This window comes from Plecotus auritus (assembly GCF_963455305.1).
Source record: "Plecotus auritus genome assembly, chromosome: 3".
Classification (NCBI taxonomy): domain Eukaryota; kingdom Metazoa; phylum Chordata; class Mammalia; order Chiroptera; family Vespertilionidae; genus Plecotus; species Plecotus auritus.
In genome coordinates, this window is record NC_137772.1 from 177,886,116 (window position 1) to 177,958,204 (window position 72,089).

The 72,089-nt window shown below is 41.4% G+C and overlaps 2 protein-coding genes and 1 pseudogene across 3 annotated transcripts; 1 reads left to right on the top strand and 2 right to left on the bottom strand.

The window, feature by feature from the left end:
• Nucleotides 1–2,351: 2,351 nt before the first annotated feature.
• On the top strand, nt 2,352–4,069 carry LALBA (lactalbumin alpha; the record flags this gene model as incomplete). The annotated part of the gene is made up of 4 exons (XM_080660307.1): nt 2,352–2,484; nt 2,814–2,969; nt 3,405–3,480; nt 4,009–4,069. The coding sequence occupies 4 exons, from the start codon at nt 2,352–2,354 to the stop codon at nt 4,067–4,069; spliced, it is 426 nt and encodes a 141-aa protein (XP_080516433.1).
• Nucleotides 4,070–7,636: 3,567 nt separating this feature from the next.
• Nucleotides 7,637–11,267, bottom strand: LOC308244261 (olfactory receptor 5BS1-like; the record flags this gene model as incomplete). Its single annotated transcript, XM_080660226.1, has 2 exons — nt 7,637–7,799; nt 10,495–11,267. The coding sequence occupies 2 exons, from the start codon at nt 11,265–11,267 to the stop codon at nt 7,637–7,639; spliced, it is 936 nt and encodes a 311-aa protein (XP_080516352.1).
• Nucleotides 11,268–21,464: 10,197 nt separating this feature from the next.
• On the bottom strand, nt 21,465–23,311 carry LOC308244262 (glutamate dehydrogenase 1, mitochondrial-like; annotated as a pseudogene). Its single transcript has 2 exons — nt 22,649–23,311; nt 21,465–22,059 (listed from the first exon to the last, which is right to left on the bottom strand). The product of its transcript is annotated as a glutamate dehydrogenase 1, mitochondrial-like (transcript).
• Between the last annotated feature and the right edge of the window lie 48,778 nt (nt 23,312–72,089).

Here is a 72,089-nt window from a genome sequence, read left to right on the forward strand (position 1 = left end):
AGGCCTCGCGGGCTGGGAAGCCCCTGTGCTCAGGTGCCAGGCACCCACGAGGAGCCCACCCCACACCTGCGCAGCCTCTTCTGGATGAGCCTGGCCCGCAGCCGTTGGGACAGCAGGGGCCGGTCCGGCTCCACGTGAGTTCACGCAGGAGCTGGTCTGCGAGGCTGGCCAGGAGAGAGCGCACTGCCCACCTGCTTCCATGTGGCGCCGCTGGGTGGCCCAGAGGCCCACACTGTGCCCTGGCCCACGGTGTCTGGTCACACTCACCGCATCTCAGTGTGGGGACTTGGGTGCCATAACTCAGGCAGAGTGGATGTGCGGGGGCCCAGGGTCCCAGGTACTGCCCAGGGCCCAGAGGTCAGCTGGCACCTGCCCTTCCACACCAGATACTCATGCTTTGATCACCAGCTAGGTGTAGGGACTACACTTATGCATGAATTTCGTGCACCAGGCCTCTAGTCAAATTATAGGCAAGCAGGCTACTGCCATAAGTCTTAACTTGACTAGATGTGTAGAAAGTCCCTGTGATTCCTGGCCCACTAGTTTATTCTATCACAAGTACTTAGTGCATAGCCCAGGGCAGAAGGCATTTTACAGTAGACTCCACTATTGGAAAGACTAGTCCTCAGAACTAGATTTTTAAATTTTTAAATTTATTTTTATTCATTTCAGAGAGGAAGGGAGAGGAAGAGAGAGATAGAAACATCAACAATGAGAGAGAATTATTGATCTGCTGCCCCCTACACACTCCACAATGGGGATCGAGCCTGCAACCTGGGCATGTGCTCTGACTGGGAATCAAACCATGACCTGAGCCATACCAGCTGGGCAGGACTAGCTTTTTAAATGTGTCCCTATCACACATGGTTCAAGATCATCCTCTCATTCCCAGTCACATTCTCAACCATACTTGCTTACTAGTGTAAAAAATTCCTATTCCTGTCCTTCATGTACCTCTCCCAATGCCTTTGGGTGGAGTGGAGGAGAAATTCAGTAGCAGCATTTTTTTCTGTTTCTGAAAATGTATCTCTTTGCTATCAGGACTTTCTCCTCCTCTCTCCTGGCACTCCAAGATCTCCACACTCATTTTACTCATGCCACTTCATATACTGGTTATCCATGGTACAGAAATGGGATAAAACCAAGAGGAGTTTTCCCTGATTCTGAAGAGTTGTAGACTATAACAGTTTGCAATGCCTTAAGTTTGGAAGTCTTAAATAGTTTAGTTGGGAAGGATACTGCTCTGCAATATAAGAAAGTATGTTTAGAGGATGAGCCATGGCATGAAGGAGGCTAACGGCTATTGGTACATGAAGCTTGTTGCCAACAAGTTGAAGGAATTATTCAGAGTTAGTACCCTCAACTCCACTTGCTCAGGGGCACTGATCTTAAAGCTCAGACCTAGAATCTGGTTGTATAGGATCCATCTATATCCTAGCCTAATCTTAAAGTGATTAAAGTCCAGTTTTTCTATTGGCTTGGGTCACTCTATTTTTAATCTACAGAGGCCAACTCCGAGGGTGTCTACAAGTTTCTACTAGTATACCCATGAACAAATCTGCTACAAGTTATTAGTCTTGGATTTACATAATGTTTCAATTAATTTCAGTGCAGAATCAGGTTTGGGGGTTGGAGGTGGGAGCCTGATAATAGTGCATAGGATACATAAATATGTACCGTCACACACACTTTTCAAGTTCTCTGTTTTCCTGAAGTAGTAAGTCTCCAGATCCAAGTTATATCTGATTCTTAAAGTCTGTGTTGCCATATTTTGTAACCATTCCTGAGCCCTCAGCCATGAATCACTATATCAAGGGACTCTTCCTTGGCTTTGTACTATGCCTGGGTTGACTGGACAAGTGCTAGTTCTAATCCTGGGACCATGGCATATAATGACATATACTCCTTTTACATACTCTGTGTGTCTGTAGGGGGAAAGGGGCATTGGTCATGGACTTATTGTATGTTCTGATTGCCTCACTCATAATACCCCTGAGGTCTCCTTTGTTCTTGAGGTTGGCTGGGGACATCCTCCTTCCTAGAACCAACCCCACAAGAAACAAAGGTATAAATAAAGCCAACTGGGGAACAGGATCATGCTTGGAACTCTCTCTGGACAGAGGAAAAACAATACCTGGTATGGACTAGAGATTAGGGAAGGGGAAGGAAAAGTGGGTGAAATTACGGAAGGAAGTTGGCAGGCTCAGTGTTTCTGTGTGGCACAACTCATTGTTCTTCACCCTTTTCCTAGAAGTAGGGCTTGGTGCCAGGGCTCATGAGGCTTTCTCCGCGAATAAAAGGAGGTGAAGAATGAGTGGTGCGCCCACTTAAGATTACTGGGGGGAGCCAACATGATGTCCTTCGCGTCTCTGCTCCTGGTGGGCATTCTGTTCCCTGGCCTTCAGGCCAAACAATTTACAAAATGTGAGCTGTCCCAGGTGCTGAAAGACATGGATGGCTATGGAGGCGTCACTCTACCTGAATGTGAGTTTTCTGCTGCCTTGCTTCATCCCATTCTTCATCAGCTTCTCTCCTTCACCCTCTATTCTCACCCCTTTCATCCTTACTTTCATTAAACTATCTAATAACCCTTTTATGTTGATCTATTTACATGTTTAATACATTTATTCTCCTATATTTTCTTTCTACCATTGTCTGATCTCTTTGGAACTTTTCTTTTTATCTCATCAAGATACTCTGTTGCTTTGCCATATTTGGAGATTTGCTGGAGAGCCATTTTCTCTCTAGGAATACAGGTCCTCATTTATGCGATGCCTGGACATTCTTGTGATACCTTTCTCCTCTTTTCCCAGGGATCTGTAACATATTTCATATCAGTGGTTATGACACACAAACCATAGTCAATAACAATGGCAAGACAGAATATGGACTCTTCCAGATCAATAATAAACTTTGGTGCAGGGACAATCAGATACAGTCAAGGAACATCTGTGACATCTCCTGTGATAGTGAGTAGCCTCTTTTACCCTGTTTCTCTGTTTTTCTGAGCCTCCTCCTGGATGCTCTCTGGATTCACTGCCTTGGACTCCACATCAACTTTGGGACTTGGATTGAGAATACTATGTAAGAGGCTGCTAGAATTTTCCTGATCATCAAATCCCCGAATGGTCCCCTGAAGTTTATGGGTAGATGATCTGGGAGTCTTGAAGTCTGATACCTAGCATTTTCAGAGAAAGTCAGTTGATGTGGTTGATAATTCCTCCAGACATGCCCCTCAGCTAGGGGAGGCATTGGATTTCTGTATTGGCTTTCTTATGTAGAAAGGCAATAGGCATAAGCCTCCAGAGAAGGACCAGACCTACTAGATCCAGGGAAGAGAAAAACTCATTACCTTTCTGGATAATACTCAGCTCTCTCATTTTGTTCCCTCTGACTATTTCCAGAATTCTTGGATGATGACCTTACTGATGACATGATGTGTGCCAAGAAGATCCTGGATAGTGAAGGAATTGACTACTGGTGAGTCCCTATTCTATTTTCTATTTCCCCTTCCCTTTCTTCTTCTCACCCCTTTAGCTCCTGCACCACTCCTCCCCTCTCTATCTTCTGGCCATTTAATCTAGAATATAGTCTCCAAAGCAACACTCATCAAGCAGTTTCAGGTTTCCAAGTTTTAAGCCTCCATCACTCCACTCCTGTTTGGCAATTGTCCTAATAGGAGTTCCCCATAGAAGGCTGAGACCCAATCTCCTTTCAGCTAGACTTGCACATCTGATTCTACCTGTATAGTCCTCGACCCTAAAGTGAACCCTCAGTACCACTGTATACCTATTTTAGCCCTGCAATTTTTAATTTAATTTAATTAAACTAAAAAAAATTTAGTTTTAAAAATGAACCCTACTCCACTAGGTGGCTCATCTGGCTAGGAAAGTCTTTCTGTAATTTTCACCCATACTCTTCCACCCTATCTCTCCTGGGATAAAGCTAGATGGAAGTTTAAGCTAAGATCCAGTCAGCCAACTTGCCCTGTCTCCTTTCCATTATCAGGTTGCCCCATAAGCCACTCTGCTCTGAGAAGCTGGAACAGTGGCTCTGTGAGAAGTTGTGAGCACCGACTGTCCTTGCTTCTGTTCTTATTCTGCTCCCGGAACTCCTCTTCCCCAAAGATACCCCAGTTTGCATCTTTCTACTCACTTGAAGCTAATTTGTCTTTGAGACCTGGGCCCTGTAGTAACATCATTGGACACATGAGGACAATTCTCTAGGGATATGTGACTGGTGCACTAGACTTTTGTCCCATGCTGAATGCCCCTGGTGGCACTTTCACTACAACAATGGATTCTACCTCTGTCCTAAATAAAGGTTCTGATTTTGAATGGCTGGCTGTATTTTCTTCCTGGAGGGAGAGGGACTAGGGTGTGTGGGTATATACTGAAGTCATAGATCATAGCTACCTTCTATCTCTACTGAAAAGGAAATAGGTTGAACTTATAACAGAAAGATGGATTTACTTTCTGTGCCAACTCAGTCAAAAAACTTTTATGGATCACCTAGAATATTCAAGGAACTATAGAAGGGGTCCAAAATTGGCTAAAAGAACAAGTAAGAGAGATGGAATAAACACTAATAAATAATAATATACAAGGAATATTATCATAAACATCATGGGTAAGGTTAGAAATGTGCCCTGAGCATTAGTAAGAGGAAAGATCATTTATATTTGAGGGTATTTATGGGAAAAGGGATCAAGGAAGGATTCATGAAGGGAGTAGCATTTGAGTTGGCTTTGTATATGGGTGGGATTTTGGCAGATGGAGATGTGGGGTGGGAAAAAGACAGCAAGGGCAGGGGCTTCAGGCATCTGAAAAGGGTTGAGGGATTTCTTTGTCTTTGAGATAAGGAAGTCCTCTTCACAAAGAGCTGTGAGAGGAGCTCTTTCTGGAAACTAGGGCTAAAAACAGAGGACGCTTACAGTCAGCTCAGTAATAGAAGAATGGACACCGGGGCCTTTGGGCTTGGACCCTGCTTTCCATTACTCCTTGCCGCTTCACTTGTTTTTAAGAAGGATTTTCACAGAACTTTATTTATTCTAATGATTATGAGAAATGTGAAAGAAGGAAAATCAGGAGATTTGAGTACTAATGTCTGTTTGTGCTGCTCATTGATTGTTCAAATCTGGGCAGGTTACCTCTGTCCTCTGTACCCCAAGTTCCTCTCTTAAAATGAGGGTTTTAACCTAGGTGGTTTTTCAGAAATCTCTTCCTTCTTTGACAATCCAAAACTCCAATTTAATCTACCACATTTCTGAATTAGCTGAGTTATCTTCTAATTCCTGTCTTCTTCTTCTTGCTTTCCTAAGATGCCTAATATAGCTAATTATACTGCCCCCACCCCTCTACCTGCTGGGGCTTTAGGCAGTCTGATTTACTTATCTCAGACACTAGCAGCTTCCAATTGAGGCCCCCATGGCCTACTTAGGGACCTATAATGCTAGGCAGGGGTGGGGAGACCATCCCTCCTCTATACTTAATGAAAACAAGCTCTTAGAAAATAACTTGATATTCATCATATTAAGTTTTTGTGTGAATTTAAATACAAGGTGATGCATCTTCCAATGCATTGCATGCTATTCCCTTCCTAATTATGGGACAAAAAACTTTCCCCAAAGTATACAAGGTTTTAGGAGTAATCCCTGTGTATGGGTGTATGGTAAGGGCAGGATTGGATGTCCATTCCTCCCATTGAGCTACTTCTTACTTATTACTCTGCCTCAGTTACATGCTCAGGGAGCCATATGCTCTGGAAAATATAAGGGCCCAGCTCCATCAAGTGGTCAGAGCAGAAATGCAACTAAAATTGAGGCTGGCTCAGCCCCATAGCCTTGGCTCTCACCCTATAGAGAAGATTAGGAAATTTCACTTGTGGGTATACTATATATAAGGCCATAATCTTCAGAGGCCTTTGCAGAAAGAAACTGACAATACATTTATTTTCAGAGAGGATCTTAGCCTGGGGTCAGAGGGTCAAGGACAGGGAGCTGGCATGGAGGTAGTCTGGACTGATGCAGAGATCTTGGCTTTTAGGTAGAAACAGGAGGGAAACTGCTATTGTTCTCTTCCTGAGAACTTGCCTGGGAGCTGAATGGGAGGTGGGATGGCAGCTGAGCATTTGCTCTGCTCTCTCCAACTCCTTCTCATTCCTTTAGGCTGGGATGTCTTGAAGAGGCAGGGAGCTGAAGTGGTCCAGGCTAAGGGGGGCTGTGAGGAGGCTCAGGGCAGGAGCTGTCTCTGCACATGCCATTCACAGAGCTCTGTGTGAGGAGGACCCAGGTCAGTGCCCCAAAATATGGATTCTTTTTCTCTCTTTCTATCCCAATTTTTTCTCCCTGCTACGTTTCCTCTGATATCTATATTGTTGTGAATGCAAGAATTTTACTGAATAAAATTAAATATTCTTTTTAATATGTTCCTTCTCTCACTCCCCCTTCTCTTTCATTCATTCATCCCCCCCGCCACTTATCTAATGTTAACTGAACATCTATTAGATGACAGGACTATTCTAGACACCGAGGACAGGTATTAGACAGGGGCTTTGCTCTCAAGACTTACATGTCAGAGGACGATATTCACCTCCTCCCATTTTCTAGGATCATTTAAGAGAAAGGACTCCTCAGACGAACTTAGCCTTCATTCCGTAAATTGTCAACAAGTAGATATTGATTCCTCGATAACTACTTGTTGACAAATTAAAAAGAATATTTAATTTTATTCAGTAAAATTCTAGCATTCACAACAATATAGATATCAAGGAAATAGGGAAAAAATAGATACAGAGGCAAAGAAGCATTGAACAGACTGTCAAACTACAGCGGGAAGGCAGGGGAGGTTGGGGGGGGGCTGTAAGAGATCAACTGAAGGACTTGTACGCATGCATATAAGCATAACCAATGGATACAAGACACTGCGGGGGGGGGGGGGCAGGTAAAGGCATGTACTGGGGGGTAGGGGAGGCCGGGGGAAAGGGGGGGGGAAAGGAGACATATGTACTACTATTTGTAATACTTCAAACAATTAAAAAAAAAACAAGTAGTTATTGAGGATTTGTTATTTGCTAGGTTTTATTTTATTTTTTTTAGGCTTTACTTTAGATGTCAGCTGTTAAGAACAAAGACAGGAGGAGATGCACTTATTTCTTTCTTTCTGAGTTATTATGGAGCTGTAGATCTTGCCAGGAATTTTTTTGGGAAGGGAACAAAGGAGAAGTTGGGTCTCACAGTTCCAAGACTGGACTCCCCCAGAATGCAGTGGGATATTTGCTAGTGGCCAGCTAGGTTGATTTATACTTTGTGCATAGACAAAAATAAAAGAGTGAGGAAGAGGCATAAAGGGGAGGGGTAGAAAAGACAAGAAATGAGAGGGAAAAGCGATCATTGTAGAAATGGCCAGTGAAAGCTGTGAGCATTTTCCTGTGTGGTGACTGGGCCCCCTGTGGATGGTGTAATCTGGTTTGTGGAAGTTTCCCAAACTCGCTTGACTGGGGAGGGCACTGGGGTGAGAAAAAACGAAGACTTCTGTTCTGAAAAAGAATGAATGCTGAGATCACTGAGTGGTGACAGCTCTTTTGCCTCCTCTTCTTTCCCATAACTTTTCCTCCGGGTGAGGCGGTGGGGCCTGGGTTAGAAGGTCAGCCTGGGCTGCCTGGCCAGCATCCTCCTCAGAGCTGCCTTCACCTCCTGGTTCTTCAGGCTGTAGATGAGGGGGTTGAGCAGAGGCGTCACCACACTGTACTGCATGGAGAGCACTTGCTCCAGGACTGAACCAGAGGCTGGAGTCATGTACCTGGAAGGCAAGTGCACAAAGGGATAAACTGAGCTCAGGACAATGGTCACAGTACTGTTGGCAGCCACAGTCTATCCCATCCCAGAGACTCTGCAAAGAGGGTCCTCGGGGCTGAGCCGACTGTCACTGGTGGCAGCACCTAGAAATGACTGTATGGTCAGTGAGTGAGAAGTTGAGCATTTCTGCCTTCAGATGCCTTCAAACATGAATGATCTTTCTTTGTTGTTAATCCTCACCTGAGGATATTTTTTTCCCATTGATTTTCTGAGAGAAAGAGAGTAGAAAGAGGGAGGGAGGGAAGGAGAAAAGGAGGGGGGAGGGAGAAAGACGGGCGAGAGAGAGAGAAAGAGAGAGAGAGAGAGAGAGAGAGAGAGAGAGAGAGAGAGAGAGAGAACCATCCATTGATTGCCACCCACAAGCACCCTGACCAGAGCTGGGGATCAAACCTGTAATGCAGGTACGTGACTTTGAGCAGGTGCATGCCCTTGACTGGGAATCGAACCCATGACCCTTCAGTGCGTGGGCTGATGCTCTAACCATTTAGCCACTAGCCAGGGCCAAATATGAGTGATCTTAGGCAGAACATTACAGGAGCTGCCCTGGGCAAAAAAGTTCTGCAGCAGATCAAGTGCTGCAGGTTAGAGTAGAACTAATGATAATTCTATGCATTTCCATAGCACTTCATACTCCCCAAAGCACCCTTCTTTAATAGCTGTGATGATAATGTGAGGAATTTTTAAAAAATATATTTTATTGATTTTTTACAGAGAGGAAGAGAGAGGGATAGAAAGTTAGAAACATCAATGCGAGACATCGATCAGCTGCCTCCTGCACGCCCCCTACTGGGGATGTGCCCGCAACCCAGGTACATGCCCTTGACCGGAATCGAACCTGGGACCCTTCAGTCCGCAGGCCGATGCTCTATCCACTGAGCCAAACCGGTTAGGGCTAATGTGAGGAATTTTTATCTTCTCTTCCCTATATATACAACTATAGCAGGTCCTCGGGTTACGTCAGAGATCCGTTCCTACGGTGGGGTGCGATGTAACGCGATTTTTGCCGTATATCGGAACCCACCTACATAAGCACCTATGTCACTCACATGGAGCACATACACAGCAGTAATGAAGTGAAACAGTAAAAAAAAAAATTAAAAGGAAGAGAACAATTCATGACCTTTACTTGTGGTAAATAAATAATAAAAAACATAAAGCACATATGTACATACATTGAAATGTTGGAACTTTTTGTTTTTATAAATGAATGGGAGATGGTGACGTAACCACGAAACAACGTTGTGTCCGACGTAACCCGAGGACTGCCTGTACATGTCCTCATCCTGTGATCATTTTTTCTTGCAAAATTGTAAGCTTAATCCAATAAAACTGTCGTTGTTCTCAACATTCCCAACTCTGGATCATAGCACATTATTTTTATAATGAATGAGTAGGGGACAAACATTTGTCTTTTTAGGTGCATTTTCCTCTGGCTTAGAAAAGACCAAGCTTGGTAAATAAAGTGGAGGATAAAAATGTGTTAAGCACAATATATAAGTTTAAAATGATAAGATTAAAATTTTGGCTGTATCTTGTTAAAGTGCTACTGGGAGTATTTCCCACAGAAACATAACTTATTATTATTATTATTGTTATTATTATTATTATTACTACTACTACTATTATTATTTTTAGCAAAGGTACCATCATCATTGAAATGTTCTTTGTGAGTTCTGGTATGCTTGGTTAAAAAAGATATTTGTTTCACTATGATTTTTCATCATCTACTTCATCTCTCCTGACGTTTCTGTGAGGTAGGTAGGAGAAATCTTATTGTCCTCTTACAGCACATGAGGATACTGACACAGAGAGAGATGAGGATATTTGTCCACAGGCTCAGGTGAGCTCTCCTAGACAATTCTTTATAATTTTTTCCCACCTCTGGTTTCTCTCCAAGTCACAAACAGGTGAGATGAGCATGGAGCCATTTGTGCAAACCCATCTGCATTTCACTAATAGAGAGCTCAGGCCATACTTACTGTGTCTCCTATAAGTGAGGAATCATCAGCTGGAGCTGTATATGTTTGAGAGAAGCTTGGTAGGAAATAGCATGAGGCTTGAAGTCAGTGAGGCTTGTTTTAAATTATGGCTCCATGACTAACTTGTTCTGGGGCCTTTGAGAAATTACCTGGTTACCCCTGAAACTTGGGTTCCTTATATAAAAATGGAGTTACCAATATTTTTCTTGTGGCATGATACATGCCCAGATCAATCATGTAAAGCACCCGGTGTCTTGTAGGTGCCTAATAAATAGTTATAAATAAGCTTTGGAGACATCACCTTCCAGCAGGAAAGAAAGATGGGATCTGTTTCAAGAATATGTTTTCATTTTTTGAATAAAAATCTACTAAAGGCTCCCTGATTTCCCTTTGAGAACTACTAAATCATAGGTTAAAGTAATTAGGAACATGTTTAGTCCTTGAGTAAACTCATTTTTCAGAGTAGACCATTGAGGCCTCAAAAAGAAAATGGATTTTTCATAATTCATACAGTTTGTCCACAGCAGAGCCAGGACTAGAGCCCAGCCTTCTGAATTACATCACAATTATTATCCTGCTACTTTTGCAATGCTTGGTTCTACAGACCAAGGCCACTTGGAATATCCTACATTTATATTCATGAGGTATAGTATGACATACCTGAAAACTCCTGAACCGTAAAAGATGATGACCACAAGAACATGAGACGAGCAGGTGGAGAAGATCTTGCTCCGACCTGTGGCAGAGTTGATCCTCAGGGCTGTCATGATGATATGGGTGTAGGAACCCAGCAACAGGACAAGGGTGCCAAAGCCCAGGACCCCCACAGTTGTCAGCATGGAGGCGATGCTAATGTAGGAGTCAGAACAGGCCAAAAGGAGCACTGGAGGAAGCTCGCAGACAAAACTGTGGATGAAGTTGGGGCCACAGAAGTTCTGTTGAGCCAGGAGAAGGGTGTTAACAAGGCTACTCCCCATTCCTACGGCCCAGGATGCTACCACCAGGCCAGTACACACCTTCCTGTCCATAGCCATCATGTACAACAGTGGGTGGCACACAGCCTGGAACCGGTCATAGGCCATGACTGAAAGGAGGCAAGCTTCAGTGGCTCCAGAAAATATGACCAAGAAAATCTGGGTGAAACACCCAAGAAGGGATATAGTCTTCCACTTGGAAAGAAGGTTCTCTAGCAGTTTAGGCACAATGATGGAGGAATAGAAAGCATCCAGGAAGGAGAGGTGACTCAGGAAGAAGTACATGGGGGTGTGGAGGTGGGAATCAGCTCTGATCACCAGCAGCATCAGCAGGTTCTCTGTGAGGGTCAGGAGGTAAATCACCAGGAACAGTACAAAGAGTACTACCTGGATCTGAGGGTTGTTGGATAGTCCTAGGAGAACAAACTCGGTGACTGTGGTTATGTTACCAATTTCCATGGAGCAGTCAAGTTTTCCTTTAGAGGGACAAGAGCGGAAAAGAATGCTGAAAAGGCTTACCAGTCCCAGGACATGCCCGATGATGAGGCATTGTGAGTAAAGCTTCTTGGCTAACACAGAACAGACCACGCAGCAAAGGCAAGGTGGAGAGGTGGGGAGGAGGAGTGTAGAGAATCAAACCTAGGAAGGAAAGAGAAGAGAACAGTGATTATCCAGACTGGAAAAGGAAAGGAAGGGAGTTGGGAACAGATGCCAGAGTACTGAGAAGTGCTATTCTCCAGTTCCAAAAGGAACCGCGTTCAAACCACAGGAGGGCTGGCTGGCATAGTGAGTCAGTAATAAACATTTGGCTGGCATCCAGCTGACAGACCAGGATGAATGTTTGAATGATTGCTACGGTATTGGGATACCTGATGATGGTACAAGACCTTTCCTGCCACAATTTGTGAGTTAAAAAACAACATAATAGCCTCATTAAATAAAAAAACAGCCTGGGAAAACTATATGGTTTCTAAAGTCCATTTCAGTTTAGAAATCCTAACCACTGAGGAACGGTCTTCCTTGAGTATTTCTGGTACTAAGTAGAAACTCCTTCTCCCCTTCTGTGTCAACCCAAGCAGAAGTGGCACACAAGGGTGCTTGCTGGAAGCCCGGCAGGAAGAAATCCTCACAGTGGAAATGAGGGCTGTGCACATCAGTAACTCCAAGGGCTTCCCATCCAGGGTTTCTGTGAAATTATAACGTCCACTGTTTGCACTGTAATCTCAGGATTTAACATGAGAGTCCACGAAGACTGGGTTATTTTCTGAGTTGGTGTCAGGAGATTTGGATAAAACCAAGTCAAACTTGGACCATTTTCTCCACATCACAGGGATGGTAAAGCCAAAATACAAAAGGAGAGACAAAACATAAAAGAACTCCTAGAACACCTGGTAAAATGGACAGTTATGGGATTTAGTCTAAATCAGAGGAAGGTAAACTGGTCACTCCTCCCTTCCTGAGAGATAACTCAGGAAGATGATAAATAAGGATCTGATTTCTGTTCATGAATTGTGCACTCACAGGTTCCCAGAGCGAATAGTTTTAGAAGAAGATGCATTTAAATGAGATGGAGATTTGTCTTCACAGACCAACAAGAGATGCTCTCCGTGGAGGATACCTGAATGGTATCTGTTCCAACACTGGAACAAAAGCCACCAATGTGGTTAGAGCTCTGTGGCTTTCCTGACCTTGTCCTTCCTTTAGAAGATGCAGAGTGGAACTTCTGAGCAGGGTAAAATCCCTGTGATCTTTCTATCCAAAGGGAAGCCTTTTTGACTCTGCTGCCCAAATAACAATGTCCAGAGGGACTTGACCTAGAGAGTCTGGGAGGTCCCTGGAGAGGCCTTTAAGTAGGAGGTCTGATCTGAATCTGAATGAGTTCTCCAGGGCCGACTATTCTTCTCCTGTATCATTCTTGTTTCAGTGGGTTGCATCATATAACTGGGGCCTTAGGATGGCCAGTAATTTCTAAAGATAAGAATATAGTATTCTAAACTAAAAATGGAACTCCCATTTGACCCAGTGATCCCACTTCTAGGAATATATCCCAAGAAACTAGAAACACGAATCAGAAAGGATATATGCACCCCTATGTTCATAGCAGCACAATTCACCATAGCTAAGATTTGGAAACAGCCTAAGTGCCCATCAGCAGATGAGTGGATTAAAAAACTGTGGTACACCTACACAATGGAATACTATGCTGCGGTAAAAAAGAAGGAGTTCTTACCATTTGCAGCAACATGGATGGAGCTGGAGAGCTTTATGCTAAGTGAAATAAGCCAGTGGGAGAAAGATAAATATCACATGATCTCACTCATTTGTGGAATATAATGAACAACATAAACTGATGAACAAAAACAGATCCAGAGACAGAGAAACATCAATCAGAACATCAAACCTTAGGGAAGGTAGGGGACGGTGGGGGTAAGGGGGAGAGATCAACCAAAGGACTTATATGCATGCATATAAGCCTAATCAATGGACACAGACAACAGGGGGGTGGGGGCATAAGTGGGGGGTAATGGGGGAATAAAACACATATGTAATACCTTAATCAATAAAAAAATAAAAATAAAATAAAAAAAGAATATAGTATTCTAAGGCCTTTTAGTTCTAAAGGTTGAATTTCCTTCCCACCTTCTTTACCTGCCTCCCTCCCTTCCTCTCTTCTTCTCTCCCTTTTCCCTTCCAATTTTCTTATGTTTTAAATTTATATTTTTCATTATAAAAATAAGATAATGATAAAAGACAAAAGTGAAAAAAGTTATTGAAGATACTTTAAACATAAAAAATATATTAAAGATATTTTAATGATAAAAGAAGAAAATAAAAATGTGTCATCATTTATTGCAATTCAAATAAAATCCAAATAGATTAAAAAATTTTAAAACAAAATTTTTATTGTGGTAAAAACTTTTTATTATGGACAAATTTAAGTATATACAGAAGTAGAAAGTATATGTAAGTGGTATGTATTTTCTGGATATCACATTTTCATACAATTATGCATGTAAGTCACCAAAGGTTACTTTCCTCTCCAGAATTTATCTACAACATCAACAGTCAGGGAGTTGATTAAATATAACTGGAGTACCGTTTTGACTATTTTAAAGGTTTTACTGATTACTTGTTCTCTTTTCACAGACTATAACTCAGCAGATCCTTTGCTTGGAAACTTAGCCATTCAGTATTTGACCAACCTTTATATATTACAATATGATTGCCATTGTAGCAATAATTAGTACCTCTATCACTTTTATAATTATCATTTTTAGTGGTTATGTCCATGTAAAAATCATCCAAACAAACTGAGAATTTTTTTAGTTTATTTGAGCCAAATTGACAATAATTGCCAGGGAGTAAAATCTCAACGGATTGAGAAAAATGCGTTGGAGGATGGCAGTTTTGCAGCTTTATACATTAGAATAAAAAAAGGTGATGTAAGGAGGGTTACATGAAATCCGTAAGGGGGCAGGAGCAAGCAAAGCAGAGACTGAATAAGAAGCAAAATGGAGAGACATACTTTTACATTGGTGGTACAGAACAGTTAATAATCATCATGTACCACACATAGAGTTGTTATGCAGGGAGCAAGATGACAGTGAGGGTTCTGTGGTCTACCCCTCTGGTGCATGTGGTTGTGCCTTGAGGGGTCTGGAAAAGATTATGCTGACATTTCAAAGGTATGTTATCTCAGATGCAAAAAGACAACAGATGGCTCACTTGAGGCAAAGATTGACCTTTGTCAAGAAAGCCACAGGCCTCTGATGTTTCTTTTTATTATTTATGAGATGTAGCATTTTTATCCTTTTATTGTCAACCTTTCTGTACCTGATGTTTAAGGTAAAGTTCTTTTAAGTAGCAAGATAATCTCTTAGTCAGAGTACTTAGGCTATTACATTTAATGTAATTACTGATGTAGTTGGATTTTACTTTCCATCTCACCATTTGTTCCTTATTTGTCACACCTGCTATAAATTTCTTTTTCTCTTTCTTGTCTTCTTTTCGATTAACCATTTAAAAAAATCACTCCATTCTTTCCTTTCTATTAGGAGAGTCTTTTACTCCTGTTTTAGTGGTTGCCATGGATATTACCACAGTGATCCTATAAATTAGAACTTTTACTCCTTCCTGGGCAATATAAGGATTTTAGCATAGTTTTAATGTTTGTTTGTTTGTTTGTTTTTTTTTTTGTTTTGTTTTTTTTTAATAAATCTTTATTCAGATTATTACAATTATTTCTCCTTTTCCCCCCCCATAGCTCCCCTCCACCCATTTCCCACCCCACCTTCTGCCCTTACCTCCCCGCCACTGTCCTCATCCATAGGTGTATGATTTTTGTCCATTCTCTTCATGAACCCCCCATACCCCTTTCCCCCTGAGAATTATCAGTCCACTCCCTTTCTATGCCCCTGATTCTATTATATTCACCAGATTATTCTGTTCCTCAGGTTTTTAATTCACTTGATTTTTAGGTTCGCTTGTTGATAGATATGTATTTGTTGTTCATAATTTTTCTCTTTACTTTTTTCTTCTTCCTCTTCTTTAAGAATACCTTTCAGCATTTCATATAATACTGGTTTGGTGGTGATGAACTCCTTCAGCTTTTTCTTATCTGTGAAGCTCTTTATCTGCCCTTCAATTCTGAATGATAGCTTTGCTGGGTAGAGTAATCTTGGTTGTAGGTTCTTGCTATTCATCACATTGAAAATTTCTTGCCACTCCCGTCTGGCCTGCATAGTTTCTGTTGAGAAATCAGCTGACAATCGTATGGATGCTCCCTTGTAGGTAATTAACTGTTTTTCTCTTGCTGCTTTTAAGATTCTCTGTTTGTCTTTTGCTCTTGGCATTTTAATTATGATGTGTCTTGGTGTGGTCCTCTTTGGATTCCTTTTGTTTGGGGTTCTGTGCGCTTCCTGGACTTGTAAGTCTATTTTTTTCACCAGGTGGGGGAAGTTTTCGGTCATTATTTCTTCAAATAGGTTTTCAGTATCTTGCTCTCTCTCTTCTTCTGGCACCCCCATAATTCTGATGTTGGTACGCTTGAAGTTGTCCCAGAGTCTTCTTACATTATCTTCAACTTTTTGGATTTTTTTTTTTGCTTTTTGCTTTTTCGGTTGAGTGTTTTTTGCTTCTTTGTATTTCAATTCTTTGACTTGATTCTTGTGTTCCTCTATTCTGTTTCTGGGTCTCTGTATAATATTTTTTATTTCAGTCAGTGTATGTTTAATTTCTAGTTGGTCCTTTTTCATATCTTCGAGGGTCTCGTTATATTTATCGGCCTTTTCTAGGATATTCTTAAAAAGTCTTATAACCGTGGTTTTGAATTCTATATCTAGTCGTTTGTTTTCCTCCATTTCTTTCGTTTGTGATCTGATTCTTTGACCCCGCATTTTCACTGATTCCCTGAGTTGGTAAGGTAGATATTTGTGCTAGGTTTCCAATATGGCCCAGTGGGTCTGCTTCCCCAGTTAACCTGAGGTGGACACTCTTGGTGCACCCCTTTGTGGACTGTGTGTACAGCCTTGTTGTAATTAAGTCTTTATTGTTGTTGGTATCACTGGGAAGAATTGACCTCTGGGCCAGCTGGCTGTAAGGATCAGCTGTGTCTATGCTGGGAGAAGTTCGGTGCTGGAGACAGCCTTATAGGATTAGACTTGCCAAATTGCAATAGCCTCTGTGCTCAGCTTGGATGGGGTGGAGTCTCAGTCTTGGCTTCCTGTCAGCCTTGCCCTTGCACGCATGTGCGCTTTCAGTCCTCCGCCTTCCCCAGCTCGAGTCTCCGCCTGAGAGTCCAGACTCCCCCCACAAGAGCGTGGGTCCCCAGGGGCTCACCTGGAACTGGGGTTCACTGCAGTCAGAACTGGGGCTCAGTGCAGTCAGAATCCTCTGACTCCCTTCCACTAGGGAAAGCCTGTGGCAACTTCCGCAGCCTTTGTGCGCACTGGCGCGCGTGCGCCTTCAGACTTCTGCCTTTCCCAGCTCGAGTCTCCGCCCGAGAGTCCAGACTCCCCCCGTAAGAGCGTGGGTCCCCAGGGGTTCGCCCGGAACTGGGGTTCAGTGCAGTCAGAACTGGGGTTCAGTGTGGTCGGAGGCTTCCTTCCCCCTTCCGCCAGAGAAAGTCAGCCAGGCTCTCAGCTGCCCTTCCTCTCTGCGCGCACAAAGCCCCTTTGCCGTACCTCCAATTCTCTGTGAGCTTTCCTCTTTCCTTCTAGTTGTAGAATTTTCACTCAGCCAGCTTTCCTGTGGTTCTGGATGGTGTCCGTTCTGTCTTTTAGTTGTAGTTTTGGAATTGTTGTGCGAGGCAGCAGTTTAGGTGTTTACCTATGCCGCCATCTTGGTTTCTCCTGTTTGTTTGTTTTTTTACCTCCTCCAACATTTTGTGCTGTTATTGTCATTCATTTTGATTATATGTGTGTGCATACATGTATACATATGTATGTATGTGTATAATTCCTCAAGACATTATTAAGTTACTATACAGATCAATATTAATTTGAATTTTCCCACATGAACAAATTTTCAGGTGCTCCTAATTCTTTCCTCTAGTTCAATGTTCCCATTTAGGAACATTTTTTCTCCATATAAAGAAATCCTTTCAGTATTTCTGTTATGCAAGTATGCTGGTGCCAAATGTCTTAAGCTGTTGTTTGTCTGAGAATATTTCCCTTTCATTTCTTTTTTGAAAAGGCAGAATTTTTTTAAATTTTATTTATTGATTTTGAGAGACAGATAGATAAATACTGACTTGTTGTTCCACTTATTTATGCGTTCACTAGAGGCCCAGTGCACCAAATTATTGCACAGGTAGGGTCCCTAGTGGCTGCCAGCTGCCAGCCGGGGCCTTCCTTTGTTCCATACCGCCCCCTGGTGGTCAGCACACATCATAGCAAGTGATCGAACTCCCGGTCAAACTCCAGAGGGGACACTTTGCATATCAGGCTTTTATATATATAGATTGGTTAATTCTTGTATGTGCCCTGACCAGGGTTCAAACCCACAACCTTGGTGTTTCAGGACGGTGCTCTAACCAACTGAGCTCCCAGGCCAGGGCTGAAAAGGCAGAATTTTAATAGCTTTTTATTATCAGGTTAAGTCATGGAGTTACAAAGTAATTAGAAATTTTTGGAAAGGGTATTATTATTTTTTTTAAAAAGCACATTCAATACATAAATAATATCTAGTGTTTGTTAACTAAGCTTGTGTGTAGCATGGAAAACCTCTAAAAAAGGGGGGGGGTATTCAAAATCAGGCTGAGGTGGAGACATTGGCAATACTTAGAGTTGTCAGCCAGACTCCAGACAGGAAAACCAAATAGGTTTTTTGTGGGGGTGGGGTTGGTGTTACTCTACCTGAAATACTGTGTGATTACTCAACACAATAGATCTTCAAAGGAAATGAAAAATTAACACGATAAGGAGGTTCCTGCATTATTTGGACTATATGTCATATTTAGCAAATTCAGATAGTCTTAACACAAACAGCTTCCATCAGTTATGAAGATAATTAACCATATGGCCTTTTTTTTTTCTTCTGGATAACAATACAGAACTGATGAGCTATAAAAGATGTAGTTTTATGTCATAAGAATGCTAGTTTTTTTTTTCCATTTATGTTTATAAGCATTCACTGCCTGAGTCAATGTTAGGCTTGGTAATTAAAAACAATTTTATCACAGCAAAATGTACTTATTTCATTCTAAAGGAATAAACTGCATGAAGAGAAACAGCTTTTATTTTTGTTTGCAACTCATAAAATTGAGTTATTTTGCTGATTTGAAATGACAATAATTCATTTTAGGACCCTATCATCTTCTGAAAAAGCCACCCACTTCTTTTTTTTTAAAAATAAATCTTTATTCAGATTATTACAATTGTTTCTCCTTTTTCCCCCATAGCTCCACTCCACCCGGTTCCCACCCCACCTTCTGCCCTTACCTCTCCCCACTGTCCTCATCCATAGGTGTATGATATTTGTCCAGTCTCTTCCTGAACCCCCCCATACCCCTTTCCCCCTGAGAATTATCAGTCCACTCCCTTTCTATGCCCCTGATTCTATTATATTCACCAGATTATTCTGTTCCTCAGGTTTTTAATTCACTTGATTTTTAGGTTCACTTGTTGATAGATATGTATTTGTTGTTCATAATTTTTATCTTTACTTTTTTCTTCTTCCTCTTCTTTAAGAATACCTTTCAGCATTTCATATAATACTGGTTTGGTGGTGATGAACTCCTTCAGCTTTTTCTTATCTGTGAAGCTCTTTATCTGCCCTTCAATTCTGAATGATAGCTTTGCTGGGTAGAGTAATCTTGGTTGTAGGTTCTTGCTATTCATCACATTGAAAATTTCTTGCCACTCCCGTCTGGCCTGCATAGTTTCTGTTGAGAAATCAGCTGACAATCGTATGGATGCTCCCTTGTAGGTAATTAACTGTTTTTCTCTTGCTGCTTTTAAGATTCTCTGTTTGTCTTTTGCTCTTGGCATTTTAATTATGATGTGTCTTGGTGTGGTCCTCTTTGGATTCCTTTTGTTTGGGGTTCTGTGCGCTTCCTGGACTTGTAAGTCTATTTCTTTCACCAGGTGGGGGAAGTTTTCGGTCATTATTTCTTCAAATAGGTTTTCAGTATCTTGCTCTCTCTCTTCTTCTGGCACCCCCTTAATTCTGATGTTGGTACGCTTGAAGTTGTCCCAGAGTCTTCTTACACTATCTTCAACTTTTTGGATTTTTTTTTTTGCTTTTTGCTTTTTCGGTTGAGTGTTTTTTGCTTCTTTGTATTTCAATTCTTTGACTTGATTTTTGTGTTCCTCTAGTCTGTTTTTGGGTGTCTGTATAATATTTTTTATTTCAGTCAGTGTATGTTTAATTTCTAGTTGGTCCTTTTTTCATATCTTCGAGGGTCTCGTTATATTTATCGGCCTTTTCTAGGATATTCTTGAAAAGCCTTATAACCGTGGTTTTGAATTCTATATCCAGTCATTTGTTTTCCTCCATTTCTTTCGTTTGTGATCTGATTCTTTGACGCCGCATTTTCACTGCTTCCCTGAGTTGGTAAGGTAGATTTGTGTGCTAGGTTTCCAATATGGCCCAGTGGGTCTGCTTCCCCAGGTAACCTGAGGTGGACACTCTTGATGCACCCCTTTGTGGACTGTGTGTACAGCCTTGTTGTAGTTAAGTCTTGATTGTTGTTGGTATCACTGGGAGGAATTGACCTCCAGGCCAGTTGGCTGTGAGGATCAGCTGTGTCTATGCTGGGAGAAGTTCAGTGCTGGAGACAGCCTTATAGGATTAGACTTGCCAAATTGCAAAAGCCTCTGTGCTCAGCTTGGATGGGGTGGAGTCTCAGGGCGGAGCAGACAGTCTTGGCTTCCAGTCAGCCTTGCCCTTGCGCGCGCGCGCCTCCAGACCTCTGCCTTCCCTGGCTCCCGAGTCTCCGCCTGAGAGTCCAGATTCCCCCCACAAGAGCGTGGGTCTCCAGGGGCTCACCTGGAACTGGGGTTCAGTGCAGTCAGAACTGGGGCTCAGTGCAGTCAGGAGCTTCTGACTCCTTTCCACTAGGGAAAGCCTGTGGCAACCTCCGCAGCCTTTGTGCGCACTGGCACGCGCGTGCCTCCAGTCCTCTGCCTTCCCCAGCTCCCAAGTCTCCGCCCGAGAGTCTAGATTCCCCCCCGCCCCCCGCCCTAAGAGCATGGGTCCCCAGGGGCTCACCTGGAACTGGGGTTCAGTGCTGTCAGAACTGGGGTTCAGTGCAGTCAGGAGCTTCCGACTCCCTTCTGCTAGGGAAAGCCTGTGGCAACCTCCGCAGCCTTTGTGCACACTGGCATGCGCGCCTCCAGATCCCTGCCTGCCTGCCGGGGCTCCCCCGGGTCTCCCCCGGGTCTCCGAGTCTCGGGTGCCTTTCTCTCTACCTGACAGTCCAGACTCCCCCTGTATGAGCCTGGGCCCACAGGGTTTTGTCCGGGACTGGGGTTCAGTGCAGTCAGAACTGGGGTTCAGTGCAGTCGGGGGCTTCCTTCCCCCTTCCGCCAGAGAAAGTCAGCCAGGCTCTCAGCTGCCCTTCCTCTCTGCGCGCACAAAGACCCTTTGTCGTACCTCCAATTCTCTGTGAGCTTTTCTCTTTCCTTCTAGTTGTAGAATTTTCACTCAGCCAGCTTTCCTGTGGTTCTGGATGGTGTCCATTCTGTCTTTTAATTGTAGTTTTGAAATTGTTGTGCGAGGCAGCAGTTTAGGTGCTTACCTCTGCCGCCATCTTGGTTTTTCGCCACCCACTTCTTAAATGTGTAAAAGTTATAGCACGTCCCATCCCAGACTTGGACAGAGCAAAATAATGCAAGCAACTGACTGCTTATCTCAAACAAAAGATAACTAAAGTGTTGGGATCAAACCATGGAGAAGGGAGCATATCCAGATGAAAGGAGACTTTTTATTTAAAGACAAAATTTCTCAACTGGCCCTCTGGCATAGGCAGTTTCTACTTTCACACTCATCAACCTGTATATGATCTCCTAACTTTAAGTTTTTCTTCTTCAAGGGCTGATTTGGATTGACTTGTTGAGAATGATGTCCATATGAGAAAGAGATGTCTGTGGTTACATGTAAAACTATGTGATAGGTTTGCAGAAGTTACAGATAAAGACAGTAGTTATGATCCATCTATTTGAAGGTTAAGCTAGCTTTACTGTGTACTCTGAAGTCTTTCTCAACGGCATTAACACAGGCAGCTGTTCTCAGGTACAATCCTAGGTTATACCTTATGGCTGTGCGATTGATTTGCCTGGCAGAAAACTCCATAGCGTAAGCTAAGCCAGATGCACAATGTTTCTCTTTGATGCACTTGGTAATATTTTAGAATCCTGCTGTGGGTACAATGGGAATAGTTCCATAGCGCTTTCCAAATTTTCTTTCTAAACTCTTTTGAACATACATGAGCAAGTGGTAGTTATAATCTTTCATATTTGAAGGCCAAACAGCCATAGCAGACATGATTTATATTCTTCAGCCACTCAAAGTAAGATACTGTCACTCCTTCAGCATTCAAGCAGAGATCAGGAATAACCATAATGTTCCTTTCCAGAAAAATCTTAACAGCTTTTGGAGTTGTTGGTCCATTGGTGGCTTTGGCAATGACCTTGGCTTGGACTCTGGATGCACTGGATTTAGTCAACTGCTTCTCATTGGCAGCAGGGATCAGTATGCCTGCTTCCAAGATGTTTCCTTTGTAGAGCTTTGCTTTGAGAAAGCCCAGGATCTATCTGTGTTGCAACTTGAAGTCTTCTAGTTGTTTTTTTTTTTTTCAGGCCAATGCCATCTAAATTCCCTGTGTTCCCCGATTTACCAACACCAACATATTTAGCACCAATACAATGCAAAATATCTCAGACTGCAGCCCACATTGCTAAATTCCTAAATAACAAATGTTTTCTCTCCAACCCGGAAGCCATTCCTTAAATGCTTATGTAAGAAGCTTCACTGAGGAAGTTTTCAATCCCTTGGAAACGGCCAATGGTGGAGCTACAACTGTGGATAACGAGTTGACTGCTGGGTTTACCAGTAATGCGGACACGTGCATTCATATCAAAGTGCCCTATGGTGCTGACATAGGTGTCAGCAATCCCGGACAGCTCCCGCTCACCTGGGGAAGTCGCATCAATGCCAAGACCAATAAAGCCCCTTGTTTGCAAGTTCCATGTAGACCCTCCTTGTGATCCTTTCCAGTTCATTATCATAGTTCTTGGGATTGATCTAAACTCCAGCTTTAGCACCCCTGACGGGCACATCAACCACAGCGCATTTACGCGTCATCAGAGAAGTCAGACTTTTACTTCATCTACACTCACATCTTTGCTGTAAGAGACACCTCCCTCGCAGGGCGTGCAGTGCTGGCTGCGCTGGGTTCCCGCGCCCTTAATGACCGCCCAGGAGCCCTTGTTGAGCTGGATGGGGAAGGGCAGGTTCAGCACGTGGTCCCCATGCACCAGGTCCTGCTTGTACTCCTCGCTCTCCCGGGTCTTGACGTGTTCCGTCAGCTTGTCCTCCAGTACGCTGGCGCCGGGGTGGAAGAAGCCCTCCACCTTCTTGAAGTTTGGGCCATCCTCGCGGTCCGCTGCGGCCTTGCTGTACCTACAGTCGCCTCGCGGGCTGTGGAACGGGGCGGCAGCGGCGTTTCCCCAGACGGACGCGTGGGGGCGCCTCGAGGGAGGCGCGCTCTCGGAGGCCCTGGGCCCGGCTGCCTTCCAATGGCAGGCGGTCTTGGCTGCCCTCTTCCCTCTGCCGCTGGCTACTTGGCCGCCTGGCCCGGAGGAGCCGGCTGCGGCCCTGGGACCCTGCGGCCCTGGGAATGCGGGCGGACCAGCCCCCAGCGCGCGCCGCCCCTCGGTCCAGTCCACCTGCCCTGTGGAGGCTGGCAAAGGAGCTCTCCCTTCATTTTTGAGGTACTTTTTCTTCCGATTTAAGGTACATTTTGGGGTATAGAATTCTAGTTTGCCTTTATTTTCTTTCATTATTTTCAAATATCAACCCACTGTCTTAAGGCTTCTGTCTTTCTGTTGGGAAACCAATTTTCAGTCTAATGGTTGTTCCTTCCACGGCAGGCTCACCCCCCACTTATTTCCCAGGTAAAAAGCACAAATGGAGGCCCCTGACCCAAGGCCCTTTCTTGTCCCATCATTGGGTTGGTTCTTCATGAACTCGGAGGGTCTTTGTGTGCTTAAAAGAATTCATCCCACACAGTCAAGCTCCATGCGGGCTCCTCAGGCCTGGTGTGCACACTTCTGAGACCTGCAGGTGGACCCGATGCTGTTTGGGCAGGGAATTTTAGGGTCCAAATATTTGGAGTCTGATTTATGGAGCGTGCTGGCTGTGGGTGGTGTATCAGCTGGATTCTGCAGGACTGGCACCCTGTGAAGAATGTCAGCCAACAGGAAGCCCTAAAACACAAACCCAGACAGAGAGCACATTTGCCTGTGTCTAAAGGTGGTACTGTTTAAAGGTGTCCAGTTAAAAACATCCAAACCTGTAGAGAATTGTTAGTATGAGTTTATCTGAGCCAATCTGATAACAATTGCTGGGAAGCAAAATCTCAACGGATTGAGAAAATGCTCTGGAGAATGGAAGTTTTGCACTTTATTTTATAATCAAAGGGGAAGATATAAAAGGTTACATGAAATCCACTAGTGGTAAATTAGGGAGGTGAGAGAAAGCAAAGTGGCAAAATTTCTGAGATTGGATAAAAAGTAAAACAGATGGACATACACTTCTTTATAGGATAGTTAACATTTATAGCACATAGAGATGGCATGCCGGAGAACAAGATAATAATGAGGGGTTCCTGGCTTTTGTTCCGGTGGGAGAATGTGCTCTGAGGGGTCTGGATAAAAGGGGGTTACTGACATTCCAAAGGTATGTTACTGTAGATGCAAAAAGACAATAGACAGGTAAAGACTGACCATTGTCAAAGAAGATACCAGCCTAGGATATGATTACCCACTACGCACTTTTAGTTAGGAAGTTTTAATTTCAGACCATCCCACGTGGTTACTTTAGTAGGTTTCTGAATTTGTAAGGCTTGCTGTGCAGGCCTCTGCGGAGCTTGTCAGGTTTAGTACGTGGCCCCCTTTTCATTCACAAAGCTAATTTGTCTTTTGTCTTAGGCTATTTTAAACGTTTTCTCTTTGTTTTTCGGTAGTTTATTATGAAGTGCCTAGCTGTGGTTTCTTTACGTTTATCCTGATGGAGGTTCATAGAAGTTATTGAGGTACTCTCTCTATTCTTCCAGCCCACTCTTAAAGCTTTGTGATGTGCAGAATCTGGAAAGTGTATCTCTCCTTTGACAACCGAATCTTCTTAGGTTCTGTCACGAAAGGGAGACTATTTGTTGTTTCTGTTAGCATCACACCAGCAATAGTTGGGGTTCTGCTTTCCAGTTTTTTCTCAGCACTCCCAGAACTAGTCTTCTCTTGCCCTCTCAGATAAAGCAGCAGCAAGAAAGCTGCCCCTCCCAGTTCTATAAGCCCCGACTCTGAGCTCCCGAGATAGCAGCACAGATGGGTAGCACCCCTCTTCAGAGATCTGACACTCAGTTCTTGGAGAATCTCCTGCAGGCTTTTAGTTGCTGATGCTCCAATCCCTTCTCTTTGTCCCCCTAGTCCTAAACTATTTCCTGTACTTACTATCTCAGCATGCCCCACACTGGGGATCGAGCTCCCGCAATCCGCAATCCGGGCGCAACCCAGGCATGTGCCCTGACTGGGAATCGAACCATGATCTCCTGGTTTATAGGCTGATGCTGAACCACTGAGTCATACCAGCTGGGTTTATGTTCATTTGTTTAGAAAGAAGTTTAAAACTACCTTTCCCCCTCATGTAATATGTACATTTATATGTGCAAAAGTTACCACCTTTGACAAATAATTCTAAATAGTCCTTTCTTATAGGAAATATTTTTGGACTAGGTGGCTTTTTCACAGTCTGGGGAATAGATATGTTGGAATTGTAGACTGAGAGACTATCTAGATCACAGGATATTAGAAATAAAAGGAGCCTTCATCATTTTCCTGTTGTGCCTCCTTTACAGGGGAGGAAACTGAGGCCCACAAAGCAGAAAAACTTGAGCAAAGCCAATATGGGTTTGTGATCTTATAATTGGGGGTGAGGAACAAACTTCACGCTACCCTCAAGGTTCTTCTGTCTGATCTAATAATCAAATAGACATGAGACAGATTAGCAAGAGAACATAACCAAATTTAATACATACATATGTATGGGAAACACTCATACATGAGAGAGTCAGAGACCCCACATGCAAGAGAGGTTCATACATATAAAGAGAACATAGGTATGTAAGACATCATGAGCTTCAAAATGTCATTGCAGGATGATAGGAAGAGCAGACCATTAGTAAATAAAAATTTGCCCTACCCCATAAATAGATCAAAAGAAATGATCTCTGATAATCTCTTATGGCCAAGACCTCTAATTCACATAGGTAGTTAAGGGGAAGTTTCTTTTGAGCCTATGGCTAAAGTTCCTTTTAGCTCAAAATGATCTGCATATCACAGAGGGACATCTTGTAGTGACTCATTCTGGACCCCCACATAATCCAGACCTTCTAATATACAGTGCTGTTCATTGAACAAAATGCAATACCATATCTGGACATTCTATCCCTACATTCCACTACCCAGTAAGAGCTGATAGGGCAAATATCTTTCACATCACATTTATTTTATCAGTTGTTTGCTGGTTTCCTTGCTTGGCAATTTTGATGTGCTTGGGACTCATTTGATTTCCAAGTTCCCAGTTATGCCATAGACCCTGGCATTTCTGCCCATGAGTCTCACCCCCTCTTCTGAGTTAGTGATGATGTCTGCATAATAACTTCTATTTTTCAAGCACCAAAGCTGTGCCCTAGATGTCACAGTCTCATGGGTGGGAATAAAAGAAATTTAGTTTACTAGGCAGTGAAAGGATAAGCAGTCTTTATGGTGATGCTTCTACCTTCATGACCCTATCCCAACACAAACTAAGGGAGGAGATCCACTGATTGCATACCATCTTCTGTGGTTTTTTTTTGTGTTTTTTTTTCTATGTAGTGTTCACTCTTTGGTATCTTACACTTGCTATGTTGTACTGAAGATAAAGGAAGCTTTTTGCCTTAATTTCTGAACCAAAACAATTTTGAGTGATGATGAGATTTTGTGAGTGTATGTGTTCTTTCTGAAAGATGTAGACTGGTTGCAAAAAATTGGAACATTTCATGCATTTTGCTAATATATGGGGAAACTGGGATAAAATATTTGAAAAGGACTATTCAAGAAAATATACACTCACTATACTTAGACAATACATGCAGATGAGCCCAATTTTCTCTATCACCCATTACTCAGGCTGTGCCTTAAAAAGAATTCCCAATAAGCCCTAGTTAGGTCCAGATAAGAGCATTGTCTATGTTACACGTGAACATATGTGATAGTCTTCTCCATATGGGATTGGATGTCAGATGAAAGTGTAGGGGAGTTGAAAAGATGAAAGAAATAGCGCATCACTTAAGCAGTGCCTCTGAGGGCAGCACATTCAAGTACTGTATTAATGAAAATTCTGACAATGGAGTTTATTATGAACCTATTGTGTTTGACTCTTGATTCTGAATTAAGCCCCAGAGGTAATGTAAGTTTACAGAACACTTTCCAGAAGGGAATAATGGCCACACATTTCTTAGTATGTTTTTAAAATTTCTACCTTTTCATCTTTCTATCCCATAATTGTCTCTCTTTGATTCCTGAATGTTCCTCCCTATACAGAACTATCCACAGCTGGCACTCTCGTTTGGCTCTTTGCCTTGATCCCAGAGACCTAACAATCCTAGCTTGGCCCTGCCCTCATTCTTCCATCTTTTCACTCCTTGTATTGGATCCTGCCTGCTTGGTGGGGTGCTGTTCTACCAAGTTGGAGTGAAGATCCATGGAGCCTGGGTTCCTGACTACAGTAGGTTGGGCAGAGTGGAGCTCAGGGGACAGGTCATCTGGGTGAAACACCTGGCAGAAGCCAAGGAGGTCTTCTTCCTTGATTGTATGATTAGGGTCCAGGGTAGCAAGCTGGTTAATCAGAGTGCTGGCTTTTCAGGTTGTGGGCCTGGACCCCTGATGGCTGTTCTTCAGTGCTGGGCAGTAAAATTCTCAAATTTTGGGATGTCCAGGAATCTGGAGGCCTGATGCTTCTGTACCAAATAAGAGGAGGTTTTGAGTGTATGAAGGAGAGAGATCCCACCACTGGGGCTCCACTCCCTTGCCTCCACTGTCCTTAGGGATCTTGTTATCACTCTCTACCTGGAATGGCATTACTGGCTCTGGGAGCTCCAATTCCCTGATAATCTTGTGGCGCAAAGGAAAGAGCTCTTGCTGGGTGTTAGGAAACATAGTGTTACTACTTTTCAGAGGCTGTGTTTTCATTAGGAAAGTCAGGAAAATTTCTAATGCTTGCCTCAGAGGAATATTAAAATTAAGTAAAAGCATAAATCTAATATGGTTTAACCAATCAAAAGTGTTCCTCATATGTAAAGGTTTACAGTAATTACATTTAAAGTTTATGTAAATATGACGTTATCTGTCAGTTATTCTTTTGATGGTTTCAACACTGATTAATTTAAAGTATAAAGGTTTATCTCTTTAAGAGGAATGGATTTTATTTCAGTAGGGCCAACTCTCTAAGATAGGATCAAATTTGGTTCCAACAGGGGTCTAGGGAGTTCACCTTCTCCATTTCCTGGTTCAGGCGGGACCATTCCTGAAACACATCAAAGTGATTTTTTAAAAACTGTTTCCAAAGTCCTCTGCAGAACGTGGTGTTTCTGTCTTTCTGGACTACCCAGACCTCTGTTTCTCAATAGTCACTGATGGGAAAGTCATTTCTATAGTCTAAGTTAAATCTTTAGTGTTGTAGCCTGATCTTCTTTTAGTCTTTTTTCTTATGGTAAATAAATGGACATCTCCTAATGTTGGGGCACTGGACTCTCATTTTATTGATTTTCTCCTTCTAAGTCCTTTTACTTCTAAGTCCCTGATGTTTAACTCCATTTTCATGGCTTTTCTTTTCTTATCCATCATTCTTTATTCCATTATTCTCTGACTTGAATGAAGAGGATCTCCCAGTATTTACTATGGTGAAGTCCAGGACTGATTTGGCGATTCCAGGGATTTTTGTTGGGGATGAGGCTGGAGGAGGAAGCCCTGGCTCTGTAGTTCATTAGTTAGGAGTGATGGAAGGCCAACTCCTTTCCCTTTAGAAGAGATATATATTGGAAGTATAAGCTTCTGAAGGCTCAAGACCCAGATATATTCCTAGCCATTACACCCATTTCTAGGAGGATGCTATCTCCCTCAGGGACTATCATAGAAAGGCCACTTACCCAATCCTGGATGCAGGTGACATTAAGCAGTGACTCATCCCTGAGGTAGATACAGAAAGGAGTCATTCTGTTACAAGGGTCAGGAAGTATCTCCCTAAAAGTCCAAGAGTCCTGCTCACATCCTTACTTTGGAGTATAGCCAGTCAAGGTGGGAGAGGCCAGAACTTATGGGGAAGCTAAAGATCTACAGGCAGTTGCAGAATATGGCACCAGATATCTGGTCACTTGCAAAGCATAGTGAATCATGGCCACCAGACCTGTTTAACCAGTGCTGGGCATTACGAGTTTGTCAAATGCCTCTGTACTGGGCCATTGCCACTGGAGCAGGTCCTTGGCTTCTTACTTGTCTCCTTTTCTTTTTCATGGAAAATTGATATGAGACTTGAATTCTCATTTTATCCTGAATTTCTCCCTCACCCATCACTTTAGGCAGCAGAAAGCAACAGCAGCAGTTAGGATCCTAAATCTAACTTCGTCATTGGTCCTTGGTCAATAGGCAGGTGTTCCCAGGGCCCTACAGTGACCTCTTTGGAAGTCAGCCTTCCTTGAATAAGGGAGAGCATTCTTCAAGCTGAGGTAAGCTTGGCTCTTTTGACTTGTTGATCCTTAGGGATCAGCATCCAAGCAAAGTTTTCTCTGTATTTCATGAAGGATTCTGCTTGGCCATTTCCTTTATCACTCTTGAGTGGAGTGAAGGTGATTGACCAGGTTTGGAGAAAGATCAGAGTGGGTTCTGTCTGGACTGGCTATATTTATAGATCCCCAAGAAAGCTTGGAATCTTACAAGCTCTGTTTTGTGGAGGGCTAGAAAAGCATAGAGTGGTTCCAATTCCCAGAGAGACCCTGTAGTAGTCAGAATCTCTTTTTTATTTCCTCCTCCCTCTGATTCCTGCACTCACATATAAAGTCTCCTTAGTCTTTCCGTGGGATTTGGAAGTCACTGAATTAAATCTTATTTTATTCTGACATTAGAGGATATTTCATTGGGCTCAATCATTTATACCCTTGTTATTCAAAGTCTGATCCAGCAGCTTTGGCATCACATTAGGAGCCTGTTAGAAAACTAGGATGTCAGAGGCCCACCTAGACCTACTAAATCAGTATCTTCTTTTTAAACAAGGTACCCAGGTGATTTGTATACATGCAAAAGTTTGAAAAGCTCTGATTTATAAGTTCCTTCTTCGATGGGTGAAGGAAGGTGATACAAATATAACCTTGATGCTATAATTCTAGGCTCCTGGGTATTTTGAGTATATTCCTGAAACACCAGAATTTGCATTTGGGCATTTGAGAACTATAACTTGGCCATCTTGAATAATCATTCCATTATGACCTCTCCACTATTCAGTCCCTATGCCAGCTCTGCTCAGTCCTTATAGCAGAGCTGAGAAGCTGCTCACCTCTGTTTGCTCTCTCTCCTCTACTGAAAAAGCCCATGTCTGACTGAAGGCTGAGAGTGTCCCCAGGTCCTCAACAGCCATCCCAAGGGAGAAAAGGATCTTGCTGTGCCTGTCTAGTTGGGCTGGACAGAAGAGAGACTGGCAGAATTCATGGAAGATCAAGGAAAGCCAATGCCAAGCTTAGCTGAAGGGGGAAAGGAAAAGTGGACCTGGACTCTAGCTCTCAGCTAAATGGAAGGTCTAATGATGACACTTTGGGATGAACTCCTCCTTATTTCTTCCCACCACTCCTGGCTAATCCAAACCTTGGAATACTGCTTTTTTACCTCGAGTCCGAGCATCTTCCTGTAGCTGAAAAATAATGAGAATTCAGAGGGGTCAGTCAGAGACTCAGGGGCCAGTTTCCTCTGGCTATAGACTTGGTTAAACATAGGAGTGTCTGTGTGGGAGATATGGGCTTCCTGGGAAGGAAATTAAATTCTAAGTTTCCAGAAAGCAGAATTTGTATTGTTTTGTCTCTCTCACGCAAAACCACTTGACATAATGCCCTGCATACAGCATATGCTCAGTAAAAGTTTGTTGAATGATGGATAAAGAAATGGAATGAGCCCTGGCTTCTTTAGGGGCAAGAGACACTCTGACCCTTTTACCCTCCCCATTGGGTCTCTAGTGGTTCTCTGAGGTGAAGTTTTAAGTATCTGTGAAGGACCTTTAAAAAAATCCTTCTTACTCATCCCCAAAGTACATTGCTGCTTATGAGACAATTTGGGCCCCCTAGCTCTCAGGAGCCGGCTGGATGGTCTTTCTATATAACAATGCTCTGGAGCTGGGTCTTAATGTTTACATCATCAGAAAGAAAGTACATTTTAATTTGGCCTCTCCCTGCTATCTTTTGCTTTCCTTTTTTCTCTTAGTATTTAAGTACAAAATTACCCTTATAAGTCTGGGTTGGGGTGTCTGTCTATTTTGTCTGCATCAGCCTGGAGGACCTATGAGGGCAGGGGTTGTGACTGATGGACTCTATGAAACAGCACCAGAAGAGCGCTTCAGAACTGAGGATGTCAGATGGGACTTTTCATTGCTACATAAGCCCTGAGGATAGAAATAAAACACACTCAAGTCCCACTAGTTCAAGTCCTTCCTGGAGGAGACTCATGACTCAGGGGACTAAAGTGCTGGGTAGATTGGAGGTGCCCTAACCCCAAGGTGAAACTTGGTTGAAATATGAAGCTTCTGATCGCTACCTGTTGGAAGCCGCCCATTGCCTTCACTAGCAGAGAGGTGTGGACAAGGAACTCGGAAGGCTGGTCAACCTTGAAGCTCTGAAAGGTCAGAGCCAAGCACCCACTGTCTAGTTGAGACAATGGTAGCTAAAGCAACTTCCACCTTTTAGTCTTATGTAAATCCTTGCTGATTGGCTATTATTGGAATTGCCTGCCTAAAGGCTATGGGTGTATTCCATAGTCTTAATAAAGGGGATATCAAGGCCAGAGAGGGGTGAAGTCCTTCCCCTTGAGTTAGGCTCCTGCCTGGCCCCCAATATTTCCAAATTAATATTTTCTAGTCTCTTTCATTTGTGTGCAGCCTCCTTCAGAGCCCGAACCCTGAACCTGAACCCTAAGCCACGCAGGTCGTGGGCGGGGGGGGGGGGGGAGGACACTCGCAACTGGCACCTTCAACGTGGGACCTCTGGAGGGGATGATATTTCGCCTAGAGCAAAGAAAGGAAGAATTCACCGAAAAGGTGGGTAAGATTACACCGAAAAGGTGGGGAAAAAAACCAACGTATAGGTGAGGGAAATTCACTGCACGCAAAGCCCACGATCAGCTGCAGAAGTCACGATCTGTAAGTAGGGTGGGAACGTCTTTTTCAGCCAGGCTAATGGGGAAGAATTAGGTTATAAAGTAAAACTTTATTATAGACTTTTGGTTTGCATGCTTAAGGAATGTGGTTTCCTGTTCAAATTAAAATCTTCATTTGTATTTGGAATCTAAAATCTGTAATAAGAAATGAAACTCCGCTGCTGAAACTGCCTCTGGTGTGGAGAAATTCAAAAGTGGCAGGAGAGGGCAGGGCTATCCACTCTCCCGCAATGAGATTACTTAAAGTTTTGTTTAAAAATTATAGAAGAACTCACAGGGAAATGCAAAATTTGGCCAAGTTGGGTGCTAGTAATTACTTTGGAAAGTGAAAAAGAAAGAAAAAATTTAAGATCTGTCTTTATCTATTAAGCATGAAAAGAAATTCAGCCAGATCTGTTACTGAAATTCTTCCCCCAAAAGCAAGGGGGAAGGGAGACATGTGACAATCCAATATGGATGACCACTCTCCCAGTATGCTAATTTAAAATCTCCTTCTCGCCATGAAAAGTTTTAAAAAATTTAGAAATATGTTTGGGATTTCTGTACTCATGGGGAGAGAAGCCTGGCTTGAAACAAATGCATGCAGCTGTCCAATTTTTGGACATATTAGATAGGGTTTTAAGCTGGAATCTCTCTACAAAAGCTACAGAAATGAAAAACCCAAGACTGGGTTTTTCCTGAGAAAAATGGCAGATTTGACCAAAAGGAAAGAACATGGGCTAGTTCCAGCAGCAGATTTGCATTTACATAATAAAGAGTGGTTTTTAAAATGCTAATGAAGTGTGTTCAAAAGTTAATTTTAAGGCCTTCAAGGAAATCAGTGAATTGTGTTACAAAATAATTTATCCAAAGTAAATGCCTTAAAATAATTAGAATTGGATTTGAATCTCAGAAATTGTTGAAAAACATATTATAAAAATCTAAATAGCCCAGGTGAAGGCTGGCTAATGGAGGAAGACACCCTTCCCCCAGAAGAACAGGTAATCCAGTTTCCCACCAGCATCCATCTTTAAAGAATGTTACAATTTTACATTTGAATACCTGCAGGCTTGCTACTCAATTTCCCTGGGCAGAGAAAAAATATGGTTGGTTTAAAGTCAATTGATTAAGCCCTTGCAGAACCTATTTTGCCATCCAGAAATGTGGGTTATGGCAGCTTAAAATTTTGGAAGTTTGCTTCCTCATGAGAAAAACCTAGAGGACAGAATTGAAGCTATTGATTATGTCTTGTATTTTTGAAATTTATTCTTAGAAATGTAAAGTGTTATTAATGTAGGAACTGCTAAATATTTGACTTGCCAGCTCTAAAAGTTTAAAGTTTAAATTAAATTGGGAGAAATTATATAGTTGTGGTAATTAAATGCCTAAAGTATAGAAATTTAAAATGTGTTTTCTCTAATAATTAGGAATTCAAAATATGTTACTTATTGGTCTAATTAAATAAGAAGGATTAATTCTGTGATCCCAACTAAATTTTGAATATAAAGACCAGTTTAAAATTTAATTGATATCTTACGATAATTATAAAAAGTAATATAATCTTTAAATCACATGTAGATATTTGTTTGATGGTTTTTTCCATATTAAAATTTCAAGGCTTTAACCGAGAGATGATTCTTGGAGAGCTCCAAGGGCCCGGAGTAATTCAAGAAGTTATTCTCTCTTCTTAAAGGAAATATTTTGAATTTAACCAATCTAATATACTTTAAATTGCATGGAAAGCTTTATCAAATAAAAATTAATAACTATATTTTACTTATAAATGTTATGAAAGTTTTGGCCTCTAAGGAGGACAAAACAAAATTTCTAAATAAAGCCAAAATTTTAACAGCAGAATTTTAAAACAATTTAAAATAATAACAAGCCCATAGCCGCCTGCATTTTTAAATAGGCTAGAGGTGGGGCAACCTTTGTGCCTTGTGAATCAGACGTGAACATTTACTAAATTTGCTTTTTAATTAAAGATACCTACTTAAATTATAAACAATTAAATTCTAATAAAGCCACCAGAAACAGCTAGTGAGATTTCTGTTTGTCTGCAGTGTAGTTTTGGCTTTAACAGTTTAGACAGTCACCATTTTTGGACTGCCTGACTTGGCAGCTGCCATGTTGGCCTCATGGCTTGCTGCTCCCCTGGGGGCCGCCATCTTGAAACAGCAAACGCCAACCCCTCTCTTTGAATAAAGTTACTGAGACCTCCCATGATCCCTCTGTATATGCTAATTAGCCAAAGGGGATACTCTTTAAAAATAAAATTCTAGCTTAATAAAAAGGAGAAATTTGAAAATTTTGAAATCTCTTTCATTGATATTTACAGGGTAAACTAAAATTGTTGTTAGAGTATTAAATCTGACAGTAAAATAGTAGTCAAGTTTACTGTAATGAGATTTCTTGTGACATGGCTATTCGGATGCACGAACAAATATTAAACAGCAGCCTTGTAGGTTGCTTAGTAAAAAGAAAAACAAAGTTTCTTAAGTGAAGCTCTCTGTAGCCTGAAAGTTATTTTGGAAGGAAATAAAGAGAGGTTTTTTTTCAAACATCTTAAGAACTGTAATTAAAAGTCAATAAATTTGACCTCATAAACTGAAGTAAGTAATTTCTGTTTTTGCCTCCCTGACAAAATTTATGTTAAGTTACTCAAAGATTAATTTCAGAAGTCTAATTAATGTCATTTACTGTCCATAACCAAGGACAAGTAAAGTTAATAAAAAAAATAAACCTTATTTCAGATTAATTTGAATTGGCTAATTGAAATGAATGACTATTCAAAAATAAAAACTTAATTGTAATGGACAAAAAACTGTTCCTGAAGTATTAACTAAAATTGTTATTGATAGTTCATCTCATAGTAAAATTGCCAAACATGCTATGAATCCAAAGCAGTCATATTTCTGTGCAAAAATTAAAATTAAAAGTTATCAAGACTGCATTAAAAAATTTCCAAAAGCCTTCTAATATTTAAATTAAAAAAAGGGGGGATAGTAGAGTAATATCCTGTAAGAAATAATACTCTGCAAGTAAATTAAATCAAGAAATTTTTACCTTGAAAATTAATTTTCATTTGTAATACTGATAGCAAGACACCCATGAAAAATCACATGGTGTCAAAATAAGCCAAAGGAAAATCATTTGGGCAAAAATGAAAAAGGATCCCAAGTCAAATCCATAGAAAAGATTCTTTTATTAACCTTTGGTCGAGAATATGTTTGTATATTTCCAGAAAAGCCCATGTGGATTCCTGCAACAACAGATCCCAGAGAGGAACTGACAGGACTGCTCCAGGCACAGAATAAGCAGTGACCCCCAAGAACAGAGGAGAAACAGTTCAGAGATGGAAGATGGTGAAGACGCCTTGCCATACTAGCAGTCAGCAGCTGTGCGTCGCTGCAGGTTGCCCAGCACCAAACCAGAGAGGGTCGGACCTGCATTGCCACCATTTGTCCACCATCCAGAACTGAAATATCATTGCTGACATGTACACATAAGGAAATGTTTGACATTGAAATTGGGACTCAAAAACTGTTGGCCTGGAAAGAAACTTACTACAGACTGATTCATTTGCCTCTCAGCATAACCACTATTGCTTGTCTCATTTTTGTTCTCATATGTTTATTTCTAGTCTGCAGATGCAAGATTTTTTAAGGAAAAAAAACAGGGGAGATGTTGGGAGCTGCCCATTGTCCTCACTAGCAGAGAGGTGTGGACAAGGAACTCAGAAGGCTGGTCAACCTTGAAGCTCTGAAAGGTCAGAGCCAAGCACTCACTGTCTAGTTGAGACAATGGTAGCTAAAGCAACTTCCACCTTCTAGTTTTATGTAAATCCTTGCTGATTGGCTATTATTGGAATTGCCTGCCTAAAGGCTATGGGTGTATCCCATAGTCTTAATAAAATGGATAGCAAGGCCAGAGTGGGGTGAAGTCCTTCCCTTTGAGTTGGGCTCCTGCCTGGCCCCCAATATTTCCAAATTAATATTTTCTAGTCTCTTTCATTTGTGTGCGGCCTCCTCCAGAGCCCGAACCCTGAACCTGAACCCTGAACCACGTGGGACGTGGGGGGACACTCGCAACTGGCCGCCCAACATGGGGCACTCGCAGCTACCCACTGCACTCTTTTACCTGCAGCCATATGGAGGAAAAGACTGCTATAATTTTTCCTAGAGTAAGTCCCAGACACAGTAACAGGATACAATGACATGGCTTCTTGAACTATAGAAAGGGATGCAGTTGTAAGGCCAAGAGTGGTTGAGATAGTGAAATAGTGGAGTTTATTTTCAGTGGCTTCTCAATCTCTTTACCTATCATTCTCCCCAATCAGGAAGAGAGGACTACTGTTTTTAAGACCACAGGAGGCTTATATTATATTTATATTTTAATTTAAACGAAGCTATATTTTTATTCAGAGGAACACAGGTTAAGAAATCTGTGCAGATGTTTCCCATTTCCCATTTTATGATATTAGTACTTGCTCTAAGTTTTGTGTAAAATACAAGCACATTGTATAGATAGTGCCTGTTGCTCTCCACTGTAACAAACAGAAAAAGAAAAAGCCAAGGCTTGGTAGGACCAAGATATAGCAATACCATGAGCAAGCTAATATTATAACTCAGTGCTTGGGCAGACCAGTAATCTAGTGCATGTTTGACTATATTTTTAAATATTTGATCAGGATTTGTATAGAAGAAAGACTGAAATCTGTATGGAGGAGCAGCAGAGGAGGAGGGTTGTTTCTGTTTAGCAAAGAAATTTAGCTCTGGCTTTTAAATTGCACTTCCCTGAAGGTAATAGACGTACTCTCTTAATAAGGCAATTTACCATGCCACTTGGGGACTCCTCCCAACTCAGTCACTTATCAGCATTTCCTATAACCACATAGGGTATTCTTGCTGAGAGGATTTCTGGTAGAAACAGTTTTCTCTCTATGTGATCATATTTCCACAAGGGAATGGTTAGGCATCTTCTTGCCTCAGCTTCCTGGACTAGATGAAGACACGAAAACCTTGATCAGAGTCAACATCACAGTAGGTTATGGAAAAAAACGGGAGCAAAGGAAAGTGATGTGGCCAGGGAATTTAGAGAATTGATATTTAATCTTACCTCTTTTTGTATATCCCTAAAAGCCATTCTCACCTGACAGAAGACAAAATATAATGGAAAAATTAATATTATAGACTTTATTACAAAGGGATTTTATATATAGAATTTCCCAGTCATTAGGCTATAGAGTGTGAATGCCAAGAGACTATGGCTTCCTAGCAATAAATCCCATTGACTTTCACTCTACAAGTGTTTCTGGGCCACCATTTCTTCATATGAGAAATGGGTGAAATACAGAAAGTTGTTTAAAGAGGGCTGAGTTGTAAAAGGAATGTAAATGAAACCCACTATTATATTTCATTTCTGTTTAATTGGTTCTTGTTCTGAAGCTAAACATAGCTATTAAACACATATTTGTATTTAGAGTATAATATACAAGAAGACACCAAATGTTGGTGAGGATATAGAGTAGCTAGAACTCTAATACACTGTTGGAAGGAGTGTAGAATTGCATGATCACTTTGGAAAAAGTTCTGGCAGTTTCTTGTAAAACGAAATATGTAACTATGCTCTCACCAGCCATAGATGAATACAGTGACATTTGGAAACCTCAGTTGCCTCATTGAGGAAAAGATGAGGACTTTAAGACAGAAAGCTGTATCTTTTTTGGTGGAAATAGAGTTGTTTTTGTTGATATTCAGGAGTTTTAATGTGTATAAGGGTGCATATGGAAGAATAGTCAATGGGGTAGACAGTATCAGTTATCAATTTATTGCCTCTCGGCCACCCTTTGTTCACTTTGTTATATCATATCCACCATTTATTATGTCATAAGTATCCAATTATGTGCTGGTTCCCAAAAGAATGGTTTTCTGACCCTTACATAAGCAATTCACTCTTTAGCTAATATAATAATTGTAAGAACATTAAATAGTTATTCTAATGTAGCATTTTAATTAAGAAGACTATTTTCTGCTGTAAAACTTATAGGAAGAGTCATTGAAAATCACAGAAAATTAAGAAGTTCATTACTCATTTCATATAGTATTGTTCAATGAGGGCTGGTAGGAGAGGCTGTGGAGACTTTCCCTCATCTTCAATAAAAAAATTATAGTCATTGATTTAATAAACAGACTTTCCTTGCTTGGCTCCATATGGGAAATTGATATTATGGGTTCAGAAGCGATCAGTTGTACTGTATTTCTTGTTTACTCTTCCCCAAGAGTTTAAATGTACATGCAGTTAGAATGCTAAGATTGAGAAGTTGAAGTAGCTAATGTTTTGGGGAAGGCCTCAGAAACTAAGTAATTGTCTGTGTTATGAAAATTTGCAACACTTTGCTCTGGTTATTTTATGGGCATAACTAGCTTCTGCATTGATATACCATTAAAATAAGATGTGAAATCTGGCATTTTCATGTTTGAGAGTTGGCTACTTAGTCATTTTCAGGTACCTGGAAAACCAAGGACATTTTGTCAAAATGAAAAAGATCAGTTTTTATAGAATTAAAAGAAGCTAATCTCAAATTCATTAATTTTAAGTGTATTTTAAAACAATTTTAAAAAGCATGGCTTAATCATATAGATTCTGAGGTTTACTTCTCATGGCATTGGTTCAGTTAGATGTCTGAAGGTAACAAATTCCCATTGGTGACCTAATGAATCTATTTTTCATTTTCAACTCATAGTTTTTCAGATCTCAGAATACTCTCTTGATAGGATTCAACAATTTTATTCATTATCAAACATCTAATTTAACTGTCTTCTACAAAGGAAGACTTTTTTTTGGGAACTAGATTTCTTTAAACCAATTTAAATGATTTAATCTAATTTCCTTGAAATTAAAATTTTATATTTTTCTTAACCACAGGAAGGACAATTCTTCACATCCAAAGTACAGATTCTTATTATTCTTTTATTTTCTTCTCAACACTTAGGACTCTCCAACAAATAGCAGTTCTGAGTCTCTCAAATCTAATAAATTAAAGAACAGGAAAACTCGAGCTATACTTTCTACTGTTAGCCATTATTCTCATTTAAACTATTGCCAATAAATTTGGGAAGATGTAGGATATCTTGAAGCATTTAAAAAATGTTGTTGGCAACCTGTGATGCCACAGAGCAAATATGGCATTTATGCCCATTCAGAATCTTCATTAAAATACTCTGAAGAAATTCAGACAGATAGAAATGCCTTGGAAACAAAACAATTTCCCATTATAAATAATGCAAAGCAAAATGGTGTTCCAACTATTGAAATTATGCTGGAATTATATCTGAATAACTTAATCCAATTTTTATGTCTTTTAATGTCTCGATAGAGACCTTCAGCTATAGCCAGTGAAAGAAAACAATTCTCCTCTGTGCTAATAATAGGATCCTAATCATGTCCCAGGCAAGACCTTCAGAAGCAATGGGACCATTTGGCATGTTACTCTTAGAAACAACAGTTCATTAGCAATTATACAAAAATTGATAATTTTTATCAACTTAATTTGGTATTCAAATGATGAAGTTAAATACTTCTACTCTTTAGGTTGATTCATTTCTTTTTTGAGAGGTTTATTTTGAAGCTAACTCATTCTGGAGGGACCAAATCTTTCAGAAAATTATGTCTTGGGATGCAGGAATCAAGAGCCACAGTCAAGTATTTTTCAGACAATTTTAATGGCTCCAGAGGTAAAATAACTTTCTTTCCAATCAGAAATGGAATTAAGATCTTTATTTTTCATAACAAAATTGTAACTTTGCCTTCTCATCTGAGAGTTAAAGTAGATGCTTTCTAGGTACTTGCCCTAAGGTACTTGGCTAGTGGGTCAGAATTAACTTTTTTATTATACAGTTTTTATTAAAAGGCTGGCAGAGAAAACATGTTTGAGAGGGAAATATCTAATGGACTGGTAGATGTCAAGAAGGGGTGCTGAGTTGCAGACACTAGGAATCTCTGAGGATTTGAGACTGGATGAGTAATAGAACAAGATGGGACAAAGTATGGTAATTCTTCACCATCAGTCAGTGAATTACTCAAGGGGAAAGAAAGAAACTTGCTCCTTTCTTAAGCCCTTTCTCCCTTCTCCCACCTCTCACCATGCTTTCAAGCTGGTGACAGCTGTACTCACCTGGTCCCACAGGGCTTCAGTGAGTGTTACCTGTATTTCCTATTAAAATAAGAGACAAATCTTGGTAATATTACCCTAATTCTCCCAGAATCTGAACTGACACATGTGAAACTGATAGAATACAAGGCATTTTTGGAATTGAGATAGACACCCCATTTGTCAGGTAGCCCCAAGACTCATTCAAGCCCAACTGGGTCAATTTCAGCCCGTATCTCCTGTCATCTCTTGATCTATCTGGTGGATGACAGATAGAAAAAGACTCATATATTTACCTACCTTATCAATATCCACATAGCCTGCTTTCCCATGGATTCACCTAGTGTAGTAGGGGCATTGAGGATATTACTAGTCTTCGTAGCCAGTGACCCACTAGCTAGTCAAAAGCACTTCAAATTACAGTGCCCAAGTCCTTCAATACATAGTCCTTATTAAGCAGCTTTCCTGCCTCCTAGCCACAGCTTCTTCTCCTCCATTTTCCCTAGGAATCAGCCCCAAAGGAACCAGTGTATTTGGAAGTCTTACCAACCTTTGGCTTCATTGTTTTTTCAGTGGATTTTCTGGAAAGAAAGGATGATATAATTCTGATGAGGCACTGGGTGGGTGACATCAGCAAGATGGCAGAAAAGGAGGTTCCAACCTTCATATTCCCCATGGAAACATCAATTTTGACAACTATTTGTGGATGGGACTACCTCTGTAGGAAATCAGGAGTCCAGTGAAGAAATCCAATCACCTCATTTAAGCAAAAAAGTCCATGAATAGATGCATTGGAGAGGGTAAAAAACAACAGTTTCACTTTACCCATGTCACCCCTCCTCAGAGGCAGCATAGCTCAGTGCCAAGAGAGAACCTCTCAGCCTGTGGTTCTCCCATGAGGGAAAGTGAGAGTGAAAAGAACACCCTGCTTCCCAGCCTATTAAGACATTTCCCAAGAGACCCACTTTTGCCTCACCCTACTCAGATCACAGAGGTGATCAGCACAGCTGAATAATCATAGCGGGGAGCTGGCAGCAGAGAAAAAAGGGTAGGCACTCATAGCAACCACTACATGGATCTCAGAAACCAGCTGCAGATTCTATTAGCTCGTTTGCAGACTCCACCAAGAGGCCCACCCATGAACTCCATGGAGTATACAAAAAAATAAAGAGAAAGGAATCTAAACACAACACTATAGAAAGTCAACACTACAAGAGAATAAGAAAGGGAAAGAGAAAAACTATAAAAACAATCAGAAAACAATAAAATGGTAATAACTATATACTTAATAATTACTTTAAATGTAAATGGGTTAAATGCTCCAATCAAAAGATAAATGGATAAAGAGATGTGGTACATATATACAACGGAATATTACTTGGCCATGAAAAATAGTGAAATCTTACCATTTTTGACAATATGGATGGACCTTAAGGGTATTATGCTAAGTGAAATAAATCAGGCAAAGACAAATACCATATGATTTTACCTATATGTGGAATCTAAAAAACAAAATAAACAAAACAGAAACAAATTCATAGCTACAGAGAACAAACTGATGGTTTAAATTCTAAATATATATACACCTAATATTGGAACACAGGATGAGGCAAAAGTAGGTTTACAGTTTGAATTTATGAAACAGAGTTTATTCTTGCATTATTATTTATTAATTATTGTATTATTTTTCTATACAAACAACTGTAAACCTACTTTTGCTCCACCCTGTATTAGCAGAACTGAAGGAAGAAATAGACTTTAATATCCCACTTTCAACAATGGATAGATCATGCAGGCAGATTATCAATAAGGAAATAGTAGATTTGAATAATAACAGACAAAATGGATCTAACAGACATATACAAAACATTTCATATAACAGCAGCAAAATACACATTCTTCTCAAGCACACATAGAATATTATTCAAGAGAGATCATATGTTGAGCCACAAAGCAAGTCTTACCAAATTTAAGAAGACTGATAGCATATCTTTTCTTACCACATGGTATTAAGCTAGAAATTAATAAAGGAGAAATTTGGCAAATTGAAAAATACAGGCAATTAAATGGCACACTCCTGAACAACTAATAAGTCAACAACAAAAAAATCAAAGGACTAAAATAAAAATATTAAAAAAAACAAGGGGAGTTGGGAAGCTGAGTAAAAAAGGTGAAGTGCAAATTGGCAGTTATAAAATAGTCACAGGAATATAAAGTACAGCTTAAGGGATATAGTCAATAATATTGTAATAATTATATACAGTGTCAGGTGGGCAAAAACTTATCGGGGGATCACTTCATGGGTTATCTACATTCCTAACCACTATGCTGTACACCTGAAACTAATATAATATTGAATGTCAAGTATAATTGAAAAATAAAAAACATTTTAAAAGAAAATAATTTAATTTATAGTAGAATCAAAATGATTAAAATATTTAAGAATAAATTTAACCAAGGAGGCGAAAGATCTGCACACTGAAAACTAAGACATTGAGGAAAGAAATTGAAGACACAAATAAGTGGAAAGATATTCCATGCTCATGGATTGGAAGCATTAAGATAGTTAAAATGTCCACACTACCCAAAGCAAACTGCAGATTCAATGCAATCCCTATCAAAATTACAATAGAACAAAAAATCCTCAAATTTGTATGAAACCATAAAAGACCTCAAATAGCCAAAGCAATCCTGAGAAAGAACAACAAAGCTGGAAGCATCACACATTCTGATTGCAAGCTATATTACAAAGCTGTAGTAATCAAAACATTATGGTACTGGCACATAGACCAATGTAACAGAATAGAGAGACCAGATATAAATGCACACACAGCTAGCTAATCTTGGACTAAGGTGCCAAGAATATACAATGGGGGAAAGATGGTCTCTTCAATAAGTTGTGTTGAGGAAACAAGATATCCACATGCAAAATAATGAAATTGGAACCTTGTTTTATAACATGCACAAAAGTCAAACTAACCTGGATTAAAGACTTAAATGTAAGACCTGAAACTGTAAAGCTTTTAGAAGAAAAATATAGGGAAAAGTTTCTTGATATTATTCTTGACTATTATTATTATTTTTTTTTGAATTCTATGTGTTTTATTTTATTATTTTTTTAAATAAATCTTTATTCAGATTATTACAATTATTTCTCCTTTTCCCCCCCATAGCTCCCCTCCACCCATTTCCCACCCCACCTTCTGCCCTTACCTCCCCCCCACTGTCCTCATCCATAGGTGTATGATTTTTGTCCAGTCTCTTCATGAACCCCCCATACCCCTTTCCCCCTGAGAATTATCAGTCCACTCCCTTTCTATGCCCCTGATTCTATTATATTCACCAGATTATTCTGTCCCTCAGGTTTTTAATTCACTTAATTTTTAGGTTCACTTGTTGATAGATATGTATTTGTTGTTCATAATTTTTATCTTTACTTTTTTCTTCTTCCTCTTCTTTAAGAATACCTTTCAGCATTTCATATAATACTGGTTTGGTGGTGATGAACTCCTTTAGCTTTTTCTTGTCTGTGAAACTCTTTATCTGCCCTTCAATTCTGAATGATAGCTTTGCTGGGTAGAGTAATCTTGGTTGTAGGTTCTTGCTATTCATCACATTGAAAATTTCTTGCCACTCCCGTCTGGCCTGCATAGTTTCTGTTGAAAAGTCAGCTGACAGTCGTATAGGTGCTCCCTTGTAGGTAACTAACTGTTTTTCTCTTGCTGCTTTTAATATTCTCTCTTTGTCTTTTGCTCTTGGCATTTTAATTATGATGTGTCTTGGTGTGGTCCTCTTTGGATTCCTTTTGTTTGGGGTTCTGTGGGCTTCCTGGACTTGTAAGTCTATTTCTTTCACCAGGTGGGGGAAGTTTTCAGTCATTATTTCTTCAAATAGGTTTTCAGTATCTTGCTCTCTCTCTTCTTCTGGCACCCCCATAATTCTGATGTTGGTACGCTTGAAGTTGTCCCAGAGTCTTCTTACATTATCTTCAACTTTTTGGATTTTTTTTTTTGCTTTTTGCTTTTTCGGTTGAGTGTTTTTTGCTTCTTTGTAATTCAATTCTTTGACTTGATTTTTGTGTTCCTCTTGTCTGTTTTTGGGTCTCTGTATAATATTTTTTATTTCAGTCAGTGTATGTTTAATTTCTAGTTGGTCCTTTTTCATATCTTCGAGGGTCTCGTTATATTTATCGGCCTTTTCTAGGATATTCTTAAAAAGCCTTATAACCATGGTTTTGAATTCTATATCCAGTCGTTTGTTTTCTTCCATTTCTTTCGTTTGTGATCTGATTCTTTGACGCCGCATTTTCACTGCTTCCCTGAGTTGGTAAGGTAGATTTGTGTGCTAGGTTTCCAATATGGCCCAATGAGTCTGCCTCCCCAGTTAACCTGAGGTGGACACTCTTGGTGCACCCCTTTGTGGACTGTGTGTACAGCCTTGTTGTAATTAAGTCTTTATTGTTGTTGGTATCACTGGGAAGAATTGACCTCCAGGCCAGTTGGCTGTAAGGATCAGCTGTGTCTATGCTGGGAGAAGTTCAGTGCTGGAGACAGCCTTATAGGATTAGACTTGCCAAATTGCAATAGCCTCTGTGCTCAGCTTGGATGGGGTGGAGTCTCAGTCTTGGCTTCCTGTCAGCCTTGCCCTTGCGCACACGTGCGTGCCTTCAGACCTCTGCCTTCCCGGCTCCTGAGTCTCTGCCCGAGAGTCCAGACTCCCCCCACAAGAGCGTGGGTCCCCAGGGGCTCGCCCGGAACTGGGGTTCAGTGCAGTCAGAACTGGGGTTCAGTGCGGTCGGGGGCTTCCTTCCCCCTTCCGCCAGAGAAAGTCAGCCAGGCTCTCAGCCGCCCTTCCTCTCTGCGCGCACAAAGACCCTTTGCTGTATCTCCAATTCTCTGTGAGCTTTTCTCTTTCCTTCTAGTTGTAGAATTTTCACTCAGCCAGCTTTCCTGTGGTTCTGGATGGTGTCCGTTCTGTCTTGTAGTTGTAGTTTTGAAATTGTTGTGCGAGGCAGCAGTTTAGGTGTTTACCTACGCCGCCATCTTGGTTTCTCCTTGACTATTATTTTTTTGATATGACACCAAAATCCCAGGCAACAGAAGCAAAAATAAGTGGGACTATATCAAACTAAAAGTTTGTGCACAACAAAGGAAAAATTCAACAAAATGAAAAGGCAACCTATGCAATTGGAGGAAATATTTGCAAACTATATATCTAATAAAGGGTTAATAGCCCAAATATATGAAGAACTCAGACCCAACAGCAGAAAAACAACCCAATTGAAAAAATGGACAAAGGACCCGAATAGACATTGTTTGAAAGAAGATATACAGATATACAAATGTCCAAGAGGTATATGAAAAGTGCTCAACTTCACTAATCATCAGGAAAAGTAAATCAAAGCCACAAAATCACCCCACACCTGTTAGAATCATTATTATAAAAAAGAATAAACAAGTGTTGGTGAAGATGTGGAGAAAAAGGAACCCTTGAGCACTGTTGATGGGAATGTAAATTGGTGCAGCCACTGTGAAAAGCAGTATGGAGGTTCCTCAAATGATTAAAAATGGATCTACCATATGATCCAGCAATTCCACTTCTAGGTATTTATCCAAAGAAAATGAAAACAACTTAAAAAGATATATGTACCCCTGTGTTCATTGCAGCATTATCTGAATAGCCAAGATATGGAAACAACCTAAATCTCCATTGGTGGATGGATGGATAAAGAAAATGTGATATATTTATATAATGAAATATTATTCAACCATAAAAAAGAAGGAAATATTGTTGCGTGCAACCACATGAATGGCATTATGCTAAGTGAAATAAGTCAGACAGAGAAAGACAAATATTCTGCTCTCCCTTACTTGCAGAATCTAAAAAAATAAACAAATCAAACTCAGATACAGACAACAGCTTGGTGGTTGCCAGAGGTGGGGGTTGAGGGGATGGGAAAAATGGATGAAGAGGTCAAAAGGTACAAACTTCCAGTTATAAAATAATTAAGTCATGGCATGTAATGTACAGCATAGTGATTATTGTTAGTAATGGTGTATTGCATATTTGAAAGTTGCTAAGAGAGTAGATTTTATAAGTTTTCATCATAAAAAAAATTTCATAACCATGGTGATATATGTTAACTAGACTTATTGTGATAATTTTGCAATATATACAAATATAGGATCATTACATTATATACCTGAAACTAATATAATGTTATATATCAGTTACCTCAATTTTAAAAAGCTATTAAGTATTGGCAAGGATGTAGAGAAAAGGAAACCCTGGCACATTGTTGGTAGGATTGTAAATTGGTACAGCCACTATAGAAAACAGTGGTGTTTTCTAAAAAATTTAAAAAATAGAATTACCATATGATGCAGCAATGCCATTTCTGGGTATATATCTAAAGTAATTGAAATTATTGTCCTTTAACAGATACCCGTACTCTTACGTTGATTGCATTATCCACAAAGGCCAAGATATGAAACAAACGAATGTTCATGATAGATGAGTGATTAAAGAAAATGTGGCATCCACACACAAGGAATATTATTCAGCCTTGGAAAACAAGGAAAAAAATTATCATTTATGACAATATGGGTGGACCTGGAAAACATTATGCTAAGTGAAATAAGCCAGACACAGAAAGGTAAGTACTGTATAATCTATATAGGTGGAATCTAAAATTGTCAAGCTCACAGAAACATAGAGTAGATGGTGGTTATCAGGGACTTGAGTGAGAGAGAAATGAGGAAATATTGGTCAAGAGGTACAAAGTTTCATCTATGCAAGATGAATAAGTTCCAGAGATCTAATACAGGGGTCCTCAAACTTTTTTATTTATTTTATTTTTTTAAAATATATTTTATTAATTTTTTACAGAGAGGAAGAGAGAGGAGAGGGATAGAGAGCTAGAAACATTGATGAGAGAGAAACATCGATCAGCTGCCTCCTGCACACCTCCTACTGGGGATGTGCCCGCAACCAAGGTACGTGCCCTTGACCGGAATCGAACCTGGGACCTTTCAGTCCGCAGGCCGATGCTCTATCCACTGAGCCAAACCGGTTTCGGCGGTCCTCAAACTTTTTAAACAGGGGGCCAGTTCACTGTCCTCAGACCGTTGGAGGGCCGGACTATAGTTTAAAAAAAAAACAACTATGAACAAATTCCTATGCGCACTGCAGGCCCGGGACGAGTCGGCTGCTAAGCAGGACAGGCAGCGGCACCCGGCGGGCTGGATAAATGTCCTCGGCGGGCCGCATGTGGCCCGCGGGCCATAGTTTGAGGATGCCTTGATAGCATGTTGACTATAGGTAACAATACTGTACTGTATGAAATTTGCTAAGAGGGTAGATCATAAGTGTCCTTCTCATCACCAAAAAACTATGTGAGTGGATGGAAATGTTAATTTTCATTATAGTGATTATTTCATAGTATATACATATATCAAACCCTTATAGTGATTATTTCATAGTATATCAAACCCTCAAACTGTACTTCTTAAGTATATAAAATAAAGAATCAAAATAAAATAAACTTGATGTACTGGAAATATAAGTCAAAGGCTTCTCTTCTCCTAAACTCTATCCTGACAACTCCTAGTGAGACTTCTTGATGTTTCTATACTAAAAATGCAACATGATAGCCAGGGTCTCACCTTCCCCCTCTCACGTCTCCTCTGGAACTAGTAACCTTATCTTCCCAGCATCTTGTGACAGCACATTGAGAACTCGAAAGCATAGAGCAGTGGCAATAAGAGTGATGGTCACTATCATTAAACTTGACTATTCTCCTGCCTGATTGTGTTCGCTCCAGTCCCTTCACCCTGCCTAACTTGAACAGCTCAGATCCACCTTGAGAAAGTACATTCAATGATCAAACTGCTTCCTTTTTTGTTCCCCCACAATGTGTTATTTTCTTCACAATTCTGATGGAGTGGAGATAGGAATTTAAGGCTGAGGAAGAAGTTGAAAGATTTTGCTTATTCTTGGGCGCACAACCCAAGCTGTTGTTTCTAAAGACCAATATAATCAGTGTCAAAATTACCTGGGAGAAGAAGTAGTTGTATATAAGATTAGAGGGGTAACTGGCAGAAAAAGAGGGGTGAAAATGGACAACCAGTCTCATCTACCATGCTAGTGGATCCTGAGCAGACTCAGCGTGAATCTTCTGGCCCAGTGTAGACCTGTGTAGAGGTGACAGGCCAAAGGAAGTGAGGGGATTGGTAACAAACGGAGGGAGGAAGGGTTGGTCATTACCTCCTAGAATTGTTTCAGGAGCCCTAGTGTGGAACCCTAAGAAAGGATTGGGGGGAAAAAAGCAGAAAAGTGATGGAGGGGAGAGCATGGTTCAGAACTGAAGGATCCTCTATCTCTGGCCTGGACCTCCTACTTGTACAACTCCTGCCATAGAAAGGAGCAATGTATCTTTCCAAACAAGGGTAAGGAGGCCAATTTGACCATAGGGAGGGGAAACACAGAAGAGAGCAAATACTGAGTCCAAGAGGACATTGAGCCTAACACATCTCTGTCAAGTTTAATAATAGTGACCATCACTCACTGCCACTGCACTATGCTTTCTCAACGTGCTGTCATAAGATACTGCGGAGGGGGGGGGGACCCTTGTTAAGAGGGGACTCTTTTTTTTCTTATTTTTTATTGATTTCAGAGAGGAAGGGAGAGGGAGATAGAAACATCAATGATGAGAGAGAATCATTGATTGACTGCCTCCTGCACGCCAACTGGGGATGGGCCTGCAACCTGGGCTTGTGCCCTGACCAAGAATCGAACCACGACCTCCTAGGTTCCTTGTGTTCATAGGTCGACGCTCAACCACTGAGCCACGTAGGCCAGGCAAGAGGGGACTATTGATGAACATAGATTCAGGGTAGCAAAGAACAAGGTGAATATCTTGGAGCCATCATATCAGATGGCTCATGCACAGAATTCTGCAAGTTAGAATGCTGTTTTTATGTGGAACCTGGGGACAAGCCATACCTGTTATCCTGAAAACCCCCTTACTTTTAAGATTGTTTTCCTGAGGATTTCATTTGCCTATTTTAGGGAGTGAGGAGGGAAGAGAAAATAAAACAGAACTGGGTTCACCTAGAATTTTCTCCTGTAAGCTGCATTTTAACCCAATCTTTGTAAACATCCTATATAATAAAAGGGTAATATGCAAATCAACTGAATGGCAGAACAACTAGTCACTATGACACGCACTGACCATCAGAGGCAGCTCCTGCATTGAGCGTCTGCCCCCTGGTGGTCAGTGCGCTCCCACAGGGGGAACGCTGCTGAGCCAGGAGCTGGGCTCATAGCTGGCGAGCGCAGAGGCGGTGGTGGGAGCGTCTCCCACCTCCGTGGCAGTGCTAAGGACCCCTTGGGGGATGTTGCCTGCTGGCTTAGGCCCACTCCCCACAGCAACTAAGCCAGCAGGTGGACATCCCCTGAGGGGTCCCAGACTGCAAGAGGGCACAGGCTGGGCTGAGGGGACCTCCCTACCCCCCCAGTGCATGAATATTGTACACTGGGCCTCTAGTATAGTGAATAATTGACACACTGGATAAAGGACATTGGGAAGAGGATTAGGAAGTATGTGCTTCTGTGTGTGTGTGTGTGGTGTGATATGAAGAGAATGACACACATACATACATACATCCTATCTAATAAAAGGGCAATATGCAAATTGACCATCACTCCCAACACACAAGATGGCTGCCCCCATGAGGTCAAAGATGGCTGCCCCCATGTGGTCAAAGACGGCTGCCCCCATGTGGACACAAGATGGCTGCCACAAGATGGCCAGCAGGGGAGGGCATTTGTGGGCGATGAGGCCAGCAGGGGAGGGCAGTTGGAAGGAACCAGGCCTGCAGGGCAGTACAGTTAGGGGTGACTGGACCAAAAGAGGAGGGCAGTTGGGGGTGATCAGACCTGCAGGGGAGAACAGTTGGGGGGGTTCCAGGCCTGCAGGGGAGGGGAGTTGGGGGGGGGACCAGGCCAGCAGGGGAGGGCAGTTGGGGGGGCACCAGGCCAGCAGGGGAGGGCAGTTGGGGGGGACCAGAATGGCAGGGGAGGGCAGTTGGGGGGGACCAGGCCAGCAGAGGAGGGCAGTTGGGGGGACCCAGGCCTGCAGAGGAGGAAGTTGGGGGGGGGGGACCAGGCCTGCAGGGGAGGACAGTTAGGGGGGACCAGGCCTGCATAGGAGGGCAGTTGGGGGGGACCAGGCCAGCAGGGGAGGGCAGTTGGGGGGACCCAGGCCTGCAGAGGAGGAAGTTGGGGGTGACGAGGCTGGCAGGGGAGGGCAGTTAGGGGTGACCAGGCCAGCAGGGGAGGGCATTTATGGGCAATCAGGCAGGCAAGGGAGCAGTTAAGCGTCGATCAGGCTGGCAGGGGAGTGGTTAGGGAGTGATCAGGCTGGCAGGCAGAAGCAGTTAGGGGCAATCAGGCAGTCAGGCAGGCGAGCAGTTGGGAGCCAACAGTCCTGGATTGGAGAGGGATGCCTAAATGGGCAGTCGGACATCCCTTGAAGGGGTCCCAGACTGGAGACGGTGCAGGCTGGGCTGAGGGACAACCCCTCCCCCCCCACCCCCGTGCACGAATTTCATGCACTGGGCCTCTAGCACATATATAAATACATAGAAAAAAAAAGCAGGTTTATAGCTCTGAGTATGCAAAACAGTTTACTCTTATATTATTATTCATTAATTATTGTATTATTTTCCATAGAACAACTGTTTGTATGGAAAATATGTCACATTATGAAGAGACATGGGGGAGGAGAAGAGGAGGAGGAGGGGAGAAGGCTAGGGGGGAGAGGAGAGGAGAAGAAGAGATGTACTCACAGTAGAATTGTAGTGATTATTACTAGAAATTGGGCCAAAGAAGATTGAGCCTCCATGAACCAGGCACTGAGGTGGGTGCTTTGAACCACTTATCCTCACACAGACCTGTGAGGGTGTGGGTGAACTATTTTACTGTGTAGGCTCTGATATGCTAAGTAATAATAGTGAAAAGGCTGATATTCCAACTCAGGTCAGGTCTGTTTGACTCCACTCTCTGATATGACTTCTCTAAAGGAGCTAATTATTGTGCTCTCCTTGTTTTATAGGTGAGTTATTGGAATCCGAATTCTATAGCAGTGGGAAGAATTTGGAGTTTGGAGAGAGAAAAGTTTGGATTCCAACATCACCAAATTCCAGTTCTGGGCCTTTTGTTAAGTCTCTTTGTCAATTACGAATGTTTCCTCACCTGAAAAATAGGAGGAATGATCTTTATCGTGCAGGGTTTGGGGTATTATATGAAAACCTTTGTAACTGTAAAGTTAACTTCAAATATTATTGGTATTACTATTTTACAGTGTTGTGCCCACTTCTGCTGCCAGAACATCTGTTCATTAGTAGAGAAGTCAGGTCTCTGATGTGGTTATGTGCTATCCCATGTAGAACTCTCAGAAACTCCAGTCTCTACTCACTCTTCTTCTCAGAGTCCTGCAGCTGTCTGGAGAGGGTTCATACTCTTAGAACAGGTTTCCATTTCTCTACAAGTTTCAGGCTTCTTGATTCCTCACTGGCTTTCATATTTGAGGCCCAGTTAATCATTCTAAGTACTTTAATAAGATAGACGACCAGAAACCTAGAAAACACTTTTAACTCTTTCTTCCTGAATTCCTATAAACTCTTAGAACATATTGCATACTTCAAAAGCTCAAGCCAAGTCCCAATTCCTTTAGGAAACTTTCCTGTCCTATAAGCTAACAGTAAGCCCATTTTTTTTTTTCGTTTTATGGATAACATTGTCTGGGTCTACTATTCAGTTTCAAGCAACAGATTCTGGTCCCCCTCTCCAACTGGTCCAAGGGAAGCATGGTTTGGGATGGCTGGCATTGATTTATACTGTAGAGGACATAAGAACTTCTTAGAAAGTTGACTCTGAGATAAACAAATGTTCCTGGGTTGTATACTCGACTAACTCTTAGAGGAATTTCAGATTGATGCCCACACTCTAAATTAGAATGGTAAATATTCTCTATTGTCCCTTCCATTGAAGAGGTGGAGAGGAGAGAGGACACATGAAAGACCGCACCTTACCCATCCAGGAAATAGGTGCAGCCAGAAGAGGATGGGAGACAGGTGACTCTAGTTTTTCTTCCATAAAGCATATCCAAATCTAAGGACATTTGAAGGTAATAATAGCCCATTTACCTAATCTGTTGCCTGAATGTCCTTCCTGCTTTTTGTTCTCGATCATGGAAGGTATGCTGTGCCATTTGTCCTTGAGCAGAAACTAGAGACTCTGGAGCTGAAGATGGAGGTCCCTCCAGACCCTGGGGAGGCATAAATGAGTAGGGAGAGGGCAGGTTAATAGTGAAAAGAGAAGCACTTACCCACTGGAGAATTACCAGGACTGATGTCTCAGTAGTTCAGGAAGCATCTGTGTTTTTTTTTTTTTTTTTTTTTTTTTTACAGAGAGGAAGGGAGAGGGATAGAGAGTTAGAAACATCTATGAGAGAGAAACATCAATCAGCTGCCTCCTGCACACCCCCCACTGGGGATGTGCCCGCAACCAAGGTACACGCCCCCGACCGGAATCGAACCCGGGACCCTTCAGTCCGCAGGCCAATGCTCCATCCACTGAGCCAAACCGGTCAGGGCTAAGCATCTGTGTTTTGAATGTGTGTGTGTGTGTGTGTGTGTGTGTGTGTGTGTGTGTGTGTGTGTGTTTACATATATGTAAAGAAAAATAGGGTGAGAGAAGAAAGTGTTTGCCCCAGGTGAAGTCTTAGTCCTATTTTTCAGTAAGAACAGAAATTCCAGTGAGAAGGTGGGTGAAAAAAAAAAAGAGAGAATCTTAAGTAAAAAATAATAGCTGGCTGAGACTAGGGCTAGGGAGTTGGCCAGAGGCTCCTTGAGGTGGAAGAGGGCTGTCGGGCAAGGAATGGAAACAGTGTATAATGAAGTCACAATGGCAAATGCCCCATCCTGTCTCACCTCACAGAATCTTCATGGTCAATTAAGTGTAGTACTACAGGCTGGTGGACTGTTAGTTCCAGCTTTCAAGTGCTTTGTGGGGAGGAGGGAAACCTCATAGATGACTGTCAAAAACCCACGAGGTTGAAAGGTCAAAGCGGTGACATATGAGAAGTTGCCTCCCAGTTTTCTCCTCCTGTCCTTCCCCACCTTCAAACCTCAGTTACAAACTAAGCCTAGAAACTTAACCAGTTAAGTGCCCCAAATCCCACTGCACCCCATCCTTTTGCCCCTAGAACTTCTCTTTGAGTCACATCTCACAACAGCCCCATCTCATTTGCTCCCTATCAACTTTGCCCTTTTCAACTCTTCTGTGATTTCAACTATGACCTCATAGATTTGAACAACTGGCTCTCCCTCCCACCCTCTCAGGCCAGGCTCCATTCAATCCAAATGATAATTATTAAAATAATGAGGTAATGTTATGAAATGTTAATTTCTGGAAATGTTTGTTGCTTCACTGACCTCCACCCATTGTGTGAAACACCCACTGCTTCTGAGACACAGTAGGAATAAGCCCAGAAAAAGAACGCTTTTTTTACTTTGGATTTCAAAACAAGGTACCAAAAAATTGGCTTTATGTCTCAAAAATTACTGCAAATTTAGCAAATTGAAACAATAAACAACACCTATTTGTTATCTCAAGGTTCTGTAAGTCAGTTAGAGTCTCAGCTGAAAGAAATTGTGGTGTCAGCAGGGCTGCATTCCTTTCTGGAGGTTCTGGGGATGAATCCACTTTCAAGCTCAGATTGACAGGAGAATTCAGTTTCTTGACATTGTAGGACTGAGACAGGTTCCAAAATGGCAGCAGATTAAGTGGAGGCTACACTGACACTCTCCCAGGACCAAACTGGAATTAAACTAACATACAGCAAAGCCATCCTGAATTATCAAGGAAGACTAGCTGGAGAGAACCCTGATAACCAAGTACAGAAAGCGGAGACCACATAGAGACAGAAGTGAAGTTCCAGAGGGATATTTCAGCTGTGTGTGTGTGTAGAGGGGGTTCCTACTAAGAACTCTGGGATCTAAACTCCAAGCTGGTCTCCCCATCCCAGAGCACCAGAACTAAGAAAGATGCCCACATAACATCTGGTTGTATGCCAGGGATAGATGGCTGGAAACTCAGACACTGTCTTAGAGGGCCAACACTCAAAATTTTGTATGAAGCCACTCATCTTGTGCTCTGGCAGAGGGCGGGGAGAGTGGACTAGAGCTGTGTGAGTGGAAAGTAGGTTTGGTACCTCTGGGGTTAAAGCTCAGAAAGCAGCCACCCTGGATTCCTGTGCTGAATCATTCCCTCATACTGCGGAGGACTTCTTTCTCCAGTAGACCTTTATCATCCAGGCAGCTTTTGCCTGTGGGGGAAGCAATTTCCCCACCCACTTGGAAAACCTCTCACCCCACCCTGTGGAGTTTAAACCTTGCTGTAGTAGATAGCTTGAGGCTAATCAAGACTGAATAATAATCAGACATGAGGCAGAGGCAGGTCTCTAGAGGTTTTGAGTCTTTGCCTGATCAAATTTGGGGTCAGGGACTAGGAAGAGCAGACCTTGTTGCACATCTTGGTCCTTTCCAAAGGCACCCAGACCCAGCAGACAGACAGAGCCACAAGCTGTAGATTGCTGATAGCTCCAAATGGTACTCAAGGCCAGTCAAAAACAGCATCTGAAATTGTCCTGCACCAGAGACTGGGAGTTGTTGCAGATCTACCTAATACACAGACAGGAACCCAAACAGGCAGTCAAAATGGGGAGACAAAAACAACAACAAGTTCCAAATGAAAGAACAAAGAATTCTCCAGAAGAAGAGTTAAATGAAATGGAGATAAGAATATGATAGATATAGAGTTCAGAATAATGATTACAAGGATACTCAACAGCATGAGAAAAAGATACAGAAACTATGAAAAATGACCAGTCAGAAATGAAGAATGACATAGTACTAATAAAGAACACATTGGAATGAATACACAGCAGATTAGGAGAAGCTGAGGATAGGATCAGTGAATTACAAGACAGGGTAGAAAAAATCACTCAACCAGAGAACCAAAAAGAAAAGACAATTAAAAAACAGGAGGATGGCTTAAGGAAGCTGTGGGACAACATGAAACCTAACTATATTCGCATCATAGGAGTACCAGAGAATGAATAAAGTGAGCAATAGATAGAGAACCTGTTTGAAGAAATAGTGGCAGAACACTTCCCTAACCTGGTGAAGGAAAAAGTCACACAAGTTCAGAGAGCACAGAGAGTCCCAAGCAAAAAGAACGCAAACAGGCCCATGCACAGACACATCATCAGGAAGAATCAGAAATTCTGAATAGGCCAATAATAACTGATGAAATTGAAGCAGCAATAAAAAACAAACAAACAAAAAAAACCTCCCAGCAAACAAATGGTACTCAAGAAATTGAAGCCCTAGTCAGTATGGCTTCACAGGGGAGTTTTGCAAACATTCAAAGAAGAACTAATACCTATCCTCCTCAAACTGTTAAAAAAAAATCCAAGAGGAAGGAACATTACCAAGCTCTTTCTATGAGGCCAGCATTATCCTAATTCCAAAACCAGATAAAGACACTATAAAGAAAGGGAATTACAGGTCAATATCCCTGATGTACATAGATGCTAAAATCCTCAACAAATATTAGCAAATTGGATCCAGCAATATATTAAAAAGATCATACACCATGACCAAGTGGGATTTATTCTAGGGATGCAAGCCTGGTATAATATTTGCAAATCAATTAATGTGATATATCACATAAACTAATTCAAAGACAAAAATCACATAATCACATCAACAGATGCAGAAAAAGCATTTGACAAAATCCAACACCGATTTTTTCTAAAATCTCTCAGCAAGATGGGAATAGAGGTATCATACCTCAACATAAAAAGGCCAGATATGACAACCTACAGCCAACATCATACTCAATGGGCAAAAACTAAAAGTGTTTCCCTTAGGAACAGGAACAAGGCAAGAATGTCCGCTTTCACCACTTTTATTCCACACTAGAGGCCCAGCGCATGAAATTTGTGTGTGGGTATGGTCCCTAGGCCTAGCCTGCGATCAGGGCCATCTTCCCCAGTGGCCTGCAGCTGGCCCCACCCCCCGCCGTAACCCACCCCCGGTTCCCTGGATGCCATCTGGTGATGGGAGCCTGATGACCAGGGAAAGGGACTGAGAGGTTGGCCATCCCCACCCACTTGCCAGCCTTGCCACCCACCGCCACCCCAGTTCCCCGATCACCATTGGCATTTTTATACACCACTAATGAATTCTCAGAAAAAGAAACAAAAAAGCCAATCCCATTTACCATTGCAACAACAACAACAAAAAATTAAGATACTTAGGAATAAATTTAACCAAGGAAAACTACAGGACATTGAAAAAAGAAATAGAGGAAGATATAAACAAGTAGAAGAATATACTGTGTTCATGTATTGGTAGAATTAACATAATTAAAATGTCCATACTACCCAAAGCAATCTATAGATTCAATGCAATCCCTATTAACATACCAACTGCGCATTTCACAGATATATGGAACCAAAAAACCCCCCAAATAGCTACAGCCATGTGCTGGGCCAGCACAGCCAAGGGTTCGGCAATCCTGAGGGAGGGCAGCAAAGGATGTAGAAAAGACAGACAAAGAGAATAAGCTGGGTCTAGTTGGACCTCTTGTGCCTGGCTAAGTCCACAGAGAAAAGATCCAGACGGCAAGCTGAGCCTTTATTTTATAGCCAGAGGTAAACAAGGTAGTGGTCACCATAGTTACAATGTTCTTGTGAGTTTCACTTGTTTTGGCAGCACTTGCTGCACCTCCCACAGCCCATTTGCTACCCAGGAAGGATCTAGGGAGCGTCATAAGGTCAAGCTTAATTATGCTAAGAGGACTGTGCCCTCTAAGCTGGGACTTGTTTGTGGCTTTGCCAACAGGTCAGTCCGAGGCTTAACCCTATAGCGGCTCCCTACACAGCCATCCTGAGAAAGAAGAACAAGCGTGGAAGAATCACAATACCAGGTATCAAGTTGTACCACAAAACCACTGGAATCAAAACAGACTGGTACTGGCACAAGAACAGGCATATAGATCAATGGAACAGAACAGAGACCCCAGAAATCTACCCAAGCCATTACGCTCAATTAATATTTGACAAAGGAGGCAAGAGCATACAATGGAGTAAAGATAGTCTCTTCAATAAATGGTGCTGGGAAAATTGGACAGAAATATGCAAAGAAATGAAACTAGACCACAAACTTACACCATACACAAGAATAAACTCAAAATGGATAAAAGACTTAAATGTAAGTTGTGCAACCATAAAAATCCTAGAAGAAACTATAGGCAGCAAAATCTCAGACTTTATAGCAATATGTTTACCAATACATCTCCTGGGGCAAGAGAAACAAAAGAGAAAATAAACAAATGGGACTATATCAAAATAAAAGGCTTCTGCACAACAAAAAGAAACCATCAACAAAATGAAAAGGGAGCCCACTGCCTGGGAGAACATATTTGTCAATGATACATCTGATAAAGGATTAATATCCAAAATATATAAAGGACTCATACAACTTAACAAAAAGAAGACAAACAATCCATTTAAAAAATGGGCAAAGGACCTAAATAGACACTTTTCCAAAGTGGACATACAGATGGCCAAGAGACATATGAAAGAAAATGCTCAAAGTTAACTAATCATCAGAGAGAGATGCAAAATAAAACATGAAAATGATGTATTACCTCACATCTGTCAGAATAGCTACCATCAACAAATTAACAAATGACAAATGCTGGCGAGGATGTGGAGAAAAGGGAACCCTAGTACACTGCTGGTGGGAATTCAGACTGGTGCAGCCATTATGGAAAATAGTATGGAGTGTCTTCAAAAAATTAAATATGAAACTTCCTTTTGACCCAGTGATCCCACTTCTTGGAATATATCCTAAGAAACCCGAAATACCAATCAGAAATAATGTATGCACCCCTATGTTATTAGCAGCACAATTTACATTAACTAAGATCTGGGAAGATCCCAAGTGCCCATCAGTAGATAAGTGGATAAGAAAGCTGTGGTACATTTATTCCATGGAAAACAATGCAGCAGTAAAAAATAAGGTCCTCTTACCCTTTGAGACAGCATGGAGGGGCCTGGAGAATATTATGCTAAGCAAAATAAATCCGTCAGAGAAAGACAAATATCACATGATCTCATTCATACCTGGAATCTAAAGAACAAAATAAACTGATGAACAAAATAGTTCCAGAAACACAGAAGCATGGAACAGAGTGCAGAATCACAGGGAGAATGCGGGGGTGGGTAGGAGGGAAGAGGTTAACCAAAGACCTTGATGCATGTATGAATAATCCAGGGTACACAGACAATAGCGTGGTGAAGGTCAGGGGCGGGGGTGAGTGCGGGCTAGAAGGTCATTGAGAAAAAAAAGAACATCTGTAATATTTTCAACAAGATTTAAAAAACAAACAAACAAATAAATAATTAAAAAGAAATTGTAGGACTGAAGTCCCTGTTTCTTTGTTGCCTATCATTTGTTGTCTGGGCTTTGCTCCTAGAAGCTGGTCGCATGACTTCTCATGCTTTCTATATTTCCTTCCTCAAGCAACTATGGATCAAGTCTCGTATTTTGAATCTCTTTGACTTCCATTTCTGCCACATCTCTCTCACACCAATGGGAGTTCTCTGCTTTTAAGGACTCATGTGATTAAATTGGGTCTATTTGGATAATCCAGGATAATTTCCCATTTTTAAAAGTCTGTAACCTTAATGACATTACAGAGTCCCTTTTCCCATGTAAAGTAACATATTCACAGGTTCCAAAGATTAGGGAGTGGACATCATTAGGGGGCCATTCTGCCTATCATAGAAGGCTATGTTCTGACTTTAAGGTGGTGGTTATCTATGGGTAGAGGAAGAGAATAGTAAAAAGAAAACTTCAGGGTGTGAGGGTGATCTGGTTGTGACATCTGTCACCCCACTGATTGCCAGGGTTGATTCGGCTGATCTGGCTGGCTAGTTGGGTGTCCCCCTCCTCCGTCACCGATCCATGTGTGTCCCTCCCAAAGCTGCTTGCTCAGTATGTCAAAGAGGTCTACCTTCCCCCCCAGAGGAGAAGACCAGTCTTCAGTCAAGGGTATACAAGTAGCTGTGCTCCCCTGTTAGAACCTCCAAACAAGCTCTCAAGAAGACTGAAAATCTGCAATGTCTTATTTTTTAAAAGGAATCTAAAGCAAATATGGTAAAAGTTAAGATTGTTAAGTGTGCATGGTATAATGGAGGTTCTTTATATTTTCAAGTCTTTATGCATGTTTGAAAAATTACATAATATAAACACTTTTTAAAAATACACAACAAAAGCATTGGAAAATATAGAAAATGGTGTTTTATGCATCTCAGGGTTGAGAGCAAATTCATATTGGTTTCAGAGATCATTAGTAAACCATAGAGATGCTTCAGAAGAGTGGTTGATGCAGAAATGATAGCCAGGTAATACAATTATTACTTTAATATACTTGGGTGTGAGAAAATGAGATAATTTAGTCAGAGGCTACAAAGGTATGTGGGGCTGGGAAAGTATTTTAATTTTAATTAATTACTTAATTTTTAAAAATATATTTTTATTGATTTCAGAGAGGAAGGAAGAGGGAGAGAGAGATAGAAACATCAATAATGAGAGAATCATTGATTGGCTGCCTCCTGCACGCCCCCGCACTGGAGATTGAGCCCGCAACCCAGGCATGTGCCCTTGACTGGAATTGAACCTGGAACCCTTCAGTCCACAGGCCCATGCTCTATCCACCGAGCCAAACCGGCTAGGGCATGGGAAAGTATTTTTAGAAAAAACAATGTTATGATACACACAAATAGAGAAAATAGTTTGAATGTGCTAATTATTAACTCAAAACACAAAGGAAGAAGAAACATTAAATATCAACTAGAGAAATAACAAGTTTGAAGATGCTAGATCTCAGAGGAAGCAGAATGGAATAATATCTAAAGCACAGGTGGAGACATTTTTCTTGAATTGAGAAGGAACATCTCCTGTAGTGCATTAGCTCAGGCTGCCATAAAAAAATACCATAGACTGAGTGGTGAAGATTGACAGAAAGCAAATTCTCTGGTCTTTTCTCATAAGGGAGCTAACCCCATCATGAGGGCCTCACCCTCATGACCTCATGTAAACCTAATTATGTAAACTTAAAGTTAATGGGAAAAATGGATTTCAGGGACCACCAAAGGTGTGGGTTGGAACCTCAAAGGGCAACACCCTGAAGTAAAATTGGATTGGAAGCTGGCTGGCTTGGCATGGGCTGAAACGCAGCTTCATCTCAGCCCCTGAAGTTACAAATAATGATCCAGAACTGATGACACCCATGACAAATGAAAATTCTCTCTGGACGAAGAGACTGCAATCCAGAGTCTTGATTAATTTCCATAATTTCATAATAATATCCTGTTTTCAATAGAAAGAAATTAAACAAGAATATGGGGAAACAAAAACTAGAGTCGTTGGAAACAGATCCAGATACACTACTTTAAAGTTTAAACTATTTTTTTTTACCTGAGCAATTGTTTATTTTTTTAATAAATCTTTATTCAGATTATTACAATTGTTTCTCCTTTTTCCCCCCATAGCTCCCCTCCACCCAGTTCCCACCCCACCTTCTGCCCTTACCTCCCCCTTGACTGTCCTCATCCATAGGTGTATGATTTTTGTCCAGTCTCTTCCTGAACCCCCTCATACTCCAATCCCACTGAGAATTATCAGTCCACTCCTTTTCTATGCCCCTGATTCTATTATATTCACCAGTTTATTCTGTTGCTCAGGTTTTTAATTCACTTGATTTTTAGGTTCACTTGTTGATAGATATGTATTTGTTGTTCATAATTTTTATCTTTACTTTTTTCTTCTTCCTCTTCTTTAAGAATACCTTTCAGCATTTCATATAATACTGGTTTGGTGGTGATGAACTCCTTTAGCTTTTTCTTATCTGTGAAGCTCTTTATCTGCCCTTCCATTCTGAATGATAGCTTTGCTGGGTAGAGTAATCTTAGTTGTAGGTTCTTGCTATTCATCACTTTGAAAATTTCTTGCCACTCCTGTCTGGCCTGCATAGTTTCTGTTGAGAAATCAGCTGACAATCGTATGGGTGCTCCCTTGTAGGTAATTAACTGTTTTTCTCTGGCTGCTTTTAAGATTCTCTGTTTGTCTTTTGCTCTTGGCATTTTAATTATGATGTGTCTTGGTGTGTTCCTCTTTGGATTCCTTTTGTTTGGGGTTCTGTACTCTTCCTGGACTTGTAAGTCTATTTCTTTCACCAGGTGGGGGAAGTTTTCGCTCATTATTTCTTCAAATAGGTTTTCAGTATCTTGCTCTCTCTCTTCTTCTGGCACCCCCATAATTCTGATGTTGGTATGCTTGAAGTTGTCCCAGAGGCTTCTTACACTATCTTGAACTTTTTGGATTTTTTTTTTCTTTTTGCTTTTTCAGTTGAGTGTTTTTTGCTTCTTTGTATTTCAATTCTTTGACTTGATTCTTGTGTTCCTCTAGTCTGTTGTTGGGTCTCTGTATAATATTTTTTATTTCAGTCAGTGTATGTTTAATTTCTAGTTGGTCCTTTTTCTTATTTTCGAGGGTCTCGTTATATTTATCGGCCTTTTCTAGGATGTTCTTGAAAAGCCTTATAACCGTGGTTTTGAATTCTATATCCAGTCATTTGTTTTCCTCCATTTCTTTCATTTGTGATCTGTTTCTTTGTCACCACATTTTCACTGCTTCCCTGAGTTGGTAGGGTAGCTTTGTGTGCTAGGTTTCCTATATGGCTCAGTGGGTCGGCCTCCCCAGTTAACCTGAGGTGGATACTCTTGGTGCACCCCTTTGTGGACTGTGTATACAGCCTTGTTGTAGTTAAGTCTTGATTGTTGTTGGTATCACTGGGAGGAATGACCTCCAGGCCAGTTGGCTGTGAGGATCAGCTGTGTCTATGCTGGGAGAAGTTCGGTGCTGGAGACAGCCTTATAGGATTAGACTTGCCAAATTGCAAAAGCCTCTGTGCTCAGCTTGGATGGGGTGGAGTCTCAGGGCAGAGCAGACAGTCTTGGCTTGCCATCAGCCTTGCCCTTGTGTGTGCGCGTGCGCCTCCAGACCTCTGCCTTCCCCGGCTCCCGAGTCTCCGCCCTAGAGTCCAGATCCCCGCCCCCGCAAGAGCGTGGGTCCCCAGGGGCTCGCCTGGAACTGCGGTTCAGTGCAGTCAGAACTGGGGCTCAGTGCAGTCAGGAGCTTCGGACTCCCTTCTGCTAGGGAAAGCCTGTGGCAACCTCCGCAGCCTTTGTGCACACTGGCACGCGTGTCTCTAGACCCCTGCCCTCTAGGGCTCCCCCGGGTCTCCCCCGGGTCTCTGAGTCTCCGGGTGCCTTTCTCTCTACCTGATAGTCCAGACTCCCCCTGTATGAGCATGGGTCCACAGGGTTTCACCTGGAACTGGGGTTCAATGCAGTTGGGGGCTTCCTTCTGCCTCCCGCCAGAGAAAGTCAGCCAGGCTCTCAGCCGCCCTTCCTCTCTGCGTGCACCAAGACCCTTTGCCGTACCTCCAATTCTCTGTGAGCTTTTCTCTTTCCTTCTAGTTGTAGAATTTCCATTCAGCCAGCTTTCCTGTGGTTCTGGATGGTGTCCGTTCTGTCTTTTAGCTGTAGTTTTGAAATTGTTGTGTGAGGCAGCAGTTTAGGTGCTTACCTATGCCACCATCTTGGTTTCTCTAAAGTTTAAACTATTTATGGAGATTGAAAACAGATTGAGAATTTTAGCATATTATTTTTGGAAACTATAAAAATATCTAAGTGAAAATTCTAGAAATAACTCAATGGTTGAAATTAAGATCTCAATGTATACATTTAAAGGAGATTAGACATTGTTGGGAGTATACTAGTGACATGTAAGATAAGTAAGAAGAAAATATGTACAGCAAGGCACAGAGAAAATAAAGAAAAAAATACACGGTACCATCTTACACCTTTCAGAATGGCTATCATCAAAAAAATCAACAAATGACAAGTGTTGGTGAGGATGCGGAGAAAAAGGAACTCTTTTGCACTGCTGGTAGAAATACAGACTGGTGCAGCCACTGTGGAGAACAGTATGGAGTTTCCTCAAAAAACTAAAAATGGAACTCCCATTTGACCCAGTAATCCCACTTCTAGGAATATATCTCAAGAAACTAGAAACATGAATCAGAAAGGATATATGCACCCCTATGTTCATAGCAGCACAATTCACCATAGCTAAGATTTGGAAACAGCTAAATGCCCATCAGCAGATGAGTGGATTAAAACACTCTGGTATAGGAGAAACCAAGATGGCGGCATAGGTAAACACCTAAACTGCTGCCTCGCACAACAATTTCAAAACTACAACTAAAAGACAGAACGGACACCATCCAGAACCACAGGAAAGCTGGCTGAGTGAAAATTCTACAACTAGAAGGAAAGAAAAGCTCACAGAGAATTGGAGGTACGGCAAAGGGGCTTTGTGCGCGCAGAGAGGAAGGGCGGCTGAGAGCCTGGCTGACTTTCTCTGGTGGAAGGGGGAAGGAAGCCTCCGACCGCACTGAACCCCAGTTCCGACTGCACTGAACCCCAGTTCCGGGCAAACCCCTGGGGACCCACGCTCTTTCGGGGGGAGTCTGGACTCTCGGGCGGAGACTCGAGCTGGGAAAGGCAGAAGTCTGAAGGCGCACGCGGGCCAGTGCGCACAAAGGCTGTGGAGGTTGCCACAGGCTTTCCCTAGTGGAAGGGAGTCAGAGGCTCCTGACGGCACTGAGCCCCAGCTCTGACTGCAGTGAACCCCAGTTCCAGGCGAGCCCCTGGGGACCCACGCTCTTGTGGGGGGAGTCTGGACTCTCAGGCGGAGACTCGAGCTGGGGAAGGCGGAGGACTGAAAGCGCACATGCGCAAGGGCAAGGCTGACAGGAAGCCAAGACTGAGACTCCACCCCATCCAAGCTGAGCACAGAGGCTATTGCAATTTGGCAAGTCTAATCCTATAAGGCTGTCTCCAGCACCGAACTTCTCCCAGCATAGACACAGCTGATCCTTACAGCCAACTGGCCTGGAGGTCAATTCTTCCCAGTGATACCAACAACAATAAAGACTTAATTACAACAAGGCTGTACACACAGTCCACAAAGGGGTGCACCAAGAGTGTCCACCTCAGGTTAACTGGGGAAGCAGACCCACTGGGCCATATTGGAAACCTAGCACAAATATCTACCTTACCAACTCAGGGAATCAGTGAAAATGCGGGGTCAAAAAATCAGATCACAAACGAAAGAAATGGAGGAAAACAAACGACTGGATATAGAATTCAAAACCACGGTTATAAGACTTTTTAAGAATATCCTAGAAAAGGCCGATAAATATAACGAGACCCTCGAAGATATGAAAAAGGACCAACTAGAAATTAAACATACACTGACTGAAATAAAAAATATTATACAGAGACCCAACAACAGACTAGAGGAACACAAGAATCAAGTCAAAGAATTGAAATACAAAGAAGCAAAAAACACTCAACCGAAAAAGCAAACAGCAAAAAAAAAAATCCAAAAAGTTGAAGATAATGTAAGAAGACTCTGGGACAACTTCAAGCGTACCAACATCAGAATTATGGGGGTGCCAGAAGAAGAGAGAGAGCAAGATACTGAAAACCTATTTGAAGAAATAATGAGCGAAAACTTCCCCCACCTGGTGAAAGAAATAGACTTACAAGTCCAGGAAGCCCACAGAACCCCAAACAAAAGGAATCCAAAGAGGACCACACCAAGACACATCATAATTAAAATGCCAAGAGCAAAAGACAAAGAGAGAATATTAAAAGCAGCAAGAGAAAAACAGTTAATTACCTACAAGGGAGCACCCATACGACTGTCAGCTGACTTCTCAACAGAAACTATGCAGGCCAGACGGGAGTGGCAAGAAATTTTCAATGTGATGAATAGCAAGAACCTACAACCAAGATTACTCTACCCAGCAAAGCTATCATTCAGAATGGAAGGGCAGATAAAGAGCTTCACAGATAAGAAAAAGCTGAAGGAGTTCATCACCACCAAACCAGTATTATATGAAATGCTCAAAGGTATTCTTAAAGAAGAGGAAGAAGAAAAAAGTAAAGAGAAAAATTATGAACAACAAATACATATCTATCAACAAGCGAACCTAAAAATCAAGTGAATTAAAAACCTGAGGAACAGAATAATCTGGTGAATATAATAGAATCAGGGGCATAGAAAGGGAGTGGACTGATAATTCTCAGGGGGAAAGGGGTATGGGGGGGTTCATGAAGAGAATGGACAAAAATCATACACCTATGGATGAGGACAGTGGGGGGGGGAGGTAAGGGCAGAAGGTGGGGTGGGAAATGGGTGGAGGGGAGCTATGGGGGGAAAAAGGAGAAATAATTGTAATAATCTGAATAAAGATTTATTTAAAAAAAAATAAAACACTCTGGTATATCTACACAATGGAATACTACGCTGCGTTAAAAAAGAATGAGTTCCTACCATTTGCAACAACATGGATGGAGATGGAGAGTATTATGTTAAGTGAAATAAGCCAGGCAGAGAAAGATAAATATCACGTGATCTCACTCATTTGTGGAATATAATGAACGGCATAGACTGATGAACAAGAACAGATCCAGAGACTGAGAAACGTTGATCAGCACGTCATACCTCAGGAAAGGTAGGGGAGGGTGGGGGTAAGGTGGAGAGATTAACCAAGGGACTTGTATGCATGCATATGAGCCTAATCAATGGACACAGACAACAAGGGGTGGGGCATAAGTGGGGGGTGGGGGGTTATGGGGGAATAAGGACACATATGTAAAAAATAAAAATTAAAAAAAATTTTAAAAATCATAAAAAAATCAAATCAAATAAAAATAAAATATTAAATCTAATCCATACTAGTGGTCACCATAACCTTAAGAGAAATTGTTTCATGTGACAAAGATTTTTAAATGAAACTCTCTGTAGCCCAAAAATTATTTTGGAAGGAAACAAAGAGAAGTTTCCTTCAAAAGTTGTAAGGATTGTAATTGAAAGTCAATATATTTGTCCTCTGGAACTAAAGTAAGTAATTTGTGTTTTTGCCTCCCTGACAAAGTTTATATAAAGTTACAAAAAAAATTGACAGCCAGTTTGAAATTGAATTGCCATGGCCTAGAGCAAAGAATATCCTTACATGATATTATTCTACAATGCCATTATAATTTTAGATATTTTACAACAGCATATTGTATAATTATCCCAAGCAAACTTACAAACGAATTCTTTGAATGTTTGGCAGCAATTTAAAAAAAAGGACACGAAAGGATTTAATCCCTTTCAGAAGGAATTAAGGCGCTGGGAAGGCACTTGAGCATTCTATATTGGCCCGTCTTGCCTTTTGTGCCAAGAGGGACCCTCTTCTCACAATCCAATTGCCCTCAGCTGTTGCCTGAGCTTTCTGTTCATGCTGAGCTTGAAGCCTCGTGGTGGCTGGTACCATGGATCTGTCTCTCGCCAAATCGTGTGAGCTGGGCCCTCCCTGGAGAAGAAACCTGAGTTCTCTGAGATATGTGATCAGTGCTGGGGCCCCGCCAGCAGGCCAGGGGATCCCAAGGCAGGTGCTAGGTGTGGAGGCCACGGGGGCATAGGCTACCAAGGAGACAGAACTGAACCTCACATCACCCTGCTTGGCCCTGGAGGATGACTGGTTAGCCAGAGACGGGTAAGATTCCTCAGGGAAGGAACAACCTAAGACAGGCACAGTCGCAGAGGGGCCATCAGCAGAGAATTTGGGGGTCAACAGAGGTGGGGCACGGACCCTCACCCCCCCAACCTTGCAGGGGCCAGAATCCTCACCCCGTCTGAGGGAGGTCTCCTGCCCCCATGGCTGCTTTGCTTCCCACGCCCAGCTCAGATCGGGACACAGGTGACAGACAGAGACTTGGCCCAGCTCAGATTGGGACCCAGGTAACAGACAGAGACTTGGCTGACAGCAGCTGCCCTATATCTAAATCCAACCTAGCGCCAGGAATGCTCAGGGCCTACTCAAGAATGCAAATAATCCTTTCCACTAATATTTACATGGTAAACTAAGATTGTTGGTAGAGTATTAAATTTGACAGTAAAATAATAATCAAGTTTTCAGATTAATTTAAATAGGCTAATTGAAATAAGTGAATATTCAAGAAAATTTAATTGTACTGGACAAAAAGCTGTTCCTAAAGTAGTAACTAAAATTTCTATTGGTAGTTCATCTCATGGTAAAATTCCTGAACATGCAATGAACCTAAAGCAGTCATATTTTTGTGCAAAAATTAAAATTTAAAGTTATCAAGACTGCATTATAAATTTTACAAAAGCCTCCATTAATCAAAAAAAGGGGGGATAGTAGGGTAATATCATGTCAGGAAAAATATCCTATAAGTAAATTACATCTAGAAAATTTTTACTTTACAAAATTAATTTTCATTTGGAATGCTAACAGCAAGACACCCATAAAAAACACACATGGTGTCTAAATAAGACAAAGGAAAATTGTTTGGGCAAAAATAAAAAGGATCCCAAATCAATTATATAGAAAAGATTCCTTTATTAACTTTTGGTCGAGAATATGTTTGTATATTTTCAGAAAACAACTCCAAGACCATGTGGATTCCTGCAACAGAGAGGAATTGACAGGTCTGCTCCAACCACGAAGACAAGAGGAGAAACAGTCCAGAGATGGAAGACGCTGACGACGCCTTGCCATGCTAGCAGTCAGCAGCTGTGCATTGCAGCAGGTTGCCTAGGACCAAACCAGAGAGGGTCAGACCTGCATTGCCACCATGTGCCCACCATCCAGATATCATTGCTGACATGTACACATAAGGAACTGTTTGACATTGAAATTGGGACTCAGAACTGTTGGACATTGAAATTGGGACTCAAACATTTTTTGTTATTATATGTTTATTTCTAGTCTGCAGAGGCAAGATTTTTTAAAGGAAAGAAATGGGGAAAAAAGAGATACAGAGGCAAAGAAGCATTGAAGAGACTGTCAAACTATAGCGGGAAGGCAGGGGAGGTTGGGTGAGGGGGCTGTAAGAGATCAACCGAAGGACTTGTACGCATGCATATAAGCATAACCAATGGATACAAGAGACTGCGGGGGGGGGGGGGGCACGGGCAGGTAAAGGCATGTACTGGGGGGTAGGGGAGGCCGGGGGGAGGTCAATGGGGAAAAAAAAAGGAGACATATCTACTACTATTTGTAATACTTCAAACAAACAAACAAAAAATTACTTCACTTAACAGAGGAGCCCAAATTTGGCTGTTCTGTGATGATTAAAATGCCCTTACCTCATTAATGTTGCCACCATTTATTTAATAAAGTCAAATCAGAGTAGCATTTAATTTAGTTTTAATAAGATACTTAATGTATGTTAAGTAAATATCAATTGATTATTAAAGTGGAGAGTGCTGAGGTGTAACAAATAAAAAAAATAAAGAAAAAAATACAGTATGACAAACATAATGTATAGAATGGATTTTCTGTCTTGTGAATTTTTCCTGAGCTCAAAGTCATACCCATCATGTATGTGGAATTCCAAGGAAGATAGAAAGAATGAGTAATGGATGAGAAAATGGGGCAATATATAAGATAATGGGTGAAATTTTTCTAAACTGAAAAAAAAATACAGGGTGTCCCTAAAAATATATACACACTTTAACAGCTAATAGCTCAATTTTAAAATGTATTTTAATAAAAATGAAATGTATTTTAATAAATGCTGCCTTTTTTTTTAAATATATATTTTTATTGATTTTTTTACAGAGAGGAAGGGGGAGGGATAGAGAGTTAGAAACATAGATGAGAGAGAAACATCGATCAGCTGCCTCCTGCACACCCCCCACTGGGGATGTGGGCGCAACCAAGGTACATGCCCTTGACCGGAATCGAACCTGGGACCCTTCAGTCCGCAGGCCGACGCTCTATCCACTGAGCCAAACCTGTTTTGGCAATGCTGCCTTTTTAATTATTCAAAGTGTGTGCATACATTTTTGGGACACACTATATATCAATCACAAATGCTAGAAGTCCTATAAATAAATTCCAAATATGATAAATAAAAAGTCACACATTTTCACATCATAATAAAATTACTAAAGATGAGATAAATATATCATTAGAAGACTTTCACTAAAGGAAAAATGAAAAAGAGTTCTTAAAGGAGAAAGAAAATGCTCTCAGATGGAAGTTCTTATTTTCTTCTGACCTATCCTGATTCGCTAATACTTTTTAACTTTGTCTAATTTGTGTTAAACTCACCCTTTGAAATCTAGTTTCAGCTTTTGAATTTGCAATTGCAGATGAAGAAAAAACTGAGCAACAAAGTCAAATATGTAGGAAAATTTAAATTACTGTTGACCTGATAGTGTTTCTATAATAATAAATGTCTTTACTATATACAATAATTAAATTCATGACAAACATTAGCAAGATGATCTAAAGGTAAGCTGTGAGTCACTGAGTTTCAGTGGGAATTCGCATTGGGATCTTCCGGTACTCATTTTTAGCTAATGAGTACAAAGTATGCTTCAGGCTGAGCTTCCCAGCAATCAGGATGAACCTAGACATCCCCTGCGCTTTTAGGTCATACCTTGCCAACCTATTGGGCACCTTCATCCCCAAGCCCTTCTGAATGGCTACACCTGAGCCTCCTTTGTTAGGAAGGTGCTTTTAGCAATGTAGTAACAGTCACAGACAGAGATTTGTGAAGAAATGGCTGTAATTTTGCTAAAGGAAGTATGAAAGAATTGCTGTGCTACTTACTAGGAATTTGAAATTTTCAAGCTTTTCTTGGTTATTTTGTGGAGACATTAGGGGATAAAGGTAAAAATGCTGCCAAAGTTTAGAAGAGCTTTCTGAAGTCTTTATCTGCAGAGGCTTTTGAGAACTGAGCTTACATATTTCTATTTATGCACAAAAAGTCTCCCATAGAAAAAGCAATGTCAGTTCACATGATTCAATGTTGTGGTACATTTTCTGTCTTGTGAATTTCTCCTGAGCTCAGAGTCATGTCCACCAACTCGAAAAACAAGACGCACTCAGTGCCAGGAAAAGACAGAAACCAGGTAATGTTTTCCCTGTTCTTTCATGGTTTTCTCTGTGTTCCCTGTAGGACCCCTTTACCCTCATCCCCACCACTTCTTGTCATTCTGCCTCAGGCACTCTGTTCCCTCTCAGTCCTCTCAAATTATCTTTGGTCTGGAGGTAGGAGAACATTTCTCTCTGACATAGTATTTGTTTCTTTTACCTTAAATGTTTTGGTCTGCTCCTCAAAACCACTTCTCTTTTTCTTTTTGGGAAATTTACACACTTGGATTGGGGGTGAAGACAAGAGAATCTAATGATTCTTTGGCACCTCAATTGTCTTCAGCACTATAGTTAAGTTAGTAAGTTAAGAACTCACAACTTTCCAAGGTAATTATTTTTAGTCTTCATTTTATACGTGGGACAATTAAGACAAGTCTGTTTGCTATATTCCTTGTTTCTGGTGCTGAAAGCCCACATTATACCAGAAATCTGGCCGTTTGGGGAGGCTGATAGTTGAGAACCGTCTGTAGGAGTTGGGAGATCAGAATATAAGTGATAGCTTTTGGGCACCTCATGACACAAAAATAACCCTCTCGAAGCACTTCAAACATATAGGGTCTACAAACAAATTAGATACTTTAGTCATAGTTATCCCCCATAATTATGTATTCTGTGGTATGTGGAAGTTCAGAACAGGGCATAAGACACAGCTTTGGTGCAAACCTTTACAGTGGGTGAAATTTTTATCCAGTATCCTTTCTACATCTGGTTTCATGGGAATCTAGGTTATCCAAGTCCCTTACTGGTTTCTAATCAGATCTGTTCTCTGTGACTCCTCTCCTCCCGAGTGTCATCCATTCACTTACTCATGCACACATACTCTTCTGTTTTTAAACAACACTTTTGAGCAACTCCTTTGAGGCAGTTACAATTCCTAGGTGCTTTTGCATGTCTCATTCTGAGATGAACTCCTCTCAGGCAGCTTTTCTTTGGAAGTGACCTAGTCAGCTAACTCCACCTAATTGTGACAGTAACTGAAAACATAAAGTGGCAGCATTCTCAGAGCTGTTTCCATTCCACATCTGGACTCACTAGTCTGAATAAACGAAGCATGGAGAACAGTAAAATTGTAGCACCAGGTGAAAGTGATGATTTCATTTGCTCCTGTGGCCCCTGAAATAGCTAATATAGTCCACCTCTACCTGTGAGGGAGTCTGGCCCGACAGGATACAATTTCTAGGTTTGTCCTCTGCAAGAGTTTCATGCTTTGGCCTTTATCTCTAAGAGAGGATGTTTCCCCAAAGTTCAAGGAATTTCTAGTGCAAGTAGTGGGGCTCCATTTGGAGATGAGTATAACAGAGGGGAGCTTTCTTTCTGCTGCCCTCCGAAATGATAACGGGCGGTTCTCTGTCTGTATTTCATGGTTTGATTCCTTGTTTTACCAGCATCTTCTGCCACTTGTGTACTGTTCTCCGGATGAATCCAGTCACTATAGCTAGAACATGAGTGGTGAGTAAAAGAAAAATAAATAAATGCAATCCCCACATGACTGGAAGTATTTAGGTTTTTACAATTTATCCATGTATTTTCCTCTTTTAGAAATCAAGGAGGAGATTTATTTCAACAGGAATTTTGAAACTCCACCTTAATACCAAATTCTCACAGTGATATTTAAACTTATTTGTCTTCTGGGCTACTGGATTTTCAAAGGTTTTTCTTTAATTCAGTGTTAGTTATTGCTCAACTAGTCGAGAAATACAAGTAATGTGGAGTTGATTCCTAAGAGCAGCTTTAGTGCTGTGTGCT